Raw genomic sequence first — 71435 nt, 5'->3', positions numbered from 1 at the left:
CAAGAAGAAATCGAAAAAGAAGAATGTGGGGGCGGTGGAAGAGCGGGGGAGGGTGCGTACTGTGAACAAGTGGAACGAGAAAAATGCGGTTGGAAATTGGAGGTTGTATTACGGCGTCAAGAACTCAGTGTTGAGGCGGGTGTTTATCGCTGAAATAACACATCCGGATGGTCATTTGGTATGCCTCGGGACTTTTAAGTCACCCAAGCGAGCAGCTATGGCTTACGATAAAGCGGCTCTCAACATTTACGGGCCGAAAGCTGCCCTTAATTTCCCCCACCTGCTCAAGAGGCCTCCACCTCCACCTCCGCCTCCGCCTCATAACAGTTGATTAGGGTTTTGCATAATACTTTCTTGAATATTTTCGGTGTTTTTTTTTTTTTTTCTGAATTTCTATTTGGCAATTGGAGGAGAATATTTTGTTTCCAAATTCAGTTACTTCAAAAAAGATAAAAAAATCTGAAAATATATGCTAACTTGTTCCACAAGTTTCATCCTCCCATATAACATTTCCAAATTCAATTACTTCAAAAAAGAAAAAAATTGTAACAAAAATATATGCTAACTTGTTCCACAAGTTTCATCCTCCCATATAACATGACTTATGTTAGAGGTGTACAAATCACTTTTTTTCAAAAACCGGTTTCGATTATTAACCGGTTTCGTTTTTTTCACCTAAAATAAAAACCGGTTTTTTTTATAACCGGTTCCGGTTACTAACCGGTTTTTGAGGTCCAAAACAATAACCGGTTGGGACCGGTTTTTAACCGGTTTTTCCCAAAAAAACGGTTTTTTTCCCCGGTTTTTTAATAACCGGTTCGGTTAATAACCGGTTTTTGAAGTCAAGAATAGTAACCGGTATAAAAACCGGCGGTTAAAAAAACCGGTTAAAAAATCAGTTTTTTTGTACACCTCTAACTTATGTATATCAAAAATAGCATTAGTTTTATGCATTCATATATTGTATAATGAACTTTTGGTAGTATTTTTCTTCTAATAAATATTTTTTGGTTTGCAAAGGTTTAATTTTTCTTGTAATATTATGGATCTTAATTTTATTCGTTTGATGTTTGCACTTATGTTTATGTGTTGCCATTCAAAATACCAAACACTACTGATACAAATTTGGGAAAAAAAACATTTAGTCATTTAAATAGAAGCAAATCAACCGTTTTGAGATTTATACAGTTTGGTTCACTATTTGAAAAATCAGGTTTACTTGGGTTAATCAATTTTGTGTTGTATGGTTTGGGGGTGAATTCGGGTCGGGTTTAATAGGTAATCGGGGTATCTGTTTGTTTATAAATGGGCTGCTGGATTAGTTTTGGGCTCCCATGAGTTGGGCTGCTGGATTAGTAGTCGGGTTTGGTTGCCAAGAGTTGTTCAAATAGGCTGCTTAGTTTAAAAAAAAAATTACGACATCAAACAAAAACTTAAGAGCATAGCTGCTAAATATCGATGTATACCCCGAGTGATTGATTGTCCCACATGTTTCACTATTTTCAGAAAGGATTGGCGGCGCAGCTTGTTGCCCGTCTACCTTCTGTTTTGATGTAACTTAACAAGTTTTCTGGACTTTATTACTTAAATTGAAATGAATTATTATTTTTTCCAAAAAAAAAAAATTACAGACTAATGACAGGTAGACGGACAACAAGCTGCATCGCTACTCCATTCTGAATAGCACATCCTACCCTGCCAAACACAAGATTCTGCCCCTTAACATGCATGATGTTACTGTTTACAAGATTTGTGATTGATTATGTCTTACGGAACATGAAACACAAGTTAGTCAAGGTATACTAATCGACGTATGTTGGAATATGAGAAGGTAAACCTATTAAAATTCGAAGCTATTTTCTAAACCCTTAATTGGGTTAATTGGGTCAACCTGATTCTTCCATACATCCACCAAAATACCGAACCAAACAGTAAAGATCGGGTTTATTCCTTGTTCGGTATACAAAAAAAAAAAAAAAAAAAACAATCAATCAATACTGAATTTGATCCTCATTATCATTAGGTAGTCAAAGTAAAGATGAGCATTTGGTACTGGGTACCGATACTGAATTTCCCGTACCAAATTGTTTCAGTACTGGTATTGGTACCCACTTTTTGGCATTTTTGGTACCGGTTCGGTATAGTACCGGTAAAATACCGAATTTTACCTTCAAATATCGTACAGGTACCTAGTTTTGACGAATTCCGGTACCGATACCACGCTCATCCTTAATCAAAGCGAGTAAACATGACAAGTACGTGGAGACCAAAAAATATTTTATTTTGAAACCAACTCGGTTTTAAATATAATTGATATCGGAATATTCATAAAATCAATTTATTTAACTATCATTGTGTATGTAGATTTTCTTTTTAAAGTTAGCCAATTGATATCGGAATATTGATAAAATCAATTTATTTAACTATCATTGTGTATATAGATTTCTTTTTAAAGTTAACCAACAAGAGCTACGAGAGAAAAATCAATTTTGCTAAACGAACATTATAAAAAGAAATAACAATAACATGTTTCTTGATTCTCCATGAAAGCGTTCAAGCCATCGGGACCGTGGCATTCTTTCAATGACAGATTTAAAAAATATTTTCATGGTGTTTAACCAAATTTTCAAAGAGTATAAGCGGGATTTTGCTCTATTAAATACACTATTTTTTTTTTCAAAGGGTACGCCCGCCCGCCCACCCATTCCCCTTACTAGGTCCGCCCTACATTCTATGCGGCATGGCGACAAAATGACATCCAATAATTGATTTTTCAAAACTATTAATAACTTTAAACACCATAAAGTACCATGTTGAATTGTTGATTGTGAAGTTTCCTATTACACAAAATCAAAATCATCTACTTCTTCCTGGTATTCTTTGACCGCACAATCCGTGCTTGAAAAGGCACGTCCAAACTGTAACTTCAGGAACAACTTTAGCATCATGAACAACACGGATACTACCACCGTGTTGAACTTGTTGTTTCTGTCGCCAGTGTATAACATAAGCTCTTCCAAATATTTTTTCTCCATCACTCGTAACAACATTATGCTCATACTCCCCTCGCCCACTCCAATATATATCCACTCATTTTCAAGGCCATCAATCTCATCCTATTTATTAACAATACGTCGCTAGTCATCGGCTCGCTTTCAACACGAATAGTCTTACCACCTCCCAGGCTCCCACTGACTCTTCAGTTTCACATTCTTCAACCAGATTGATAATCATACTCCCGTTTTTCAACCAATTCGCCGCTAGTCACTCGCTTACTTGCAACAACAACATGAAGACAGGGGCGCAACTCTAAAGGGAAGGGGGGACCCCCCGAACTTTTCGCTCAGTAGTGTAATATATGTGGTTTTCGTATAGAAATTTTGGGTATATACGTTTTCCATCCCCTGGTTCTATAGAAATTTTTGGGTATATACGTTTTCGAACCCCCGTCGGAAATCTCAAGCTTCGCTACTCATGAAGAAAGGACCAATCTTCAACCGATAGCTCCTTTTGAACGTGAAGAAAAGGCCAATCTTCAACAGATAGCTCCTTTTGAACGTGAAGAATAGGCCATTCTTCAAGCGATTGATCATATATTCTCAAATCAGTGGTAACAAGACGGAAGAAACGAAACTTTGTGGACCAAGAAATTTACTCAAACAAAATATTCACCAATTCGGAATTTTACATGTAAATAAAACAACTACTTTTATTTAAAGCAGGGCCGGTCCGTAAGGCTCATCAAGTATCAACCTAGGGCTAGGACCACCAAAAAACAAGGGCTTCCAATTTTATTTCCTTTCATATATTAGACTTGTTTTTTTGCCATTTAAACAACGTTTCTAGGCCCAAGATTTAGGATTTACACTAGGAGTCTGCATTGTCCACGCACACAACACATCAACCCTCGTTACTTGCGGCGTCTTTTGAGTAACCAATGTGAAACTGATTGCGGATTGAGCGAAATTAGGGCCAAGATTAGGAAAAGACATCGCTATGGTTATTCAATGTCTCAAATCTCAATCTCAATTCCTTTATACTAATTCGATAACTGACTTTGTAGTTCGCTTAGGGCCTCCAAAAATGTTGGAACAACCCTGATTTAAAGTATAGATAACCCAAACATAGTAGGACTTAACATACTAAACCATGCAAACTATTAAAAATAGTTAATTAAAAATACTTTCAAACTAATCTAAACTTAGTAGATAATTCATGAAATTCAAATAATTAATTAATTACTGATTTCATTAATATTATAAGACTTTATATTACTTTTATTTTCCTTTAATTTAAGTAAGTTTTAATAAAAAAATGAATTAAACCATCTGGAATCGAGTTAAACGAAAAAATGATCAGTAACAAAAATTAGTGAAATCAGTTAAACTTCAATGAACTTATTTATTATTTGGGGAAATGGACTGTATCACCTTCAACTAAGTAAAATTGGTCAATACCACGCCCAACTTTCAAGTTGGCTCCCACCACCCTCAACTGGACAGTTTGGTGTACATGTCACCCCGACGTTAACCAAACACTAACTCTGTTTGTTTTTTAATCCTACGTGTCCTTGTAATCCTACATGGCCAACCCTCTTATCCAAAGTGGCATGCTTACATGGCATGCTTACATGTCTTTTTAATCTGATTTAATTTAAAAGGGGAAATGGATTATATAAATACCCTAAAATCAGATGCATTTCATCTCAAACCCCAACTCCGGTACCATAAATTCAGATGCATTTCATCTCAAACCCCAACTCCGGCGATCGAGAGGCCATGGTTTATAATGGCGATCACCTCCACCAACCACCATCACCTCCGCCAACATAGATCAAAGCACAAATCGCACCGGCAATGATAAAAACAACCAGTTTCCAAAATCAACAACAAACACAACCCAAAATCAAGTTTCAAACCCAGCCGTCACCGCCTCCTTTCAGTCGTCATCCCTGTCACTAGCCATGCTCTGTTCTCGTTCGATGATAAAGAAGAACTCATCCCGTCGAAGCACAATCTCTGTCACTAGCCTCCTTTCAGTCGTCGTCCCTGTCACTAGCCGCCGTCGTCCCGTCACTCGTCCCGTCGAAGCACAATCTCACCGGCGTTGTTTTTATCCTCCACACACAAAAATTACGGTACTACCACCATAGACCATAGTCAAGTAAGCCTTTAGGTCCCTCAATTCAAAACCGTAGTTGCCGCCAAACGTGTTGGCTCGTTGGTGCCAGATCTAAACCAAATCTTCATCTGCTATTCTTCCATTTGCACCTCTAATCCAAGAACATCTGCTATTCTTCCATCTGCATCTGAATCTAACTTTTAGCTTGAAGGAGAAACAATCTGGAATTAAGGTAAAATTCTGCAAAATCCTCTTCAGAAGTTTCAATCTAGTGCTTATTTTATAAGAGATTTAATGGTAGAGATTTAGTTGTGGGTTGGAGAGTGGTGGCCGCAGGTGGTTGTTGGTGGTGGCTGGAGAGGTAGGGAGAACAAGAGTTAGAGAGATAGAGGTTTTTTCTTTATATATAAAAAATATACACGCTATTATATATATGTATATTAATTATAATTAAAAAAGCCACTTCACATTGCCACATCAGATAAAAAGCCATGTCAGCAAAGAAAAACTAACTGAGTTATTGTTTGGTTAACGCCAGGGTGACATGTACACCAAACTGTCCAGTTGGGGGTGGTGGGAGCCAACTTGAAAGTTGGACGTGGTATTGGCCAATTTTGCTTAGTTGAGGATGATACAGTCCATTTTCCCTTATTATTTTGATCCATCATCATTATTATTAAATTAAAATCTAATATAAGTTAACTAATTTTGAATTGAAAAGAAAAAAAAGACTACTTCAAATCTCTTAATCCGGCTAGTCAAAACGTTTTGACTAGTCGGCAAACGCAACCAACCGAACTGATAACCATTTTCAATATCTGTCGTTAGTGATTTAGTCTTCAATCGAATCAAGCTGTAAACACATTACTCTAATCGAAAAAAATCTTTAAACTAACTTTGAATACTTCAAATCTCTTAAATTCTTAAAACTAACTTTGAATACTTCAAATCTTTTAACATGTCTAGTCAAAACGTTTTGGCTAGTCGGCAAACCCAACAGTGGCGGACCCAGAAATTTTTCCATGGGGGTGCGGAACATTTTTAAAAATTTTAGGCCTCTAGGTATATAAGTAAAAAATCGGTTCGTATCGGGTCGGGTCGGGTCATGTAAAATAAACGAACATCAAACTGAATTTATATAATCATCAAAAACATGCTAAACCTTGTTACAAACATAATTAAAACGTCGACGCCCTACGGGTTTTCATTTTTTGAAATCTATCCAAAATATCATCATAAACTAATTTCTTAAGCAATTCTTTCTTTATATAACATAAGTTCATCGCTCCATAACATAATGTTTCAATTTTAACTTTCAACTATTCAAGCCCTAGAAATCATAACGTATGTTGTAATCACCCTAAAAATATATAAACAACATAATCAACCTAAAAATATATAAACAACATAATCACCCTAAAATCATCTAAACAACCATAAACAGCGTCAAAACACATAATATTTCAAACCTATTTAACAACTTTATTACCCTTTTTTCTCCTATAATATCAACCAAAATCATCAAAATAACAAAGAAACTTACCCGTGTTCGGATTCCGGTTAGTTTTGGTGTCAAACGACGGTGGTATGGTGGCTGACTACGGTGGTTGCCGGCTGCTGGGCTATTGTCGCTAGGTGATGTTGTTCGTTGGCAGTGCAGGGACGCAAGAGAGAGAGAGAGAGAGAGAGAATTTCTAAAGGTTTTGGGCTTTAATTATTTTATTATAGTTTGAAATATTGTTGGGTTTGGTTAATGGGCTAAGACTTAGTGGGCTAGCTAGTTAGAAATTATAAGTGGGTAAAGGTATGGGTATTTGGGTTTAAAATATAAATTGATAACACTTTTTACCTAAGGGGTGCGGACGAAAAATTTCAAGGGGTGCGGACGAAAAATTCCAAGGGGTGCGGACGGGATTTTCGACGGAATTTAGCACTAATTTTTTTTCTCCCGGGGGTGCGCCCGCCCACCTTGGGTTGACTTTAAGTCCGCCCTTGAAACCCAACCAACCTAATGATTTGCCATTTTTAAAATCTATCGTTAGTGATTTAGTCTTTGATTGTATCAAACCGTAAACACAATACTCTATTCGAAGCTCCTTAAAAACAAAATCTGACTACTTCAAATCTCTTAATCCGTCTAGTCAAAACATTTTGACTAGTCGGCAAACCAACCTAACCGATTTGATTTGCATTTTCAAAAGCTATAGTTAGTGATTAAGTCTTCGATCGAATCAAACCGTAAACTGATTGCTCTAATCAGTCAATCATCGGAGTTGGCCTTAATTTTCAAAACCATGTCTGCTGTTGATTAGACCTCAGACCAACCCAACAAATCGTGGGACAATAGGTAAATGGTTTCAAACTCTCAATTCACTTCATCCCAATTTCAATAAAGAGGAACCCCATCAATATATATATTGGCACCCCTAAATATATAAAAAAAAATATATGTCATATTGATCCAACCATTTGTTTATTTAGGCTATGGGGTATGGGGTTTGGGTTGGGGCGTGGGTTGGCTGAAAACGCCCAAGCCACCACCCCGTAGGCTTGGGTTGGGGCGTGGGTTTGGGCGTGACCCTTGGGGCTTGGGTTTGAAGCCGGACGTGGAGCGGGCTAGCAAGGTGACATGGCGGGCTCTCAATGGCCAAACCAAACTAGCCATTTCACATGCCCCCATGTGTCAACTCATGCCCCCAATCCAAGCCCCCAACCCAAGCCCCACCATACCCCATGAGCATGAGTTTGTTTTCCACATGTTAACTCATGCCCCCAAACTCACACCCACCATACCCATGTTCTTAGTCAACATGATTGATCTGTGGATAATAAATACCTACCACAAAGTGGAGCTTTCTATGAAACGACCAAAATCTTTGCTATGTTACAAAAACTGACACGTGTTGACTAATTGTCATATATTTATATGTGTATATATTTATGTATATGTCATCTGGTTGGTGTACAAAATGGATTTAAAAATGAAAATCTAGGAAGTAATGAGAAGATGAGACATGAATACTTAAGAGTTATATGGATGAGGGTATTTCTGTCTGTATATGAACGCATGTTTCTGACACCCATAACATCATATAAAATGAGATAACAAAGTTACAATACCCTATTTTTCGTAATAAAACTAAGTTTAAATTTGGACACAAAACAACACCTTATAAAATAATATAACAACATAGTTATTCATGCTGTCTGTTATACTTTAAAATATCAATATCAATATCAATACTAGAAAGATGATTACAAAATACGATTGGAAATATAGACATTGTCAGGGTGTGCATGGTTTCAGCCGGTACGGTTATTATCCCTCAACCGAAGTCATTGATTAGCCTATTTTATTAATCAATTGGTTTCAGGTTAACCAGTTCGGTTTATTCGGTTATATTAGCGTACAAAAAGTTATGGCGTTTCAAAAATTGTAGGGTAATTTGTTTTTTATTAGAGAGATTAAAGTGTAATTAGTGTTTGAAATACTAATTTACCCTTATTTTTAATGTTGTACCTTATAAACTTTTAACTTATTTTTAAAGGGTGTGGGGGTTATAGTTGGGACATGATTCGTCACATTGGAACATGAATGGAAGGCTACACCACCCCCATGCATGATCCACCATGGTTTGCATGGATTAAACCATGGCAACAATGGTCCTCCTTTCCATTTTTCAAGAAATCATTTCTTTTTTTCTTTAGACTAAGATAAATTAAAATAAATGAGGGGATAGTGATTTGAGTCATGATCACACCCTTAGGGTAGTGGCTTTGGATGGTGGATTAGAGATGGGTAAAATAACACTGACATAAAGAATCATGGTGGTCATGAGTGTTATAGCCACACCTTATTTTAATGAAAAAAAATCAAACACAAGAGGCAAATTATACACTTTAGTGCTTTACCATTTCCAGCCTGTAGTCTTGTACTACCATTAAATGTTAACCATTAAAGTAATTCACTAATTTGATCAACGAACCATATATAAAACTTGAGTTAACTTTCATTTTGCTTCTTGTGGTTTTGTTATTTTAACGGTTTTGATTCAGTAGTTTAAAAATAGCCATTTTTCTCCCTGATCTTTCGAGTTTGTTGCCAGTTTGCTCCATGGCTCTAAATCAGATAAAACGTTCAATTAAAAGTAGGGGTATTTCGGTAGTTTAATCCTTGGCTCTAACTCAATTAAAACGTTTAGTTAAAAGTCGCGTTAGTCGTGGTCGGTAGGTGGTAGTTGCAGGTGGTGGTGGCCGGTAGAAAGAGCGGTTGAAAAGATGGGGGATCAGAAAAGAATTACTTATATACATGTAAATAAACATGTTATAGGTTTATTTAGACGAAAAGACTTACATGCCCTTACTTTTATCTATAAAATTACCAAAATACCGTTCTAGTTAATGGATTTTTTGGATGAAGTTAGAGGCGGCGGTGAGTAAAATGACGATAAGTTAGAAAAACTAGGGAAGAAAATGATTATTTTAAACTATTAAGACAAAACCGTTAAAATGAACAAATCACATAAAGCAAAATGAAAGTTAACTCATAAAACTTTCTTTCTTTGTTTAATGATATTTTGCACCCAAATATGCCGTGACAAGCAAATCACACCGGACCAAGAGGGTTGAAAAATGAAAATAGATGGTGTAATCTGATATGGGACCCATTTGATTTCACTGTGATTTACATACACAAGGACATTTTACTTCCCTTTCTCACACACCATATTTACGCGTGCACTTCAGTAATGGCAAAAGGATTTGGTCAAAACTCAAAAATCTTTATGCTCTATCCACACGAGAAATCACTAAGGGTGAAGGGGGTGCACACCTAATAGGTGAGTGCACTCTCTTACGCCAAACCAATCCCCGTGTGCCACGTCAACTCCCCTCTTAAACTCCCCTAACACCCCCATTTGATGGCGCCACTCCCCTCTTAACTCCCCTTATTTTTTTATTCAAAAAAAAAAAAAAAAAAAAAAACAAGAAAAGCTTTGATTGGATGAATCCTCGGCTGGCCCCACACATTTCCCTCTCCTCCATCGGTGAACCCACGCCCAAGTTCAACCCCGAATCGGGACCCCGCTTTGATGGCGGCGGTGTTCCCGATCGGGGAAACCCCTCACCGAAGCCACCCACCGAAGACGCCCCGGACACCCTAAGTGTAACACAACACCATAATATTTTTAATACGGTTACTTGTTTTTCTGCGTAACATATGTATGTGATGTTTAAATGACACCGATTTAGGTGATATTTAAAAAGAAAAAAAAAGTAAGAAAATCATTATAGGTTTACGCCTAAGAAATGAACCCGAGATTTAAGGTGTCGAATATAAAAGAAAGGAATTCATAGATAGTGATTTGGGGATTTGGGTCTTGGGAGGGTGTTTATTTGAAATAAATAAATAAATAAGGGGAAAGGTGGGTGTCCGTGTCATTGTAGTCCACACACCATTATGCCGAATCCCCCACCACACTTGCTTTTGTCGGCTTCTCACTTCTCTCTCTCAACTTGATTTCTTATTAGATTCTCTTTAAAAAAATGACAAAAAAACATTCACACAAAATGTTTTTACTTTTATTTTATAGGAAAAAAAAGATAAATCTATATTTTTATATAATTTATCTGGTTACTTGACATGGGTCGTATCCTCGTACTTGTGACCTAGCGGTAGGAGATTTGGGTTATTCAATGGAGACTACAGTTTAATTCTCGCTTGTGTTATATTGGGGTGAATATTAGGCAATGATGATGACAAACCCATCGGGGGGGTTCAATCCTGAGCCGCACCCCGGTTTTCATCCGGCTGTTACTTCAGCGAGACATCTTGTGTGGAGGCAGTACGGTTTTCGGGGGAACGCCGTAATCAAGTCTGACCAACCAAGCATGGATCTAATTAAGACAACATAGTCTGGGCAGATCTTGGCTATGACCGTCATTTAGATGGTATGACATTAGGTCACTACAAAAGAAAGTCACCATTCAAAAAAAAATTACATGGGTCGTCGTTAGATCATATTTCTGGTCATTCCTTATATAATTTATCAAGTCACTTGACATGGGTAGTTGTTAGATTATATTTCTGGTCATTCCCTTAGTATTAGATAATGAAAAAGTTCTTTACAAAACTAATTAATGAATTCTTTAAAAGACCTCAAAAAATTTGAAAACGCCTCATGTAGAGGGAAAACTTATTTTATTACGCTATTTTTTTTATATTAACACCATATGCTATTTTTTTTTATTATATTTACACGTTAAAATTGTAACAGACAGTTTTACATCTATATATATTTTATATGGCTAGGATTATATTAAAAACGCTAAATATTGTGAGAAGTTCTAAAAAATCAAGCAAAATCAAATACCTTTTCTACACTGTCATTATTATTAGTTTATTACTAAAATGCAACATTAAAAGAAGAATTTACTCACCAATTAATTCATCCAACATCTTCAAATTACTCTTAACAAACCATTTACACGTGTGTAAATGGTAAAAACTTATGTATGTATAAATGGTAAACTTACGCATATGTAAAAAAAGCTATTTTCGTACGCATTTAAATTTAAATGCGCAAATATCTTTTTGATGTTGTAATACTAATAACAATGGTAAGAGTAAAAAAGAAAATTTGAATTTTAATGGTTTTTGATCGAGTCTTATGGTTCTCACAAAATATATATGTTTTATTTTTAACTTTACCCTATTTTATATATGATCACAAAGTTTTTGTTGTATATAAGTATATAACACTGGAAAATTTTACTATATGTGAAATATTTGTCGAATCGCTGAATTTTTTTCATACATCTACTTTAGTTTCATGTAAATTTTAAGACATTATGTTACCACGTGAAATTTGTCCACGCATATGATTATAGTGATATAATTTGATTATACATAAATAACAACATTTAACTGTAGATAATCATTTCAAAATTTTCTGTGAGTCTTAATTAGAAAGCTAGAAAACCTATTTGGAAAATATGGGAAGAGCAATGTCATCAACCATTTTCCTCCACTCCATTAGAGGTCAAAGATGATAGCTGAAAATTGAAAATTCTACCTCCACTAACAAATATAAACAAAGTACCCACCAACAAAAAGCAGCATTAGAATAGTTTGATTTCACAATAGTAAGTCAAAAAGAAAATCCCATGTTTCTGTCACCACTCATTATACAAATCTTACTCACCAAATAAAGCCAAAACACAAGAATTTCCCATAACATTCTCTCCTTCAATTCTCTAAATCACACACATTATTCAAACTCTCTTTTGGAACCCCTTCAACTCATGGATGCTGCTCAATGGCCAAAGGTAAGTTTTGTTTTAATCTTTTACAATAAGTATTTAACTTGTTTGTCTACCTAGGTTTGGTATGAAATAGTTTTGTTAACCGATGATGTTTGGTTCGGTTCGGTTCGGTTCTTTTCTAGCAAAAGCAAGTTACTTTCTTTTTCGCCTTTTTCGGGATCATTTAAAGACAGAAAGAAAGAAAGTCATTCATTGTTTGTTTGTTTGTTTGTTGTTGATATTTTAGGATGTTATGAATGATAACCAAGTGCAAGAAAAGAAGGTAAAGCCACAACATGAACAACCACTAAAGTGTCCAAGATGCAATTCAACCAACACCAAGTTTTGTTACTACAACAATTATAGCTTAACTCAACCAAGATACTTTTGCAAGGCTTGTAAGAGGTATTGGACTAAAGGTGGGTCGCTCCGAAGTGTTCCTGTGGGTGGCGGCTCAAGAAAGAACAAGCGGCCGATATCATCTTCAACACCATCCATCTCAAAACCAATTGATCTCCCACAATTCTCTTCTCAAAGTTTCACCACCCTTGAAGCTCAAGATCTTAACTTAAGTTCTCAACAAGAATACCATCATGGGGGGTTCTCTCAGTTTCTAAAGCTACCCAAGATTGAGAATAGAAATGTCAACTTTTTATCTTCTTCTTTGACTTCTGAATCAAATGCAATGTTCAATGAAACAAGGTTCAATCTACAAGATTTCAAGCCAACAATGGGTTTCCCTTTTCAAGGGAATGGAATCAAGTATGGAGGAGGCTTTCAGGGGAATCAAGAAGATAATGAGGGAATCATGTTCCCTTTTGGAGTGTTGAATCAACAACATTCATCAAGGGAGAATGGCCAAAGCATGGGAAATGGGAATTCAAATGGATATTGGAATGGAACTTTAGGTGGGGGGTCATCAACATTATATAACTAAGGCTTGAGTTAAGTTGTATTGTAGTTTTGTGATATAATCTCATGTTGGATTCCTTTAAATGTTGTACTTAGGATTAGAGGATGAATGATCACATAACTGGAGTTTCAGGGGTATAAGCAATCTTTTAAGACAGTCAAACTACTTAATTTGTTTCTACATCATTGTTTGGGCCATGTTAGTTTGTTCTTTATGTTTTATTTGTCATTTCTGTTGGTTTTATGTAATTGAATATATTAGCAATTTGCTCCTTATTGTAATTTTATTAAGGTTTATGATGATGACATATAACCCAATAAACGATCTCAAACGCGGAGGGTTGTGAGAGTGAAAGACATGAGAAAAACGGCAATAAATCTCAACTTGAACTTGAATTTGAATTTACACTGATATTCGTTTAATAAGCAAAGTGTGAGTTGTGGTCAATTCATGTGATCTATGAATTGGTTACATTTAATTTAAGGGTTATTGTATTTAATGTATTAGTTGTTGGTTTGATGACAATTGTTAGAGCACCACGAATGCATTAGGGTGTAGGGAGTGGTTCCGTTTCCTCTAAATTTTCATGTGAGTCACATTATCTTTTACCCGTTTTCCTAAAATTCCTCAAAACAAAAGTGTTTTAATTTAAGTTAAACTTAAGAAAATAAACCAATTGAGTTGTGGTCCATTGGCAAAGGTAAAGCTTTTAAATACCTTGGGAGGTAGAGGTCTTGGGTTCAAGTCTCACAGACGACAGGAATAAAAGAAATTTGCTCTTAAAATAAAAACTTAAGAAAATTAACATATCTATAAAAAGTTTTTAACATATTAAAAAAGCTTTAATATAGCTAAAAATATATTTAAAATATTAATTATTTTGATTTGAAATGGCTTGAGGTCTTCTCCGAGAGTCGATGAGAGCTCCCCATTTTTCAGTGATTTTTTTTCCCACCCTGGGTCATGGGTCACCAAGCCCTCTCGGCTCCCACTCCATTCACCCTTAGGGAAGGATGAGGGCAGCACTTAAAGGATGCATGATCTCTTCTCTCTCCTCCGCCCTCTAATTCTTACCGATCCTTCATTGAATATATTTCTCACTCTCGTCTGTCTGTTCCAGATAGATATCCTTAAGCTCATGGTAGATACCTCATTGGTGATCTTACAATTTTCTATAAAAAAGAAATTCTATAACCATGGAAATACATTCAATAATATCATATTTTCTTTCAAAAGTCAAAACAATTTTTTATCCCTTTTGAGTTTTACCTAAACTTTTTTTAATATTCCCCATTGTTGATCTTACAATTTCAATAAAACCAACTTACTACAATTGTAAAAAGACATTCAATACAATGGTGGACCCAGGAATTTTTCCATGGAGGTGCACAACATTTTTAAAAATTTTAGGCCCCAAGGTATATAAGTAAAAAATCGGTTCGTATCGGGTTGGGTCGGGTCATGTAAAACAAAAGAACATCGAACTAAATTTATATAATCATCAAAAATATGTCAAACCTTGTTACAAACATAATTAAAACGTCACCCTACGGTTTTTCATTTTTTGAAATCCATCCAAAACATGGCTGCATAACATATTACATAACATATCAACTATTCAAGCCCTAGAAATCATAATGATCATAATGTAAATAACCCTAAAAATCATCTAAACAATGTATACACCATAAAAAGAAAAAGCCAAACATTCTTCACTAACAAATATAACCCACCAGATCTACTGTGTGGTGTATGCGGCTATAAAAAAAGGCAAAATATCATCACTAACAAAATATAACCCACCATATAACATAATGAAAAACAAACGAAGCACATGTCTACTGTCATGGTTAGTATGCGGCTAATATCAACCAAAAAATCAACCAAAATTCATCAAAAATAACAAAGAAATTTACCCGTGTTCGATCGGTGGTGGTATGGTGGCTGATTACGGTGGTATGCAGCTGCTGACTGTTCACTGTTGTCGCTGATGTTCTGATCGCTGGCGTGCAGAGAGGATAGAGAGAGCGGGAGAGAATATGTAAGGGTTTTGGGCTTGTTTATTTTATTTTAGTTTGAAATATTGTTGATTTGTTGGATTTGTTTATTGAGCTAAGACTTAGTAGTGAGCTAGTTTAAGGTATTGGGTATTTGGGTTTAGTTATTTAGGTATTAAAAATTATATAATTTAGGTAGTATTTTAAAAAAATAAGAGTTTACTAAAAAAATTTAAAATATAAATTGATAACACTTTTTACCTAAGGGGTGCAGACGAAAAATTCCAAGAGGTGCGGACAGAAAATTCCAAGGGGTGCGGACGAAAAATTCCAAGGGGTGCGGATGTGATTTTCGACGGAAATTAACACTAATTTTTTTTTCCCGGGGGTGCGCCCGCCCACCTTTAATTTGTCTTAAGTCCGCCCCTGATTCAATAATATCATTTTTTTTTTCTCAAAAGTCAAAACACGCTTTCATATCCCGTTTTACCTTAAACACTCTCTAAAACGTATCTTTGTACCCATTTTTGCTTATGTTTTGATACGCTGCCGGAATGCTTCGGCCAAGGCCACATAGAGAACACGTACACAAGTTGAATATATCATAGACAGATGTGAAAGTTGAGGAGGTGTGCAGAGACAAAATGATGAGGAAATGTCACACCTTTGAATTTAGAAATCTCATATACCCGTGAAGGTTAATTTGACACATGTGGGTTCTACCAAAAAGAAATTTTGATCATACCATTGTACCATGTTTTAATTATAAGTCAATAAGCTATGCAGCCTAATAGCCTACATGTGGCTTTGCCTCATAGGTTGACTAATAAATACCTGCAAATTGGCATGTAATTCAAAGCTCTATATCATCCCCTTCTACCCGAGTTATATATATGTCCAGAAATCCAGGGGTATACTAAGTCGTTTGGTTCGCGAAATGTTTTGAAATTAAAATTGGAATTTGTATAGGAATTAGAATTTTAAGGAATTAGATTTGGAATTTAAACATTTCAATTGGAATTGGAAATTACTGAAATTGGAATCTCAATTCCATTTTTGTTGTGTTTGGTTGTCAAATGAATTGGAATCCATCACCCCGACATGCACAACCCTCCGGTTCAGGTTGAAGCGGTACGAGTGGAAACAATACGGGTCGAAACGGTGCGGGTCAAAACGGTTCGCGTCGAAACGGTACAGTCGAAACGGTTTGCATCCAAACGGTTCGATTCGAAACGGTATGGTTTGAAACGGGTCGAAACGGGTCGAAACGGTACGGGTCAAAACGGTTCGCGGCGAAACGGTACGGTCGAAACGGGCGTCGAAACGGTTCGGATCAAAACCAGTACGGGTCGAAACGGTACGAGTTGAGATGGTGCGGCTCAAAACGGTTCGGATCAATGAATTTACTTTAATTCTTTCACATATAGGAAGGATTTTGAATTCCTTTAGTTCAAGGAATTTGAAGGATTTCATGCTCAATTCCAATTCTATTGTCAATCAAACACATGAAGATTGAATTTTAGATTTCAATTCCATCAAATTCTGTAAACCAAACATTTTAACATATGGAATTCAAATTCCAATTCCTTTAAATTACATTAAATTTCTATGAACCAAACGCCACCTAAGTTTTTTTTTGGGATAGGGGTATCCTCCTATGATTTGTTGGTATACGGCCGTATATTAAAAGATTGATGGTTTGATTTGATGGAGTGATGGGGGTGTGCATGTAGCATTCATGTAACATGAACGTTTTCAATCTAACACAAATATTCTCGAGTCATGATCAACAATCATTCCTTATTTGACTAAAACTATTAGAGTAAGTAGAAAATGACACGTCTTTTTTTTACCCAAATTAATCATTCATCAAAAGTATGATAACAACATTTACCCGACACTAGGGAGGGGTAGGTCAAACTCAAAGCCTTGGCCGACTGCTCTTGGGCTTTAAGCCCCAAAACCAGGATGTCATCATAGAGCCCAATTGTGGTATTCTCCTAATTCCTATTTCTTTAATGTCTTTCTAAAATGTACATATCAACTTTGTTTTTAGATGGTTAAATACTCATATTGGTAAAGTAAAATAACTATTTAGAAAAACTTAGAAACTAATTTTATATTGACTTTTCAAAATTAAAAAAGAACTTTATCATGTAAAGTAAAAATACCTTTAGATTAGATGTGTAAACGAGCCTAACCAAGCTCAACTAAGGTAAAGTTTAGCTCGCTTAACTTAATTGTGTTTGAGTTTGAGCTCGATTTGCTTTGAGCACTATATCTAGAGCTGAGCTTGATTTATCTTAAAAGTTACAATCTTAGACTTGACTTGACTTGTTTATTATTTGTTCTGCTATTTTATTTGAATTTACAATTAAAAATTTAAATGAAAATTATTTCTTTTTGTTTTAGTTATATATAACACCATTTATGATACTAAAAAGTTATATTTATATAGATAGTATGCTCGTTTAAATTCACGAGATTAATCAAATTAGGTATATATAACTTGGGCTATTTATTAAACAAGTTTCAATGTAGGCTTGAATTTGGGCTCAAACTCGTTTAAGCTTTAGTATTTAGGCTTTTATTGAGTTTGTATCGAAATCGAATAGCTCACCTATATTTTTTTTTATACACCTTTAACTTAAACCAAATCATTTTCAAGGAGATCTAGAAATACATGGATATGACTTGTTACTATTATCCAACCTACAAACTGTTCGCATTTTATTGTAACAACCGTTTTGTTCAACATGTTAGTGTGGATTTTACGATAAATGTAAATATATAGCTATTACACCGTATCTTTTTATAGTCAAATATAATTATTTTAAAATAAATGTATTATGTATGGTTATATTATATTTTAAAGTTTACAGACCGTAATTGCTATTATTATAACAAAAAGAAATAATGATAGGTTCAAACTGGAGTTATTAGGAAAAAAGGTCCACTTGAATTCCCCTCATGAAATGTCAAAATGTCAAATGGGACAATGACTTTTTACATGACAAACATCATGTACCTACAATTAAATAACGATTGATGCGACACATATCTATCTATACTATATAATAAAAGAAACCACGAAACACTTGTCATCATATTAGTTCATATCTTATAGATAATTATTATTTTAACTTAATATCTTCTAATTAATTATAGATAACCCTCTTACTAAATATTATTTAATTTAATATCTTATATTATAGATAACTCTCCTACTAAATATTATTAATTTAATATCTTATAGATAATTATTATTTAGTTTAATCTCCTTCTCATTTATAATAGAGTAAATTACGATTTTGCCTCCTATGATTATATCACTTTTACCCTTTTAGCCCAAAAAGAAATTTTTTAACATCTGAGCACCCAACATCTTTTTTCCTAACTCTTTTGGCCCCTAACACTAACCTCATCCATTTAGTTTTAGGGGCCAAAAGAGTTAGAAAAAAATGTTGGGGGCTCAGATGTTAAAAGATTATTTTTTGGGCCAAAAGGGTAAAAGTGATATAACCACAGGGGCCAAAATCGTAATTTACTCTTTATAATATTATTTATTTGAATTAATTATATTTGAACGTTTTGTTTAGTTTGTTATCAAATAGATTTTACGAAACTTAAAATAAAATTAACTGATATTATTTATTATTTATACATTTACGTAGTTTTAAATAAAGAGTCAAATTTATTGAGACTCCGTCAACAAATTTTGCAACAACAGAAAAATTTAGTTTTATCATGAAAACCAAATTTTGTATTAATATATTAACTATTTTTATTTTCACTATACAAAATTGCATTTACTCGACCCATGTAACACATGAGGTTTTTTAAGATATAACTTTTTATTATTTATATATAAAATTAGATTTTTTTCAATTCGTACAATACATGGGGTTTTTTAAGGATATATATTTTTTATTATTTAGTACAGAAAATTACATTTATTCAAACCGTGTAATGCGCATATTTTTAAAGATGTAATTTTTTAATTATTTGGTATATAAAATTACATTTATTCAACCCGTTTAATAAATGAGGTTTTTTAAAGATGTATTATTTTATTATTTGGTAGACAATATTACATTTATTCAACCCGTGTGATACACGTGGTTTTAAAGAAATGAGGTTTTTAAAGATATATTGTTTTATTATTAGTATATAAAATTTAGACTAAATTGCATAAATCAACCTTTATGTTATACTTAAACTGCACTTCATACCTTTCACTATGAAATCGGCAAAACCCAACCTTTATGTTCATGTTTTGTAACGTTCTATAACCTTTACGACTAACGTCGTCCAAAAACTCAGATAAGTTACCTCACATGCTTTGCATGTGAGGGTACTATGGTCTTTGATTAAATAAAGGTTGATTTGTGCAAAAAGATTATTTATAACAAAATGTTGATTTGTACAAAATTTTATTATATATATATAGTTAAATATCTTTTTTTGCAAAAACATTATTATTTGTTAATAATTATATATTTATATATATAAACATATATAAAAAATAGTTTTAAATTTATTTTATAAAATTCTGATTTTAATATTTTTATAAAGTAAATAATAAGGATAAGATAAATTACTTTTTATATAAAGTATAACTAAAACACAAATTCTTTTAAAATAAAGTTATTGTAATATCCAGAATAATTTATAATTATATATATTATAATGGACGTTTTAAAACTACTCAAACTAAAAGGTATTTTTTATGTATATGTAAGTATGTGTTTACAAAATCAAAGTATTAGACAAATTTATATGGAATAAATTAATTTGACGTTTAAAAAAATCTTTAATAAAATTCAGTAAATAAATTCTAAATATATAATATGTAAATAACACTAATACAAATGCAATAGGAAATAATAGAATGTCTTAAACTGCACATATATTTTTAATATTGCATTTGTAGTATTGACATACTATATTTTGAGAACTAGGTTATCACCCGTGAATACTCACGGGTTTGGATATTTAAATTTTATATTAAACACTGTTGTATATATAGCTTAAAAAATAAACACAATTTTATCCCATCCAAAATTCTGGATTTGCATGTAACAGGAAATCAGATTACACCTAAAAAAACCAAGATTTAGAAATAAAAATCAAGAATCATTGCTTGGACTTGCATATAAAATTTGATTATGTTGACTTTAGATAATCAGTTTCAAAAAAGCAAATGTTTTTTTTTTTTTTTGACAAATTGACCGAAAACTCTTGAAGTCATTTTAATTATGAAATCATAACCTCTACTTTTTTCGAACCAAAAGACTTTTATAACCACCAAAACAGAAAAAGACAGACCCACCTCTTCTATCGCTTGCTAATAGAAAGGACGGGGAAAACAAAACAAAACAGCTACTAACTATTACATCTCCAAAATAATAATTGCAAAAGAGCTCCAGTTTCAACGAAATGTCATTTAACTTTGATCTCTTAATCAACCACCCAAAAGATGTTTCTATAATATCCTCCACCACTTTGGAGATAGATGAATTTGCTGATCTAAATATCTTGTCATTTTGAAGAAAATACACTCAAATCCAAATGAGTGGATTAATTCACCATTGTAGTAATACCATTTTTTTAAATGAACAGGACTGCACATAATTCTTCACAATGAAGGAGGCCTGATCACCAAAAAATATATATAATTATAAAAATATTCTGGATATTACAATAACTTTGTTTTAAAAGAATTTGTGTTTTAATTATACTTTATATAAAAAGTAATTGATCTTGTCATTATTATTTACTTTATAAAAATATTAAAATCAGAATTTTTATAAAATAAATTTAAAACTATTTTTATATATGTTATATATAAATATATAATTATTAACAAATAATAATGTTTTTTTTTCAAAAAAAGAATATTTTACTATATATATATAATAACATTTTTATTTTTTTTGCAAAAATCAACCTTTATGTTATAAATAATCTTTTTGCACAAATCAACCTTTATGTAATCAAAGACCATACTACCCTCACATGCAAAGCATGTGAGGTAACTTAACTGAGTTTTTGGACGACGTTAGTTGTAAAGGTTATAGAACGTTACAAAACAAAAACATAAAGGTTAGGTTTTGCCGATTTTTATAGTGAAAGGTATAAAGTGCAGTTTAGATATAACATAAAGTGCAGTTTTGCCGATTTTATTCAACCCCGTGTAATACACGGGGTTATAACCTAGTTCCGTTATAAAATAATTTTTTTATTGGTTAAAAAAGAGAAGTTAACACTTTATTTTATAGATGATGACATTACTTCTATTAATTTCAATATACCTTTGACAAGAGAATTGGGGTCATGAATAATATTTTTGTATATGTATACACTCATACACTTGTATGTTTCAATGATATACAATACACATGAATGCTCATTCCAGCAGTAGTTATATGAAAGCAGCTTGACCCCATGAAACTTTGATCAGTTCTGAAACAACGACTTGGATCAGAAATCCATAAAAACGCAAGCGATGAATTAGCAAATAGCAATTGACGTTCTTGGAAAAGAAGTTACAAAACGTGGTGATGTGTGGATGACAGTTGCGGTTGCATGCCTTCAGGTTGACACATAACGATCAATTCCTTACGCAATCAAACATCGTCTTGGCATAGCTTGTGCTTTCAGTAGTACTTATTCTGCTTTTAAACAACATTTTAAAAACTAGATCAATTAAAATAATGATATATCTCTTAATTAAGCAATTTAGATGGTTCTAAGCATTTGACAACATCTTAGGTGACTTTTGTTTCAACCCTTAGCCAAGTTTTATGTTTTTTTTTGAGTGTTTGTTTCAAGGCAAATGGTCAGAATTTTACCTGTAATAATCAAAGTTAGATATATTAACTAATACCTTTCTTATAGACTAAACTACACAAATGGTTCTCTACTATGGGCTGGGCAATTTACGGATTTGTTCTCTAATACCAAGTTTTTATGTATTTTGGCCCCTAATGACACAGGTTAGAAGGGACGGGGGGGGGGGGGGGGGAGAGAGACTTTTCGCTATATACGTTTTCCCCGGTCGGAAATCTCAAGCTTCGTCACTGCTGGTTCCTGAATCGTTAGATGTTGTTAAGGTTAGGAGAAATGACGATATTACCCTTTTAAAAACTACATTGTAACCCTTAGATAAATAGTTATACTTTCATTTTGTAATTTATTCAGGAAAAAAACTACAACCCAAAATTAGGGGTGCAAATGAGCCGAACCGAGCCCGAGCTCGACCAGGCTCGAGCTTGGGTGTAACACCTCGAAATTTTGTGTCCAATAACGTGTTAACACGTGTCATGAGTTTACACGTGGCATTAAATATTAAATAAAGGACTAAAGTTGACAAACCTTGAAAGTATGTAAATTCGAGGGTTATAAATGTCAACGAAGGGTAAATATACTGTATAGTAACCCTAAATGATGCTCGTACCTTCAAACGAATAAATCATGGATCGTACGGAGCGAAACGCGGGAGAAAGTGAGAGATTACCAGCTACAGGGGTTAATTGTGTCAACATGTTTAATTTATACCTCTGAGTGACCCTTTGACGAACCCGAGGCTTTGTAACAGTAAAATACGCTCACTAGAATATACTATATAAATTTCGCGAAGTTCCGTTTTAAAACGAGAAAGTTATGATCAAATTCGTATGCGAGGGGTTGAAAGCGTCAACAGTAAAAGTTAAGGCTTTTCGGATAGTAATTAAACTAACCGGGGACTTAACAATGCGGGTAAAAGACACGAGGCCCCTATTCGTAAATAATCTAGGGCCAAATCGCAAAGTTACCCCTTCGAAACCGAAAGGTCAGGTTAATGATTACAAAAGATTTGAAAATCTTGGAAATCAGACCTCAGGCGGGCCGCGTTGATGAAATAAGCAAGCTAATGCGGGCCGCGAGCCACCTGTTGATTCGTTTACTGACATGAAGATTCAGGCGGCCCGCGCCCATGTTGCATGACCTCTAATGCGGGCCGCGTAAGGACCCCAGATGCAGAAACTTTGGACAGATGCATTGTTTGAGCTTGTGAACGACATTATGTGCATTAATTGAAGCATGGGCGCCCTCTACATGCCCCCTAGCACCCAGGGCCACCTGCTGATCATCCATGATCCATGGTAGGGTGAGTTGTAATGATCCTAAGCCCAATTTTTCACTATAAAAGGACATACATTGTGCACAATTGAAACACACCTCAAACCTGCATTCTAATTCACTTCTGGAGCTCCAAAGCACTCTTCTAACATTCTTAATCGTGCACCAAGCTTCTGTAAGTGTGTCTACCCTTTTGTGGCTTAGTTTATGCATAGTTTAGCTTAAAAGTCAATCCGTCGTAATTAACGATTGACTTTGCGATAAATCACAAATGGTCCAGTGGTTTGTCGAATCAAAGATAGTTATACGTTGGTAATCATGTGGGCTTTAAACCCCTAAAAGGGCACCCTCTGATTCCCACTTTAACTAGTCCAAATGTCGAGTCAAACGTGCTTAGAAAAAGTCAACAGAAATGCTATTTTGCGATTTCTTGCATAATCGGTAGTATAGATGATTGTAACCTGTTTAAACACTCATAAAACATGATAATAAGTATATTAACTAGTCTAAGCTTGTTTGATCCGACCATTTACTGTTTTGACTCGGTTCGGAGCCGAAAGTCGCAAAAGCTTTGACTTTTGCTTTGACTTCAGTTCTGACCCGTTAAAGTTTGATTTAGATATACCTTAGGACTCTCTTAGGACCAGGTTACATGATGGTACAACCCTCTGTGACCGGTTCGTTGTTTTTCCGAGTCTTTTACACATTTCCGTTAAATGCTTAAAAGTTAACCGTAACGCCCTTTTTAATTTAAAACGAGAATTTCGGATATGTGAAAGAACCATAACCTTAGTTACTGATTTCTAAGCATGTCCCTAAAATTTCACGTCAATCCGAGGTCCAGAATAGGAGTTGTGCTAAATAGTGCAAATTACGGAAACTTTAGTAATTTAATAGCGCAATTAGCATAATGCCTATCTAAACCCAGATTTCGACACCAAACCTTTTAAACACTGATGTAAAATAATATTTTGGGATTTTTAAAGATTTTTAATTATTTTTAACTTACTCATAACCTGCGGTTATGGCAACGGTTCGGTAAATACCGAATATACCCTTTTCGGCCATAACTTGAGTTCTACAAGGTCTTTTGACCCGATTCCAGTTGCTACTGATTTTAAATAATAAATGAAGTATTTTGAACTTTATAAACTGTTCGGGAAACTCAGATTTCCTGTAGAACTCAGAAACCTCTTTTATGATCTTTAAAAAGACCGAAATACCCCTACGGGGCATAAAATGGATTTAAACTCGTTACGGGCATTATGGAAGGTATCCTACTGATACCACAACCTCTTTAAAGTATATTAACTTAGGAAAACAGTGTAGGACTCTTACGGTTACCCGTTACGCCGTTTGCGCGCACAGTTCGGCTTATGTAACTAGTTTACATAAACTAGCCGAAACGGGTCAAATCATATTGTTTTGACCCCAAAATCCAGAGTGTGATTATTATACCCATATAAAACAGGTCTTCAAAACTTGTTGGGCCAAAATCACATTCCATTACCGGTTTTCGCCTTTCACGCGATTAAACCGTAACTATCCGTTGAAACTGACCGGTCTAAGCTACGGCTAAATTAAAAGACCCGTTAGGATTCTAATAGGTTATTTTAAAACCTTCGTTCCAGATTAGGGGACCAGTAAAAGCTATCTGCAATTTATTTCGATTAAGGATTTATACTTGCAAAGGTAAATACTTTTAACTTATTTTCCGTTATACGGGCTTGGGTTACGGTATATAGTATACCGCTTGATCGGGCATCAAATTCTCCACCGCTTGAGTGGGTAATTGAATAAATTTGATCGGCTCGTTTAAACAGTCTTGTTACTTAAAAGCCTTTGGGGGGTTAATGACTATGTCCCAGATATCCCTGGCATCATTTTTCGAAATGGCCACGACTTAAGCGCGGAGTGTAGGCGTACACTCGTCAGTGCATAACTAGATCGCTGTGGTGTGTCTATTGGTCTTTAACCCGGACTTGATCCGGGCTACTGAACGCATAAGGAACATGTAATTCGTTCACAAGATTATATATTTAAATAATTCTCCCGAGTTATAAAAGAGTTTGTGCCTTGAGCATTCAAATCAATTTTAATAAACATTTTTCAAAAGTGTCGGTTGAATGTATTTACCAGTGTAAACTGACGTATTTTCCCAAAAAGATTAAATGCAGGTACTAAACATAATTGGCTGGCTATATCTCCTTAGCATCTTAAAAGAGTCTCGCAAGCTTAAGGATGCCTTCGTCTGTTGAACAAAACTTATATTTTTATTTGATCCCCTGTGGATACTTTTCGACTATTCTTAATACATTTGATATTACAAACAATGGGTGAAAATATAATTATCTTTATGCTTCCGCTGTGCATTCATATATTGTGTGGTTTGACTATATTGTTGCCAACTACGTCACGGTAATCCCCCACCGGGCCCACCGGTGAGAGACGTGGAAATCGGGGTGTGACAGGTTGGTATCAGAGCCAACACTGAGTGAATTAAACACTAGCCTTTGTGTTTAATCTCAGTTACACAATTGCACATAGTTGAGTCTAGACAAGAACATAGGACAAATTCGAATTGTTATTCCAGTTTGTCTTTTTATTGTTTATTGTTATTTAAAGTTTTGAAAGCAGGAAATATGCCACCAGCAATCAGACGAGGAAAAGGAGGAAGAGGCAAAGGGACGATCATTACTCACAATGATCACGAGGCTGGACCTTCGAACATGCGAGCTCCTTCCAGTACAAGAAGTGAGGAACCACAGAGACGAAGAAGAAACCTCTTTGAACCTGCGAGACATTCTACCTCGCATAGCTCAACACCCTCATACCGTCATTCTTTTGGACCAGATTCGGAAAACAATCCCAATAATCCTCAACCATCCTTTATACCTCTCCAGCGATCTGCTTCGCGTCGTTCTTATGGCGATCCTTCACCTTTCTTCGTAGGACAGTTTAACCCGGCGGATTATGTCCAAGAGCCAATAGGGTATAACCCTTTAGGACCAGAGGATCCCTTTCTGAAGATAATGCAGTGGATATAGACGAGGATACAGACCCCGTCGAACCTGCAAGGGGTACTCCCAACCATCCAATCGAGATTTCTGATGGGTCATCCTTCCATGGAACACCCTATCAAGGTCCCGACAGCTACCAGGCGAGGTTTGACCGATGTAATTGGTACTTTACACCTTCACATCATTTCTCGCCTCACGACCAACAGCAACAACAGGATCCTTCTGAGGATTCGCGGTTCGTGGCAGTTACGCCACCGCCACCGCCACCGGTTCAACCAGCAATTCCAGATCCGCCAAGGCGTAGAAGATCAGGCGCACGGATGTCTACCCGAGGAGGGGAATTCCATTTCAGCACCCCTCGCCACTCGAGTGCTAGTCACTTTCCGTCAGTGCCTGAAGAAGAACCCCAATTAGGGGAACCTTCTGGTCACCCTATAGAGGTGAATTCTGCACCAGTTGCATCACCTCCGTCACCTTTCGGATATGACAACCCGATACCAGCGTACGGCGCTTCCACCGCGTATAATCCGTTTGAGTAGCCAACTTACACGCACTACAACTATAATTATGATGCCGATCCATATGTGGTAGCGGCAAATTATAATGCCCTCCATGGAACCTCTTGGAGACCAGATTACTCAGTGCATGGGTACCCAATACCTCCTAGACCTCCGGTTCAGCAACCGTCGCAACAGCCACGTTTTTCTCCATCGGAGCAAGAAGAAATACTCCACCGTTTAAACCGTGTGGAACGAGACTTCGAACAAGAACGCAAGAGTAATCGTGGATTTCTCAAGGGTCTAGCAAACCTACTAAAAGGGAGGAAGAAACGAGATCATTAGTCTCCTTATGTACTGTTGTATTTACAAATTTAGTCCCTGCGTGGACATTTGTCGTATTTCAGTCCCTACGTGGACTTTAGTCCCTGCGCGGACATCTATCTTGTATTGGTCCCTGCGTGGACTTGTTTTTCTATAAACCTCTGTGTAGGTATTTATGTATAAAAAAAATCCCGTTTAGGGCAGCGTGTAATCGTATTTGAAATTTTTGGAATATTATGTTATAAATTTCATCCTTGTTATTATTATATATGAAATAAATCAAAATCATTCCTTTTAAATTTAAATCTGCCTAAATAAAGAATCTTAAGAGTGAAACCTAGCCAGGTGTCTTTATAAGATCCGGCCAAGATGATAAGACCTGATTAAAAGATTCAGATTTCCAGTTAACCTCTATAATCATGTTAACGTTCATGGCAGATGTGATTCGTTAAAATCGCACACGTCATTTTAGTATAAGAATCCTTCTAAGGATTCCAAAGCCCAAATTAATGATTTATAATCATGGGTTAAATCATCAATAAAGATGATCATTTATTAAACATCCATTAGCGATGTAGTGCCTACGGGCCAAACTTAATAAACATCCATTAGCGATGTAGTGCCTACGGGCCAAATTATAAAACATCCATTAGTGGTGTCGTGCCTACGGGCCATAATTATTGTCATATAAGACAAAAGGCAGTGGTAGTCTATGACTCCCTGTCGGAAAAGGTAAAAGGACTACGGTTCAAACCTTCATGCCTCGATTCTCTGTAATCTCGGCTAATATTATAAAAATGTCCTCGTGAGTAGGCTGTTATGCCACTAACAATATTGTTTGTAATTAGGATAAGTATGTTCAAATCCTAAATAAAAGTGAGTAACAAATTAACCAGATATGGTCTCTGTTTACCATGGTTAATGAATTGCCATAAAGGATAATTCCATAATAAACTCCTAAACAAAACTTTTTTGTTATCTTCTGTAGCAGATTCAAGTTACCATGGCTGATCCTAGTGGGGAAAATAGTCATTCGAAAGAAGACGAATACGATAACGCCCAGGTTCATTTGACGGGCGCTGAATTAAAAGCTCTTGTCGACAATGCTGTTAAGGCAGCCCTGGATCGACAATACGAGGAGTATACTGAATCCCGGAGCAGAACCATATCTAAGCCACACTCAAAGCCGAAAACCCACTCAAAATCTCACAGCAAACCACCGTCTAAGCCTAAAAAGGACGATGATAATCACTTGTCCAATGAAAACAGTGTCCGTCCAGAGAAAGTGTATACTGATGCATCTCGCGCCAGGGGCTGCACTTACAAGTATTTCGTATCATGCAAACCCCGAGACTTCACTGGGGAGAAAGGCGCAGTAGATTGTATGACGTGGCTAGACGAGATGGACACCGTGGTGGACATCAATGGTTGCGCAGAGAAAGATGTGGTAAAGTTTGTTTCACAATCATTCAAGGGCGAGGCCCTGGCTTGGTGGAGGTCGTTGGTTCAGGCCTCGGGGAAGTCTGTTCTATACAGCATGACATGGGAGGAATTCATTTCTCTCATCAAGGAGAATTACTGCCGTCAACATGAGGTTGAAAAGATCGAGACCGACTTTCTATCGTTGGTTATGACGAACCTTGACTGTCAAGCTTACCTCACGAGCTTCAACACGATGTCCCGGTTGGTTCCGTATCTGGTAACCCCGGAGCCAAAGAGGATAGCTCGTTTTATCGGTGGTTTAGCCCCCGAGATAAAGGCAAGCGTAAAGGCCTCTCGGTCAGCGACCTTTAGATCTGTAGCTGACATTTCTTTGTCCCTCACTCTGGATGCGGTCCGACAAAGATTGCTGAGGAACAAAGAGGCTGAGAAGAGAAATCGTAAAGATGATACTTCACGAAGGTCAGGCAAGAAGCACCGTGGAAACGGTGACAACAAGAGAGGGTCTGAGTCAAGGAAGGATGGGCAACAGTCTGGTGAGAAGCCCAAGTGCAAGAATTGCAAGAGACATCACTTTGGAAAGTGTAGACTCGAATCAAACTCGCAGACTCAGTCAAAGTCGTATGCTTGCGGGTTATGCAAGTCCAAGGACCACAAGACCGTGGATTGCAAAAAGATAAAGGATGCAACCTGCTACGGCTGCAACGAGAAAAGGGCACATTAAAAGCAACTGCCATAAATATGCCAAGAAGCCTGAAGAAGCCAAGAAGACCAATGCAAGAGTCTTCAGGATGGAGGCGAAAGAAGTAGTGCTAGATGATAACGTGATCACAGGTACTTTTCTCGTAAATGATATCTTTGCAAGAGTACTTTTTGATTCGGGCGCTGATAAGTCTTTCGTAGATCATAAATTTTGCAAATTGCTGAATATGCCTGTCAAAACCTTAAATGTGAATTACGAGGTAGAGCTAGCAGATGGCACCATAGAAACCGTCTCCACTGTGTTAGATGGATGTGTGATATCCATTAAGAACCACTCTTTTCCTCTATCTCTACTTCCCTTTAAATTGGCCGGTTTTTACCTAGTATTGGGTATGGACTGGTTATCTCACAACCAGGCCCAAATCATCTGCAACAGAAAGCAAGTGGTGTTAAAGACTCCGTCTGGTGAATCGCTTACTATTCGGGGAGATACCCAGTACGGATTGCCTGAGCAGGTGACTATGCTCAAGGCTTCAAAATGTCTAAAGAAGGGATGTGTCATCTACATGGCACAAGTGATTTTTGATGAGCCTAAACCGAAGATAGAAGACATCCCCGTCATTTTGGAATATCCATAAGTTTTCCCTGAGGATCTACCTGGTCTGCCACCAGATAGGCAAGTGGAATTCAGGATTGATATCATCCCTGGAGCAGCACCTATTGCTAGAGCACCTTACAGGTTAGCACCAACCGAAATGAAGGAGTTGAGGACCCAGCTGGATGAACTGCTAGCTAAAGGTTTCATCAAACCTGGTTCGTCTCCCTGGGGAGCACCTGTTTAGTTTGTCAAAAAGAAGGACGGATCGATGCGTCTGTGCATCGATTATCGCGAGCTTAATAAGGTCACGATAAAGAATAGATATCCCTTGCCGAGGATCGACGATTTGTTCGATCAGTTACAAGGGGAAAGTTATTTCTCGAAGATTGATTTGAGGTCAGGCTACCATCAACTGAAAGTCAGAGATGAGGACGTACATAAAACCGCATTTAGGACTCGTTACGGTCACTACGAGTTCCTAGTGATGCCTTTTGGGCTCACTAATGCACCGGTTGCGTTCATGGATCTCATGAATCGCGTCTGCAAGCCGTACTTAGACAAATTCGTCATCGTTTTCATCGATGACATTCTTATCTACTCTAAGAACCAAGCTGACCATGAGAAACACCTTCGCTGTATTCTCAAACTCCTGCATCATGAGAAACTCTATGCCAAATTCTCTAAGTGCGAATTCTGGCTTCGAGAAGTCCAATTCTTAGGACATGTTGTCAGCGAGCGTGGTATCCAAGTGGATCCCGCTAAAGTAGAAGCTGTCATGAATTGGCAAGAGCCAAAGACGCCTACAGAGATTCGTAGTTTCCTGGGGTTAGTAGGATATTACAGGCGATTCATTGAAAACTTTTCAAGGATTGTTGCGCCCTTAACTTCCTTGACCAAGAAGAAGGTAAAGTTCGTTTGGGGCACTAAGCAGCAAGAGTCCTTTGAAATTCTGAAGCAAAAGTTGAGCAACACTCCTGTACTGACATTGCCTGAAGGTACCGAAGAGTTCGTAGTTTACTGCGATGCATCACACACTGACATGGGATGTGTGCTCATGCAGAGAGGTAAGGTTATTGCCTATGCTTCGAGACAGTTAAAGGTGCACGAGAAGAATTACACCACCCATGACTTGGAGCTGGGTGCCGTTGTGTTCGCACTAAAGCTATGGAGGCATTATCTGTATGGTATCAAGTTTGTGATCTATTCCGATCATAAGAGCGTTCAACATCTGTTTAATCAGAAGGAGCTAAACATGAGGCAACGCCGTTGGATGGAGACTTTAAATGATTATGATTGTGAAATCAGATATCATACCGGCAAGGCGAATGTAGTCGCTGATGCCCTGAGTAGAAAGGAAAGGGTGAAACCCATCCGAATCAATGCCAAGAGCATTGTAGTAAAGAATAATTTGATTGAAAGGTTGTTAGCTGCACAGAGAGAAGCTGTGTTGGAAGCTAACTATCCTAAAGAAAAGTTAGGAGTAACTGAGGAGCAGTTAACTCTTAGCAAGGACGGAATTTTACGATTAAATGGACGAATATGGGTTCCAATTTATGGAGGACTACGAGATGTTATCCTCCAGGAAGCCCATAGTTCCAAATATTCTGTTCACCCGGGAGCTGATAAGATGTATCAGGATCTAAAGGCAAATTATTGGTGGATAGGCTTGAAAAAGTCTGTAGCCGCTTATGTAGCCAAATGCTTGACTTGTGCGCAAGTCAAGGCTGAGCATCAAAAGCCGCCAGGCTTGCTACAACAGCCTGAACTTCCCGAATGGAAGTGGGAATGTGTAACTATGGATATTATTACCAAGTTACCCAAGACGAGGAAAGGAAATGACACAATATGGGTTATAGTCGATAGACTGACTAAGTCAGCTCATTTCTTACCCATCAAGGAGACTTATAGCTCCGACATGTTAGCCCAGTTATACGTTGATAAGATTGTAGCCTTACATGGCATACCTGTGTCTATTATCTCTGACCGAGATACTAGATACACGTCTCATTTCTGGAAAAGCTTCCAGCAATCTTTGGGCACACGTTTGAATTTTAGTACGGCTTACCATCCTCAGACAGACGGTCAGAGCGAGCGTACTATTCAAACGTTGGAAGACATGCTACGTGCATGTGCTATCGATTTGGGTGAGAGTTGGGATAAGAACCTACCATTAATCGAATTCTCCTACAACAATAGCTACCATACCAGCATAAAGGCTGCGCCTTTCGAGGCATTATACGGTAGAAAGTGTAGATCGCCTGTTTGTTGGGCGGAAGTTGGAGATGTCCAATTATCAGGACCAGAGATAGTCTTCGAAACAACATACAAGATTGTCCAGATTCGAGACCGTCTCAAAGCTGCCCGAGATAGGCAGAAGAGTTAAGCGGATCCAAAGCGTAAGGATTTTCACTTTGAAGTAGGTGAGAAAGTGTTACTTAAAGTATCACCCTGGAAGGGGGTGATGCATTTCGGTAAGAAAGGCAAACTAAGCCCGAGATACATAGGACCTTTCGAGGTTATCGAACGTGTCGGGTCAGTTGCCTATAAGTTAAACTTACCGGAGAAGCTCAATGGAATTCACAATGTGTTCCACATCTGCAATATGAAAAAGTGCTTCGCTGACGAATCACTGGTAATACCCCATACAGATGTGCATATAGATGAGAGCTTAATATTTGTGGAGAAACCTTTGTCGATTGAAGATCGACAGGAAAAGAAGCTTCGAAGGAAGCATGTACCTATTGTAAAGGTCAAGTGGGATGCCCGTAGAGGTCCCGAATTCACGTGGGAGGTTGAATCCACGATGAAAGAGAAATACCCTTATTTATTTCAGTAAATCTCGGGTCGAGATTTATTTTAAGGGGGTGAGGATGTAACACCTCGAAATTTTGTGTCCAATAACATGTTAACACGTGTCATGAGTTTACACGTGGCATTAAATATTAAATAAAGGACTAAAGTTGACAAACCTTGAAAGTATGTAAATTCGAGGGTTATAAATGTCAACGAAGGGTAAATATACTGTATAGTAACCCTAAATGATGCTCGTACCTTCAAACGAATAAATCATGGATCGTACGGAGCGAAACGCGGGAGAAAGTGAGAGATTACCAGCTACAGGGGTTAATTGTGTCAACATGTTTAATTTATACCTCTGAGTGACCCTTTGACGAACCCGAGGCTTTGTAACAGTAAAATACGCTCACTAGAATATACTATATAAATTTCGCGAAGTTCCGTTTTAAAACGAGAAAGTTATGATCAAATTCGTATGCGAGGGGTTGAAAGCGTCAACAATAAAAGTTAAGGCTTTTCGGATAGTAATTAAACTAACCGGGGACTTAACAATGCGGGTAAAAGACACGAGGCCCCTATTCGTAAATAATCTAGGGCCAAATCGCAAAGTTACCCCTTCGAAACCGAAAGGTCAGGTTAATGATTACAAAAGATTTGAAAATCTTGGAAATCAGACCTCAGGCGGGCCGCGTTGATGAAATAAGCAAGCTAATGCGGGCCGCGAGCCACCTGTTGATTCGTTTACTGACATGAAGATTCAGGCGGCCCGCGCCCATGTTGCATGACCTCTAATGCGGGCCGCGTAAGGACCCCAGATGCAGAAACTTTGGACAGATGCATTGTTTGAGCTTGTGAACGACATTATGTGCATTAATTGAAGCATGGGCGCCCTCTACATGCCCCCTAGCACCCAGGGCCACCTGCTGATCATCCATGATCCATGGTAGGGTGAGTTGTAATGATCCTAAGCCCAATTTTTCACTATAAAAGGACATACATTGTGCACAATTGAAACACACCTCAAACCTGCATTCTAATTCACTTCTGGAGCTCCAAAGCACTCTTCTAACATTCTTAATCGTGCACCAAGCTTCTGTAAGTGTGTCTACCCTTTTGTGGCTTAGTTTATGCATAGTTTAGCTTAAAAGTCAATCCGTCGTAATTAACGATTGACTTTGCGATAAATCACAAATGGTCCAGTGGTTTGTCGAATCAAAGATAGTTATACGTTGGTAATCATGTGGGCTTTAAACCCCTAAAAGGGCACCCTCTGATTCCCACTTTAACTAGTCCAAATGTCGAGTCAAACGTGCTTAGAAAAAGTCAACAGAAATGCTATTTTGCGATTTCTTGCATAATCGGTAATATAGATGATATGTAACCTGTTTAAACCCTCATAAAACATGATAATAAGTATATTAACTAGTCTAAGCTTGTTTGATCCGACCATTTACTGTTTTGACCCGGTTCGGAGCCGAACTTCGCAAAAGCTTTGACTTTTGCTTTGACTTCAGTTCTGACCCGTTAAAGTTTGATTTAGATATACCTTAGGACTCTATTAGGACCAGGTTACATGATGGTACAACCCTCTGTGACCGGTTCGTTGTTTGTCCGAGTCTTTTACACATTTCCGTTAAATGCTTAAAAGTTGACCGTAACGCCCTTTTTAATTTAAAACGAGAATTTCGGACATGTGAAAGAACCATAACCTTAGTTAATGATTTCTAAGCATGTCCCTAAAATTTCACGTCAATCCGAGGTCCAGAATAGGAGTTGTGCTAAATAGCGCAAATTACGGAAACTTTAGTAATTTAATAGCGCAATTAGCATAACGGCTATCTAAACCCAGATTTCGACACCAAACCTTTTACACACTGATGTAAAATAATATTTTGGGATTTTTAAAGATTTTTAATTATTTTTAACTTGCTCATAACCTGCGGTTATGGCAACGGTTCGGTAAATACCGAATATACCCTTTTCGGCCATAACTTGAGTTCTACAAGGTCTTTTGACCCGATTCCAGTTGCTACTGATTTTATATAATAAATGAAGTATTTTGAACTTTATAAACTGTTCGGGAAACTCAGATTTTCTGTAGAACTCAGAAACCTCTTTTATGATCTTTAAAAAGACCGAAATACCCCTACGGGGCATAAAATGGATTTAAACTCGTTACGGGCATTATGGAAGGTATCCTACTGATACCACAACCTCTTTAAAGTATATTAACTTAGGAAAACAGTGTAGGACTCTTACGGTTACCCGTTACACCACTTGCGCGCACGGTTCGGCTTATGTAATTAGTTTACATAAACTAGCCGAAACGGGTCAAATCATATTGTTTTGACCCCAAAATCCAGAGTGTGATTATTATACCCATATAAAACAGGTCTTCAAAACTTGTTGGGCCAAAATCACATTCCATTACCGGTTTTCGCCTTTCACGCGATTAAACCGCAACTATCCGTTGAAACTGACCTGTCTAAGCTACGGCTAAATTAAAAGACCCGTTAGGATTCTAATAGGTTATTTTAAAACCTTCGTTCCAGATTAGGGGACCAGTAAAAGCTATCTGCAATTTATTTCGATTAAGGATTTATACTTGTAAAGGTAAATACTTTTAACTTATTTTCCGTTATACGGGCTTGGGTTACGGTATATAGTATACCGCTTGATCGGGCATCAAATTCTCCACCGCTTGAGTGGGTAATTGAATAAATTTGATCGGCTCGTTTAAACAGTCTTGTTACTTAAAAGCCTTTGGGGGGGTTAATGACCATGTCCCGGATATCCCTGGCATCATTTTACGAAATGGCCACGACCTAAGCGCGGAGTGTAGGCGTACACTCGTCAGTGCATAAGTAGATCGCTGTGGTGTGTCTATTGATCTTTAACCCGGACTTGATCCGGTCTACTGAACGCATAAGGAACATGTAATTCGTTCACAAGATTATATATTTAAATAATTCTCCCGAGTTATAAAAGAGTTTGTGCCTTGAGCATTCAAATCAATTTTAATAAACATTTTTCAAAAGTGTCGGTTGAATGTATTTACCAGTGTAAACTGACGTATTTTCCCAAAAAGATTAAATGCAGGTACTAAACGTAATTGGCTGGCTATATCTCCTTAGCATCTTAAAAGAGTCTCGCAAGCTTAAGGATGCCTTCGTCTGTTGAACAAAACTTATATTTTTATTTGATCCCCTGTGGATACTTTTCGACTATTCGTAATACATTTGATATTACAAACAATGGTTGAAAATATAATTAACTTTATGCTTCCGCTGTGCATTCATATATTGTGTGGTTTGACTATATTGTTGCCAACTACGTCAAGGTAATCCCCCACCGGGCCCACCGGTGAGAGACGTGGAAATCGGGGTGTGACATTGGGCTCGATTAACTTATGAGAGCTCGGCTCTATTCAAGATTTGTTTTCAAAGATCGAGCTCGGCTCGTTGGTATTTTCTCAAGCTCAAGCTCGAGCTCGGCTCGGACTCAACTCGTTTATTATCTATTAATTAATATATTAAGTAAAAATAATATAAATAATAGATTTTTTAGGCTCGCGAGCTCGATAAGTGAAGCTCGGGCTCGGCCTCGTTTAGTCAAAAAGCTTATTTTTAGGTTCGAGGTCGGCTTGTAAACAAGTTAAAATAAGCTCGGCTCGACTCGGCTCGTTTACACTAAGGCTCGATAAGGCTCGATGAGCCTAACGAGCAAGGCTCGAGCTCGGGCTCGATAAACAAATGAGCTTTATTTTAAGCTCAAGCTCGGCTTGGGCTCGATAAGGCTCGGCTCGTTTCGAGCTTTTTCTCGAGCCGATCTCGAGTAGCTTGCGAGCCGCTCGGCTCGTTTCCACTCGTTGAAATTGAATAAATAAACAATTAAATTGGATTTGGTTGGATGGTACTACAAAATCGTGTGCTAACTCCCATTTCTTATTGGATTAACCGATCAACTTGTCATGGGGCATTTATTTTGAATGCGAGAATTTTCACAAAAAATAGATATTTTTTACTTTATTATTATATTATGAGAATGAATCCTACTACTTCTAGTTTTGGGGTTGCCACGCTTGACAAAAAGAACCTGGGGCGTATCGCCCAAATCCTTGGTCCGGTACCAGATGTAGCCTTCCCGCCAGGAAAAATGCCTAATATTTATAGCGCTTTGGTAGTTAAGGGTCGAGATATTGTTGGTCAACCAATTAATGCTACTTGTGAGGTCCAACAATTATTAGGAGACAACGGAGTTAGAGCCGTAGCTATGAGTGCTACAGCCGGTGACTAACAGACCACTGGTGGCGACGCAAAACCCTTGCACCGGTGAGCGGTGACTGGTGCAGTGGCGGCAGTGGGACTTGTGCGACCAGTCTTCTTTGTGTGATACGATTGAGAGCCTAAACGTTGATACAACTTGTTAGGATTAAACAAACAATACTGAACACACGCACACAAAAGCAATAAACGAACACGAAGATTTAATGTGGTTTGGTCAATGCGACATGCGTCCACTATGCTGCAACGCAACTAGGTATTTTATTAGTCAGGTGTCTCATGTATTACAAGGCCCTACATATCTATTTATACTAAACCTATTTGTTTACAACTTTGAGAACAAGAAACATAAATGTAGGCAACATGCCAAAATTAATATATTTGGAGTATCGGGGTTAATCCCTTGCTAAGTTAATCAACAAATTAAACAACTAGGCGGCCAGGGGGCAGGGCTGACAAAGCCCTTTCTGTGCCCCCTCCTAATCGGCTTGGCCCAATATGGATCGAAGCCTAAACCCCAACAAGGCCCTCCCTTGTCCATATTTGCGCTCCATCTTCTGTTAGGAAATTGACCTCACTTGAAAATCGTTTTACTTATTGAAAATTAGACGTTTTACTCCAAACATGATGTCAACAAGTGTGAACCAAATTGGTTGATTGCCATTAATAAACCAAAAGAAACTCTTTTAAGTTAAAAAGTGAGCTCCCTATCATTTACCAATAGTGTAAAATCTTAAATTAGTACTTAAAACAATGGATGAAAGTATAAAAACTTGAAACAAATCCAAATTTCTTAAGAAATTAAAATTTTGATTGAATTTCTTAAGAAATGATGATTTCAATTTATGCTTGATTGTGTTCGATAGTTCATTATTGTTTTTCGTTTTTATATTTTATTTAAATGCTTTAAAACTCCGACAAATAAAATATTTTATAAGTATCGATGTATTATATATTCTGTTCATGAACATTTGCTTGTGTTCATTTGTTTCCATTTGTGTTCATAGATATTAGTGTGTGTTCATGAGCGTTCGTTGCCTAAAATTAACAAACAAACACAAACACGTTCATTTCCTTAATAAACGAACACGAATAGAAAATCTTGTTCGGTAAGTGTTTATGAACAGTTCGTGAACACATATATTTCCTTAACAAATAAACATGAACAAGGTCTTGTTCGTGTTCGTTCAGTTCGTTTGCAGCTGAAGAGGTATGGTCCCAATTCCCTGCCTACATGGCAGGGACCACACCACTTTTAAGCACACGTGGCGACCACATCAGCAAAACAATCCAGAAGCTTCCAGAAGGTTCTGGAAGATATGCAGGTGGCACCAAAGATGCTCTACCAGACAAAAAGGACAACACGTGTCACCACTCGCAGAACGCCACATAGGCCTGCGGCAAATCAGGGGGCAGAGCTGACAACACCGGTACGAGGTCTCCAGCGTGGGCAAATGTAAGAGCGCCACGTGTATCACTACACCTGCCGTGACAGAGCAGACCAAGAGGATATTCCCCTTGGTCGGACAGCTGGCACGCGCCCACAGCTGGCACAGCTGCTCCTTCCTTCTTCACCCTCCGGCTATAAATAGGACCCTTCATCATTCAGGTTCAGGATCGTTGCTCTCTTCACTCACTCTATACACACACTGTTTTATTCTCTCAGAACAGTACTTATTCTCACGCCGGAGCCTGGTTAAGAGGGAAAACCCCCATTTCCCCCTCTTAACGAGACTAACGGTTGTATTACTGTTTTGCAGGATTCAGGCTGTTATCACGAGTAAGGAAAGAGAATGAACCCACAGAAGAAATAACCCCACAGATTAGCCTCAGTATTAACCTGTGTTTCATCAGCAGCCCTAGAGACTATAGCTGTAATGTTTCATACCCGAAAGTTGAAATTTTTGTTGCTCTTTTAAATGTTAAAGAGTAAAATGGTAAACTACTCAAATGAGTTACCTGACTAAGTTAATGCCGTTAAACCAAAGTAAAAGCAGAGGACCCAATTTTTAGTGGGATCTTGCACACCGAGACTGTTTTATAAATCTTTTTAAGTGGATTCTAAATCTAAACTACAGTGACAAAAAAATAATTTACTCATTTATAGTGGATTCTAAAGTAGTTACTAGTTAGAGATACCAAAAAGCTTCATTGTTATATATAGTTAACATGATTTCAAAAACAATATTGCTTATAATAATAATCTTTCCTTTAGGAGATTACTTAATTGAGTTTTCTTTGTAATTATATTTGTTGTATATTAGAAAGCTCATGAGTAATACAAAACATCTTACAAGTCTTTTATGAATCTATTTCATACTATCCATCACCATATATTGTGTGTCACTACTGTCATGGTTGCCTCGACTTCTTTCTCTTTGTTTGTTCTGTCCCAATGACACATTATACATATATGTAGGGTGGGGTTCGGCTACAAAGTCCAAATTTATTAAAAAGTGTAAAAAGTCATAAAACACTATAATTTCAACCATAAAACAAACCTAAAACCCTCAGATAATAGAATGAAGATTACGCCTAAGAGTGAGGGTATTATTTGTGTCTTCCACTACGTACGGTTTAAATAACATTTTATATTTCGGGGCATGATGCATTGCAATGACCTAACTGGAGCACAATATTGGATTTGGAAATAATGTTGGATAATAATAAACAGTGGAATTGCTTTCTTCCAAAATTAATATATCTATATTTGACTGGTGACCTAACTTCGGATTTAGGCCACACTCAAATCCAACAAACCATATATAAATAGTAATTTAAACTAAGTGACACTTGCTACCAACAATATCCCTGTATTTAAATTTAATTATGTACTGCCCAGTTATTATGCAAGAATATGACATCTGCTGATTTCCCCTTACCTAAAGGCTTAAACTGAATAACAGAAGAACAAAAATGTCACCATTTCAAAAATAAAAGAAAGTTGGGGTTGAATTTAAATAAGATAATCAACCAAAAATTTGGTAGTAAATAGAATATCAGTAAATATAAACTATAACAGCATTGTACATATTATTTTTAACATGTTTTATATAACAAAATAAAGTATTATTTTTTTTCCATTTTAAGATACCTAAGTTTGTGTATATATACATATGTATCCCTACCCACATATGGCATCCATCTCTCATGTAAGATTCCCACTATTCCTGAAATAGTCGAATCTGACACGCGAAGAGAAACATTTCATCGAAACCATCGCCTTACTTTCTCTCGTCAACAGACATTGGAAGCGGTCACAAAATGGCGTCTAATGGTGAATGGAAGGTAAACGTGCCCGAGGGGACTTTAGTCATAGAGCCGACGGTATCCAAAAGAATGTACATACAACTACAAGGAAAAATACTAAAAAGCTTGAAGCGTATCGGAAACTTTTGGGTTAAGGCTAAGAACATTGCAACAAGTGATCCAAGGAAAGTGATTCATGGTGTGAAAGTAGGCATGGCTCTATCTTTGGTCTCGCTTTTCTATTACATGAGACCACTCTATGATGGTGTAGGCGGGAATGCCATGTGGGCGGTCATGACAGTTGTTGTGGCTTTCGAGTACTCTGTCGGTATGTAAATATTCGTTCATGTACATCGGTTTATAGTATTGGTTTATATTGAGTTCGTTTTATCAATGCAGGCGCAACCATTGCTAAATCGTTTAATCGAGCAAGTGCCACTATTCTAGCGGGCTCTATAGGGGTCGGTGTGCACTGGATCGCTAACCAATGTGGCGAAGAACTTGAACCCGTGATTCTTCAAGCTTCAGTAACCATTCTAGGTGAGTTTGAACTTACTTTACACCTAGCGGTCATGCGTGTGACCGAATCGAGACAAAAGGGTACACCTAATGATGTAGAAACTAATGAGTAAACCGTTTGGAGTTTATGCAGCCGCAGCAGCTACCTTCTCAAGATTCATACCATCTGTGAAAGCTCGGTTTGATTACGGAGTCATGGTATTCATCCTCACCTTTAGCTTTGTGTCGGTGTCGGGTTACCGAGTGGAGAAATTGTTAGAACTAGCGAGAAACCGAGTGTCCACCATCGCAATTGGAACCTCCATTTGCATTTTCACAAGCATGCTTTTCTATCCGGTTTGGGCCGGCAACGAGCTTCATAACCTCGTATATAAAAACCTAGAAAGACTTGCGGATTCCTTGGATGGTATACGCGAAATCAAACTCACACCCGACATCTTTTTCCGGTGTATTAGTGTGTTATACATGTGAAGTGAGTTTTGTTCATTTTACGACTTGCAGGTTGTGTAACGGAGTATTTCAAAGACAGCAACGAAGATCGCGGTAGAAAACACGAGGGTTACAAATTCGTGCTTAATTCAAAGGCTGGTGAAGAAGTTATGGTATGTCAATATTCATTTCATCCTTGAGATATATCTAATTTTAACATTTTTTGTATATTATTAACTTGTGCAGGCCAATATGGCTCGATGGGAGCCTCCGCATGGGCGTTTCAAGTTTAGACATCCATGGAAACAATACCTCAAAGTTGGAGCCTCGATGCGTAGTTGTGCTTACTGCATTGAAACCCTAAGCGGTTTCATCAATTCCGAAGTTCAAGTAAACAAAAATCCTAAAATTTTCATTTCCTACTTGTTGATTATAGATGCATAATTCGACATCATTTTACAGGCACCGGAGTTGCTAAAGAAACATATGAAAGAAGTATGCATGACGCTAAGCTCAAGCTCATCAAACGTCTTGAAAGAATTAGCTACGACAACTAAAACCATGACAAAATCAACTAAAACACACCTTTTCGTGCAAGAGATGAACTTTGCGGTTCAAAGTTTCAAAAACGCGTTCAAAGATCTGTCGAAGCAAGCACTTATATTGACTGAACATGAGGCGGGTGAAGAAAAGTCAACAGAAGGAACGAAAACCGTCCCAATAATCGCGATCTTTCCTATAGCCACAATGGCAACATTGTTGATAGAGATTAAAGAGCGGGTTGAAAGCATTGTTACGGAAGTAGAAAACATGGCAGCACAAGCGGAATTTGAAATCGAAAACAAACCATCAAAGTGTGATCAAGATCTCAAGTAATCGATATGTACGGTTTTAGGGTCAAAACATTTCAAAACGTACGGTTTTTTTAACAGAAATTTCATCTTCATATGTCACATTTCACCATAGATAATAGCATAAGTTCTCAATGTCCACAAAGAAACAAAAAAAGCAAATAAACTTCATACCAATCATGGATCAAATCTGCAAATGTAGTAATGTTCGGTTAACGATCAAGATGATTTCTTTACCTTATTATCGTTCGAACTTGAAGCTTCGTTATTGTCAAACGCTTCTTTTAAACCATCCATCCAGGAAAGATTCACAGCCAAATCCTCGACAGCAACTTTGACAACATCGGTTCTAACTCCAATATCCGTAGCGTATCTGCTCATGCAATACATGCCAGCTGTCACCGTAGCGATACCCACAGGGCTCGGGATCAACAACTTCAAAGGGGACGACAGAAGAGCCGCTAACGGTGCACCGATCACCGAAGAAGCCTGTCCACTTCTTCCGATTCCCAACTTATCGACTGTCAGTATCCCAGTCTTGCAGTACAAAGCGAAATCCTCACAGTTGTTCTGAAACACATCGTAGTTCCCAAATCCGGTTTGAAGCAGATACATCGCTCGGTGGATGACAGTGTCGGGGTCGTCTGATGTGGCGGTCGTGCAAGTGCCACCTCGTACTTTCGCGATAAAAACAGTCGGGTTTACAGCGTACTCAAAGGCGTAGAGAGCACCATCCCTTAAAAAACAGTCCAAACAGGACAGAACAACTCCACTTTTAGGTTGTCGGAAACCACAGTCCGGATACTTGGAACACGACAAGGGTATTTTAGTCATTTCATCATATGATTCGGAGGGAGTGTTGATGTTCCAACTAGTCTCACCATCATCAGATCTAAAATGGGTGAAATGAACCACTTTATTACCTCCAACATATATCCCTGCATTAATTAATGAATTTCAATTTTTAGGATTTTCACTTCTAATTAGGGTTACATTACACATGTTTTCACCAAATTATTAGTACCAATTTAAAAACTGAATTTCACTCATTAAACATAAATAACAAACCCTAAACTCGAAATTAATGAAAAAATTAAAGGAAATAGTTGAAGAAAGAGAATGAGATTAGTATTATTATTAATATTATTACCATGATGAGAGTAAGCAAAGACAGCTCTGTAAGTGTAGATATGATCGCCTGCTTTGATCTCACTTCTTTCAACTCTGTTGGAAAGAAACCCCATAATAATACCTCTGTTTCTTGTTTCTGTAAGTGAAATTGGGGATGAATTTCAGTCAGTGAGTCAACCACATTATGATTTTGCTAAGAAATTACAGGAGAAAAGGGTAACAGATTCTACCGTTTTCCGAGAGTTTTCTTCTCACACGTAGAGTTGGAGAAATGTGATTGGTGGGTATGGACACTGGTCAACAACCATTACCAAAAGTAGAGTTTTATAATCAGGGTTTGATTCTTGAAAACTATAGCAGCAGGTGGGGTTTACAAATTATAAAAAGATGAATGACGATCCCGATTATTATCTATGCAGATCTTTTTGGTTTGGTTTACAAATATAATAATTTCAAGGTTGAGATTGATAAGTACTACTTTTGATGAATGATTTACAAGTGACTTTGCAGAAGGGTTTTTGAAGTTAAAGATTTTTAATCTTATTTTTTAACTTGATGATAACTCATTCTCTAAAAATTAAAGAAAAATTGATTCTTTTTTGGTATGCAAGAAAGACATATGCTTTGCTTCCGATCCCAAAATCGGTTATTTGAGAAATAAGTTTGGTTTTTGTTAAAAAAAAAAAAAAAAAGAGGACTTTATTTGCAACTAGAAAATGTTTGTATTTGGTTGGTTAGATTCATCTTCGATTATAGTCGGTCACTAGCTTGATTGGTGTTGATTTAAAACTCCTACTTCACAATGTATATATATTTACTAATGACTTCTATTTTGAATTCTTACATTTTACTTCAACTCAATGCTATAATATTTCCCTATTCTCTAAATATATATTATCGCATTCAAAACTCTTAGGTGCTGTTTGTTTTTTCTCAAGAAGCTCTTTTGAGCACTTATGTCTGCGTCGCGCAGAGGCGCGCAGAGATAAGGTTCCTGCAGCTTGTTTGTTTTCTTGAAGATCTGCAGACCAAAAACGTCTGCAGAAGCTCTTCCCCAAGCAGACTTGTCCACAAGTCTTCTAACCTCTGCAACCTCTTCTCCCTCTTCAGCCACCACCTCCGACACCACCTCCACCTCCACCACCATCATCTCAGCCACCACCATCATCATCATCGGAGACCTCCACCTCCGACACCCATCACCTCCACCTTCAACAATCACCACCTCCATCTTCACAAGAACCGCCGCTCCAGCCCTGCTCCGCCGCCCACCCTTGCTCCGCCACCACCTCCAAATCGAAAACAAAACCCTCATCATCATCAACATCGCAAACAAAACCCCCAAATTGAAAACCCTCATCATCATCAACATCAACATCGATCGCAAACAAAACAGACCTGCAACTTCGATCTGAACTTCGATTCACAGCCGTCGAGCATCACCACCGCCTTCGAGCATCACCACCGCCGTCGAACTCCTCTCTCTAGCTGTTGTTTCTCTCTCTCTCTCTCGCTGTTTCTCTCTCTAGCCGCCTTCGATTCACAGATCTGAAGGAGAAAGGGGTGGGGGTGGGATGGATTAGCAGGTTTGATGGCGGTGGTGGTGCGGTGGTGGTGGTGGCGGTGGTGGTGCGGTGGTGGTGGTGCTTTGGGCGGTGGTGGTGACAGATTCTAGAGAGAGAGTGTGTTTGTAGAGAGAGAGAAAGGCAGAGTAGTGTGTGTGTTGTGTGTGAACTGTGAAGAGGTTTTGTAGAAAAAAAACAAACCCTCTTCTCCTTGCAGACTGCAGACATTTGGTCCATCTCTTCTCCTGCAGATGCCTGCAGATATGGTCCGCAGACTGCAGACCTTTTGCCGCAGAAAAAACAAACAGCACCTTAAAGTCATGATTAGACTCATTGCTTCCCCATTCTCTAAATATATATTATCGCATTCGAAACTCTTAAAGTCATGATTAGACTCATCACATATGATAAAAATATATTTTCAATAACTCTCGGGTCGTTCGTAATTTAAGAAGTTTTAAAATTAGATGTAAAATGTTCACTAATATATCCCTTCATTTTCTTTGTTACAAATATAGCTACAGGCTAGGATTCTACAGTAAACACTAGTGTATTTGTGAACTCAGTGAATATTTCATGACCATTGATTTACATCATTAAATCGTAAAATACACTAGTATATTTTCATCATCAAATCCTATCCATTGATTTACACTTGTGTATTAATAATCAAGTGCTAAGATTAGTTCACCAATATTCACAATCTAGGAGGTTGTTTATAAATGAACTTAACCCTATTTATATACCATTTGATTTACCTGACAGCCTGGCACATTGGTTCCAATCGGTTTGGGTTTTCCTCTCCTTTAAACCGGGTTCCAACCCGACTCAGTTCCACCATAAACCGCATTTGACCAACTTTGATCGAACCCAAACCGGTTTGGGAAATAACCCGACTTGTGGCCCAATAGAAGGAATGAACAACAGGCCAAGGATTTAATAGCTAAAAGGTGGGTACGGCCCAATAGAAGAAATGAACAGCCATTTATTTATTCAGCCCAAACAAAAAATACATGCGTATTACAATTTACAATCCTAAAGATTTCAAGGTTACAAGATTACAAATGTTGCACACGAATCAAAACAACTTTTCTCTACGTATCTAAACATACACTCCAATTATAAACCTTAACATCAAACTCACGGTTTCCTTCAAGCGCACGTTTCAATCGGAGGGCATTTTCGACATTTTTAGCTAGTAGTAGTGCAAAACCTCCACCCCCAGCACCAACAAGCTTGTACCCGCAACAATAACGGTCAGCGAAAGCAAAAAGGCTATCAACAAACTGGTTACTGCAGTGGGGATCAAGCTCTTGGTGCAACCTCCAAGTCTCCATCATTATCTCCCCAAGTTCGTCTATGTGGCAGTTCATTAAAGCTTCCCTCCCGGTTTTTGCCAGCTCAGCAAGACGTTTGATGCTTGATATAAGAAGATTATCCCTTTGGAGATATCGAGCTACAACCTTTTGGAGTACTTGGTGTGCAAGCCGAACCTGCAGAAGATACAAAATGTGAATCACTTCAATGTCAAGATTTTAGTCATTCGTAGGCCTGTAAACGAACCTAACGTTCATGAACTATTCGTGAACTTGTTCGACGGGAAGTTCGTTTATTTGATAAACGAAGGGACATGAACACATTTTTTTTGTTAATTTAATTAAACGAACGAACATGAACACACGTTTTGTTCATTCATTTATGTTTGTGAACGTCCGTTTATGTTCGTTCTTTTGCATTCATTTATTTACATTATTTGTCTATGTTCGTTCGTTTATGTTCGCTCCAATTAAAATGCATAAGTAGTTATATTTATATAAATAATAAACATAAAAAAAACTTTCTATCTACTTATATAAATATAACTAATTGGTAATTGGGCTTTTTAGTAATGATATTGGGTTTTCCAATGGAATTTATCGTAATTAATCACTAATATATATGAAAAATTACTTTATGTTCGTTTATGTTTAGTAAATTATGTTCAGTTATGCCTCTTCAGTTATGTTCATTTGTGTTGTTTAATGTTTCTTAAATTATATTCGTTTAATTTTGTTTGTTTATGTTCGTTACGTTCGTGAACTGTTCGTTTAGGTTTTAAATGAACAAACATAAACAAAAACAAAAATGTCCATTTTCTTAATAAACGAACATGAAGAAAAAAATGCGTTCAATTATATGTTCATGTTCGTGTTCGGTTAAAGTTATATAAACAAACACGTGCATGGCTCTGTTCGTGTTCGTTCGGTTCATTAAGGAGGGAAAACAAAAGGAATCTTTACCTGACCAGTAAAAACAACAAGCAGCCGTTCCTGCAGCTCAGTAACTAATCTAGGAGAAGCCAAAAGCGGAATAACTTGAAGACGCAGGGGTATTCCTGGAAAACTGGTGGTAAATTTTATACCGGGGTATAAACCGCCAATTTGATCCTGCCAGCCACCACCAGTGCCCATTATCTGTTCAAGTACCAACACAAGTCTAGCAACGTTTTCATTACTTTCATCTCCATCAAAAAGACGAAGAAGCCCTTTCACAACAGCTGCAGATAAAATGCTAGAAGTCCCCAGCCCACTTCCACGAGGAATCCTGGCCCATGTTTTGACCCGTAAACCCATGGAGGTATCCGGACCCATGTTCTTATCATGAACAACGCCCGTAACAAGTAAAGCAGACTTGACTAACCGAAACGGGTCATTATCGTCAAATGGGGCCGCAATAGAGGAAATATCTTTTATATATAGCTCATTTGAAGCATCATCGGTAATTAATAATCCAGGCGTTTGCGTAGTTTCTATAACCGTTCCAATAGGGAGAGAATCGTCCAAAGTTATCGCCATATTGAGAACACATCCAGCACGTTCTAAGCTCCATGGTGGAGTATCACTCCAACCACCGACAAAGTCGACTCGAACAGGTAACTCAACTTTGACTTTTTTGTGGAAGAAAGTTTGACTTTGACCCACATTATTGCTCCCATTTCCGTTAGATGATGTCTGATTGGGGGATTGAAAGAGATGCTCTGTAAAACAATATAAAAACTAGTCAACAATTATGCTACCAAAAGTAAGGTTTGACTTTGACCTCAAAAGTCAAAATAGAATTGTGCTGACCTTTAAAACCATATCTGACTGCTGAAGCGGTTTCATCGGCAACAGCAGCCCATACTTGGTGTTCAACTTCGATCGCCTTTTCACGATTACCACATGCATGTAGAAGATCAACCTGCACCTGGTATGCTCGGCTTTTAGGGACAATTTTGGAATTTTTCGTCTGTAGATTCGGACACAATTCCAAAAAATTTGTACATATTTTCTCTCCGGAATCTTCCATTTGCAAAATCTCTTGACACAACTGCGATAAATTTCTCCCAAGCAAACCAAACGTAAGACACGCTTTAGCAATTTTAGCCGCAAGATCCGCTTGATGATTACTGGAAATTAAACACATTTGCGGGAAGTCAATCGATCTATGCAACTCCTCTAAGCTGACCCGTTTAGACATTTTCCATAAATTATAAAACCCTTCGTTTTCCTCGTTATTTTCTAGCCCCATAAGCCAGTTTGCAAGACGAAGCATATCAAAATACGGAAGAACCGGAAAAAGTTTCGCATTCCATAAACACATTTCTCGAGAACTCCATAAATCATTTTCGTAAATTCCGAGATCTTCTAGAACCTTCTCCCATGGTTTTCCACAAAACGTACCGTTTTCCGAAACGGGAATTTTGGGATTATCGTGAAGACCACAATACACGATCACCCGTTCAGTACAGCCGATTAAAGGTACCTCCCAAAGACAATGCCGATCAGGAAGAAGAAATTTATCCGTTTTCTCAGGTAAATTAACACCAACTACCACAGATAGGGAACCGATTTGTACTCCACTTGAAATTGATGAATCGTATACGAGAGAATTATCACCGATTGATACATCGGGTGAAACTTTGCTAGAAATTATAATAGCAGATGATGCAATATCGGACATCGTCGTTGCGGGAACGGAACAGAGATGCCTTCGGCCCACAAGTCCTGAACCGGTCCCACTTAAGTGATCTAAAACTTCACTTGATGTTCCAAAGTGCAAGAACAACAGATCATCTGCATATTTGTTTTATAATCGTTGAAATATAGTTATTGTGATGATAACATTAAAAGCTTTATGGAATAAAATAATATTCACCGTACAAGCACAATAGCTATACATGGTTTGTTTCCCCAATCTTCTCACAAGTTCTTCACCCAAAGGTCTTGATTTTAACCATTCGTGCTTTGCTGGTACCCATGCGGCTACAAGGTCTTCATATAAACTCATCTGGAAAAGTGAATGAAACATTTTAGGGATATTATGGTCATTTCATTCAAATTCAAACATAATCAAAATGGAACTTTTTCTCACTGTTTGTTGACTAATTTGGCCATGAGTAAAATGCCATTTTCGTCCCTTAGGTTTGGCCAGTTTTGTGACTTTCGTCCAAAGGTTTGTTTTTTTCCGCATCTAGATCCAAAAGGTTTGAAACCTTGCCATTTTCATCCGGCTCATTAACTCCATCCATTTACTCCGTTAGAGCATTCACATCCATGAAATCAAATTCTGTGTGTGATGTTTTTAAAATATAAAGAGTATAAAAAGTGGTTGTGAGTGGCGGAGAGAGAAAATGTTACTGTTCATCTGTATATTTAGGGGGATACTGTTCACCCCCTATAATTTTTTTAATATATCTTAAAAGTGGTTATGAGTGCTGGAGAGAGAAAAGGTAATGATAAAGGTACAAAAAAATATTATTTAATTGAAAATGAGAGAGAAAATGTAGTGTTTTTTTAGTGTAATTTAGGGTGAAAATATGGTGGGATGGATGTGAATGCTCTTAGGTCAAGGATATTTCCGTCTTTTTACCTACTTTGTTTTGTTTTGAATACTTGTACATTATGCTAAATGCTTGTACATAAATTGAAAAAGGCCAAATTTGCCCTTTAAGGTAACAAAAAGGGCGAAAATACCCCTGACTTAACGGAAAAAAATGGATGGAGTTAATGAGCCGGATGAAAATGGCAAGATTTCAAACCTTTTGGATCCAGATGCGGAAAAACAAACCTTTGGACGAAAGTCGCAAAACTGGCCAAACCTCAGGGATGAAAATGGCATTTTACTCCTTGGCCATAAAAAGTAAAATGGCCAAAAATGTAAGATCTGAGAAAGTAAGTAGCTACTTTTTGACACTTACATGCTAAATAAAAGATTAAATGACGATCAAGGAGTTAAAGTCTTGCCTCTTTTCTAGTATTCAGCAGTTGTGAGATGAACGGTTGGCTCAAACACGAAAGCGTAGCAAGATCTTCCCAAGCTTTACCTCTAACCGCTATGATACCGGTATCAAGCAATGTTCTACCGTCATCAAGTAGTGCATGGTGGTTGTTAAGCTCCTGTACGCTAGGTTTTTGAAGTAGATTTGCAACAGGATTAACTGAAAAACTTTCATCTGAATTCCCAGTTTTTGATGCCACAATAACACCATGATTGGAAGCGATATCGAGAGTGATGGGGACCGTGATGATGCAGGCGGTATCTTCCGGTAGAACCATAGAAGATGCATCAAAACATGGAAGCACATCACCAGTCATGATGAACAGCCCACCTGGATTAGATTAGCAACCAAGTTGAACAATCTTTTCTCACAATTTAAAACGCAGGGGTGTTCAGAATTCGATTCAGATTCGTAAAATTTGAAATTCAACTCAATTCGATTATCAAGAATTCGACTTCGACTCAATTCGATTATCAAGAATTCGACTTCGATTCAATTCTAATTCGAGACTAGTAAATCGAATACGAATTTATAATTTTAAATTCGATTCGAAATTCGAATTCAAATTATACATATTTATTTATTATATTTATATATAATACACACATATAACTTTAATTTATAATATAAATTAATCTATAAATTTAATATAAGTCCTAAAATAGCCCATTACCAAGCCCAGATAACCCATAACGAATTTCCATATTTTAAATGAACTTGAATCAAAACGAATTTATCCGAATTCGAATTTTCAATCGAATACGAATTGAAGTTTTTATTCGAGTGCGAATTCGAATCGAATTGACCAGTTTTTAATCGAATTCAAATTTGAATTCAAACAAAAATAAAAAATATCCGAAAAAAAATTGTTATTCGATTCGATGAACACCCGTATTAGAGCAGGCGGGGTGGTCCGTGATGGCCACCCCATCACTCGTTAAAAAATAACGCACACCGCCGCCGCCTAACGTATCACGCGTTGAATTTGTAACGCGTTCTTTGTATATCGCGTTGAAAACAAGTTTGATGAAAGTTTGAATTAAAGCAACTTTGTCGTTTTATGCAATGGAATTAATATCAAGTTTGAAGAAAAGTGCAAATTAGGTCCCTCATCTTTTGTTAGCTATTTTTAAATAGCTTTCCTTTAATTGCAATTCAGGTCCCTCATCTTTATATAAATTTTAATTGCCCATCTCGACGAACCGTTTAAGTCGGTTGTAATTCAACAAAAGCGCGAGATTTGCGAAAGGTGGGGTTGGGAGATGCCACCCGTTTAAGTCGGTTGCAATATCCCCGGATTGGGTGCCGGATCCTCCTACACAAGTTCAAGTACCACAAAATATCCAACAAGAATTGCGTGATGAAGAAACTCACTTTCGGTTGAGATACGATTTAATCGAACTAGTAGGTTCTTTAGGTTTGGAGTTTCATGAGTCGGACGAGGAGTAGAGTTTTTTTAGTATTTTTTTTTAGATTGTAGCCTAAAATATTTCTAGTATGTTAAATTGAACTAGTATGTTTTAATTTTAATGAAATTTATAATTTAGTGTTTTATTGTTAATTTCTAATTTTAAAATGAAAATTAAAAAAAAAATTGGGAGTGATAGAATTCCATCACTAGTGATACCACCCCCCCCCCCTACATTTCTATCACTAGTGATAGAATATTGGGTGATGACATGGCATGATTTGATTGGATAGTGGGAGTGATAGAAATCTATCACTAGTGACCACCCCTCCTCCCCTTAGAAAGAACAAAAAAAATGAAAAAAGGAGAGTAACCTTCATTTTTATAAGCTTGTCTAGCACAGGAAGATATTGCAAGTATATGATCAAAAAGCAAGGGTACGGGTCCATCGGGGTCATCAGCTGCAAGATATGGAAGCGGCAAGAAGACTTTCCCCATAGGATTTGCCCATGGGACCCGCTTAGAGTCACCACCTGCATGCAGCAGTAATATATGTTGTTTTTTTAGAAAGTCAATCATCGATGCGGAAACTTCAGTCTCGGAGCTTTCACTGGGCATATAAGATCCATCGTTACCGTCGTTTGCTACCTGCTGAGCATAAACGTTATCCCGTTAAAGCCAGCTGCAATGCAGTAGCAAGAATCACAGTTCAGGAATTTGATTTAACGGACTGTAGATGAATAAAGGTGTAAGCATTAAGCACCTTGCATAAAGGCACTTAAAAGCATGCCCGAAAACAAATAGAAATTAGCAAATGCAGATCGCATTTAGTCAGACCAAGTCATCGTTGTCAATAGCGAATAGCAGACCATAGCGACATGCTACCTATATGCTACGTAGCGATAGCGACGATATAGCGCCCGCTATTTCATGTTTAACACACCAATTATGTATATAAGGGCTAAAATACGCTATCGCTAATCATCTAATAAATAAAAAAATCCGCTATTTATTTCGCCTATACGCTGCGCTACTCGCTATAACGGCCGCTACCAGCGTTATTGACAACTATGAGATCAACCACACAAAGTTCAGAAACACAGATCACACAACATAATTCGCCATAATCTACTTCCGAAACCAGCCTAGACTAACACGCAGATCTGTTCATGGTGACAAATGGTTTGATGAATCAATAAAACTGCAAATTACATATAACATATGATCATCAATCATCATAATTCATAATCCACAACAGATCCACTGCATTCTGTAACTAAAATTAACTTAAACAAGCTCAAATTAAAGCTAAACTACCTGAGAATTGTTATAATAATTGGCTAGAGCGAGAATGGCATTGAGAGTGGCTGCACCAGAACCGATCCGGTGGCCATCCGGGTCGGGTACAGCAAGAGTAACAGTAGAATCGGAGATCCGACCCATCCGTACAGCTCGTTTGAGTTGCCATTGATAAAGCGCTGCTTGTTCAGGGCTAGCCGCCGTTAAAACAATAGCATCCCATGTCGGAACCCTAGATGGCGAACGAACCGATAATCGTAACCGGTACCATGATTTTCTCAATACTTGTTCTAAGTCTAACTGTTTGTTCATACTTTCTTTCAGTGAATGATTGATAAAAAAAAAAAAAATTGATTTCAATTTGATTGTAATTGATTCAGTTTTCAGATATTTGAATTGGGAAACTGTCGGCAGCACGAGAGTGGTAGATTCACTAATTGACAGTGAACCGGAAAAGTGTGAAAATTGTTAAAAAGATGTGGCTTCGCCCGGAGACCTTCAGTGTGTTAGACTGACGTGATAACCAACTACACCACGAAACCGATTTGTTAGGGGCTGTTTGGCAACATCTGAATGGTTAAGTGTTGAACCAGTAAGAGGTCTAAACCATTAAGTGCTGAACCCGTAAGAGGTCTGACCCATTAAGAGCCTGTATAATCCTTAACCGTTCAGAGTCAAATGTCTGACCAATTCAGATTAGAGGTCATTCAGACTTTGTATAAATCTTAACCATTCAGAGGCAAATGTCTGAACCATTCAGACATCTGCTCGTGAAACAAACAGTCTGAACCATTAAGTGTTGAACCAGTAAGAGGTCTGAACCATTAAGAGCCTCATTAAGAGGTAAACAAACAGCCCCTTAATGTTTTTATGTTTTGACTACATAATCAACTATGTACCGGGAGTTTTTTTATACTATTTTTGAGTTTGTTGGTGGGGGTGTTTTTTTTTAACGACGACTTTCTTGCATTAGGGTACCGCACTATTCAAATTGGAGAGTTCCGTTGCTCTACTTCGGCCAGGCGTTATTTTAACCGGACCCACACTAGCTTCAGAGTTTGGCTTGGGCGTTCCACCGGGAAACCATACCGTCGATTGCCACTTGACAGCCCTTGTGCGACCACAAGAGCTGAACAGTCTCTGGCATAACACACGATGGGCCGAAAATCCGGGTGGGCTCAGGATAGAACTGACACCTCTGCTAGGAAGCTAGAGTCTATCTATCATTGCGTAATTTCTCAAAATGACACAAGTGGAGATTGAACTTGGGTCTCCATTGAATAACGTATTTGGTTGTAGAACATGTTATCTTATTGATTTAGGATATAAGAGTTGTGTTGATCTAAATGATATCTAAATGAATTAGGTTTGATTTGTATGTATGTGTTACCAAATACAACTTAATTTTTAAAGTAGTGAAGTAGAAGATATGTGACACGAGTTTATTATATATTATATGTTTGTGTGTTCTTATTAAACACTGATTGTTAATGATTAACAAATGCATGTTTGTAAGATTTTTCAAACGATAATATAAATAAGATTATCCAAGGTGAGAGGAACTCCGAAACTTAAATTTATAAAGATATTCGGATATATTAGCATATATAATATAACTTAATAGAGCTTGGTTCTTAAAGCAACAAAAAATCGTCATTGCCAAAAAAAGAGCGTGATAAAACGATGCGCCATGTGTGAATCTAAAGTTACCATTATTTGTTGAAATAAGTCATGTCTAAGAGATTTCTAGATTCTTCTTCGGGTAATTTACACAGGATATGGATCTCAAGTCTTAGAAAGACTCATGTAATTAATAACATACCGATGCATTAATAACAAGTCTTTAAAAGTTACTCAAAACTAAAAAAGAAGTTGGGAAATTGATTGAGTGTTAGAAACTAACCTTTACTCAAAACTAAAAAAGAAGTTGGGAAATTGATTGAGTGTTAGAAACTAACCTTTAGAATTTTCACAAGGCGTTACATTGGTGTTATAGAGTTCGGGTTGTTACCTAAAATCAGACATCAAAAGCTTTTAAGTTTCATTAGGCGTGATGTTTTTGGATAGCAAAGTCTGTTTGAAATTATAACAGTCTAAATTAGGCTCTATCAATAGAGCCCGGTTTTATTACTAAAATTTAAATTTATATAAGGGTTGAGTTCATTTCAGAACTCTAAATAACTACAGAACTTTCAGAACTCCTAATAAACAATCATTTTATATATAAGTTTTTGTATTTAGGATATTTTTATCATCTATTATATGTATTTCATTGATTACATACATGTTAAAAGTAGTTTACATATGTTTAATTGCCAAAATTATATAGATGTGTCATAACTAATTACATATATGTAAAAAAAACTAGTTTACATATGTGTAATTATAAAATTACAAAAATGATAAATTACTCTTAACATGTATGTAATCGTAAAAATACACATAATAAATGATAAAATTATCCTAAACATAAAAATATATAAATAAAAAGATTGTTTACTATGAGTTCTGCGAGTTCTGTAAATATTTATGGTTCTAAAATGATCATGGCCCATTAATACATATAAAGTTTGATTTCTTATTTTGTTCGGTGTTGATTTATTTATTTATTTATTTTTGAACGGTTAACGGTTCACTCCCTTTAAGAAATTCGCCCGCACTGCGGGTTCGAATCCCAGGCCCCCCCTAAGGTCCAGCCGCACTGGAATTACCCAATATTGGTACCAGAATAGACTCGAACCTGCACTCCTCCAGAAGAAACCCCCAAGGGGGAAAACTCCTGACCTCCTCCCAACCACTTAGGCTGTTGATTTATATACTAGAGGCCTCATTTCGTTTATGAAACTATGTTTGAGGGAACGCGTCTTCAATTTGTGCAATGGGGTGTGAATGCACATGCATTATATTGTGTTTTTTCCGTTATGTTTGTCAATATCCATAACATGCATCTTTTCATTTTCCTGACACCAAGTTATAGTTTTGGCTATATAACCTTCTATGTATATTCACTAAACCTGTGTGTGATTTCGTGTAGGAAACTCGTAGAAGATTTTGTCAAAAGGCATATTATGAAATAGAATATTATATCTTCTATACATTTAACAAGCAATTTGGTATATTGCCTATGATATTATTAACATAGTACGCCTATGCGTATTTTGAAAGTCTTCCTAGCTCAAAGTAACTAAAAAAATGTCAAAAAGCGTGTTACAAGTGTATTGTTCAAGGGTACTATCCCAACCCTAGTTAATCCCTCATTTCCATGTCAATTCTACACCTAAGGTACCATAAAACCACAAAACACTGGCGACGCCTACTCACAGGTACCCTAAAAACATGGAGCTCACTCTTTTACTCCACCACCAATCACACAACCTTAAACACCTCATCTCTTAATCCTTTACCCTTTCTTGCGCAAGTAGGTAAACCTGTGACCGGAACCATATGGCCTACCCTAGGGGGTATCGGCAATGTAAACGTGCGGGTACCTTACCCACATACTTTTACCCGTGAGGTGACTCGGCTACCCTTAGCAATATCATTAATCACACCAATCAATAATTTACTTCTTACCAACGTGGGGTTAGCCCACTTGGTATAGACGTCACCGTCTCATGTTCAAACCTTGCCGAGGATAATAATTTAGTATTATTGGTATAAAGAAACATTATTCATTAAAAAAAATAAAAAAATATTTCTAGATAGGTTAGTTTCAAGAACCAACACTCGTCTGTATCATATTGCATATCTTTATCAAACTCGCTTTCAATTTTAAGAAAGTAAATTACAACTTGCAAGAAAAAATCACCCTTTTACCCACGTATTATATTAGGAAATAGAGACTCGAGATAAAGACTCAGATATACCACTAATTCTGATAAATGAAACTACGATCATAATATGAAGTAGGTACAAATTCCATAACTACTCAACAAACATCAGAAAGTTTGATAACACTCGCACACAGTTTAGACACAAAGCTAACATAACCGATACCCATAAAACTATCAACCAGTCTCTCAACTTCTCGACCTTCGAACAGGTGACCGACTATACAAAGAAAAAAAAACATGTTTAGCATGCAATTGTATAGCAAAGTCCTCATCCAAACAGTCAAAAAAACTTCCAATAACACAAAACATGTTACCTGAGGTATCTCCCATAAACAGGGCTCTTTGGCCTGTCATAGGATGGCCCACTGTACCTATCATACACTGGGCTACGAGCCCGCCCGTAATCAGGACTTGGTCTGCTTCTCCTATAAGGACTTGGTGACCGATAAGGACTATCACGTCGACGACCATAGTCTCTTCTAGGACTGATTGAGTGGGACCCTCTCTCACTGTCGTCCCTTAGCGCATACTCCACTGATACTACCCGATCCAATATTTTACTGCAACCAAATGAAAAAATATATATACATAAGTCATCTTTGAGAGCTTATGTTAAAATAGTAAGAAAACAAAACATACAAAGTTTACAAACCTTATGTGTGTACACTCAAGAGAATTTGTGGCTTCTTCTTGTGTTTCAAACTGCACAAACGCAAAGTTGCGCCTGATGCGAACGTGGACAGTGTTTATTATGAACAGTGTTTTAGTTGGTCTCTGGTTTTTTTTTTTTTTTCAAACTTGCAGTTGCAGCCACACATTATTTATAAACTGCTTGATTTCCATTGACAGCTGATTCTTATGCAAGCTACTGCTCAATCTTATTTTGCTAACGAACTACAGCCTCTATTTAAACAACAAAACATGAATCATCATGTTATAAAGGTGATTTTCCCCACTCAAACATATAATAATCTAGACAGACACCCTTTGTGATTATTTTTAGCAGTCTCTACCCGATCCAAACCAAAATCAGTAAACTGTAGAAATCAAAACCTAAGGAGAGGACCAGATCAATAACATTTAATCGGGTCAGCCCATGGTGTTAAGTGGGTTGAACCGGAATATGCTTACTCCTACTAGCTACCATCAGTACGATACTCACAGAACCTAAATTTACGAAGCTGTTTTTATAAATGAAAATGAAAAACATACCGTGATATCATAGCAGTCAAAAAGTGACATTCTTTAGAGGCATTTCATCAAACCTTAGGTTGCATTGCATTTCTCTTCTTACTAACATTACTACCAAACTTGTTTATTAGAAGTTGCCAAACATCCGAATCAATAAGCTCTCCACCCGTATCCATATCAAGTACTTTCATTACTTCCGCTTCATCCCCAGACTCACACAAACCCGTAAGCAACACAGAATAAGTCGTTTTATTCGGCAAACACCTTTTATCCAACATCTCCTCTAGAATCTTAACCCCTTCCTTCGCACTACCACCTTTACAAAACCCTTTAATCAACATATTATACGTAAACGCGTTAGGAACACATCCCTTTTCCACCATATCATCCCATAACCTACCAGCCTCACATAACTCTCCCATTTCACACATACCGCCAATCAGTGTGTTATACGTTAAAACACTCGGAATCGAACTCTTTTCGAATTCATCGAACAACTTCCTCGCTTCCCAAATCTTCCTTTTTTTACACAGCCAATGTATAAGCGCACTCGATATCGCGTTGTCGGGAGTACAATTCTTCCGCAAAAGCTTTTTCCATAGATCACAAGCGTCCTCAACTTTCCCGTCTTCGCACAAAGCATCAATCAATCTACAACAAAGAGCAGAAGTCGGCATGTATTTCTTCTCGATCATATCGTCTAACAAGTTTAACGCTTCGCCGGTTTTTTTCGCTTTACAAAAGGCTTCAATCATAACCCCGTAAGTAACGTCATTCGGGTCCACTTTATTATCCTCCATATCATCCATTACTTTCACCGCATCAACTAACCGCCCTTGCTTACAAAAACCGTCCATTAGAATCGTGTACGTTGTGGCATCGGGAGTCCACCCTCGGTCAAGAATCTGGTCAAACATCTTCTTTGCACCCACCATGTCTCCTTTCGAAACGTAAGCTCCAAGTATAGTGGTGTACGTCACGACGTTTGGCACCATTCCCATTGCTGGCATTTCGTCTAACACCTTGAGTGCACCTTCTATGTCGCCTTTTTTACAAAAGGCCTTCAAAAGAATGTTACAAGTGAACACGTTTGGTGTGATATTGAACTTCCTTCGACTGTTTTTAAACAAAGCATGCACCAACTCATATTTTCTATTCTGAATCATGACATTTAGAAGCGTGTTTAACGACCGTACGGATTTTGTGACACCGAAGTCGTCAATCCGCAAGAATGTTCGTAAAGAGTCTTTAGGACGGCTGGCAAGACCGTAATTACGCAACACATCGATGAAAAGATTCTCTCCGCATTTGATTCCGGATTTTTGCAACTGAGAAAGAAGGGTTTCAACCGCTTCAAAAGCTCGAGCACGAGAGAGCTTGTGGATGATGGAGTGGTAGGTTTCGTAATTATGTTCAAATCCGGGGTGGTATTTACCAGCATGGTAAAATATTTGGAGGGCAAGGTCGAGGTTTTGCTGTTGGGTGATAATGGATACAAGGCGTTTAGGGTAGAGCTTTTGGGGCCACGGTTTGATCGGGGGAGTTACGGTGTAGGATTTGAGGAGTTGGGATTTGGATTCGATGGCGGCAAGGTGGTGGTGGGACGGGTGGGCGACAAAGGGATCGACAGAAGAGTTGTTGGCGGAGTAGTGGCGTAGATTGTGGATTTTTCTAGCTGCCTTTGAGATTTGGGAGCTCATTATCATCATCTTCATTGGCTTTATAACTCCGCCCCCGGATCCACTATCTGGTGTATGTAACATATTATAAAATCAAACAAAATAAAACCATACATTTTCATAGTGGAATAATCAAAATTCTTTTTCTTCCTTATATGTTACCCAAACTAAAACACTCTCTGATCTCCGTTCATCACTATAAAATTTGGATTTTAGATGATTACTAAGATGAAAATGAATAATATTTCATAACGAGGAACAACTGATAAAAAGGAATGTATACCGAACACGACGAGCCGTGTTCCGTTGTAAACTCCGGCGAATGCTTCGAACTCCAGCAAACTTGGTTACCCGACGGCGTCTCGATCACTCCGACAGAGATACGAGTTTCTTTGGCGACCCGAGTGATTCGAAATGAGGTTGTGAGTGTGAGATTGAGATGTGTTGTGGTGTGGTGTGTCGTCGGAAAACCGGCCGGAAATCCACTCCGGTGACCGGAGAATTGGGAGAGAAAAAGGGGGTGTCGACTAGGGTTAAAAAAAATAAAGATGAGGGTTTAGGTTTTCTATATAGGTCTAGGGTTTTGAGTTGGTTGGGTCTAAAGCCCATTTCTTGTGTTTTGTGCGACTCGATAAAATTTTTTAAACCCGTTTTTGAACGCGAACGTCGTGTAAAGTTGTAAAACATTATGCTAGGATCAAAAGTTTCGTGAAATGATGTCGGTAGTTGATTTTGGTCGTGTTCGTTTGTCGGTTGCGTTAAAGCGCGTAACGCGCGTCGTTTGTCATTTTTTATCCGTTTTTCGATCTGATTTCGACTGTGGTTCTAAAAATATAAAACGAACACGATTTTTCTAAAAGCATAGTAATACGGAAATACGCTTGGTTACAATGGTACTCGTAACGATTTTACTTATTTGGTACTCGTATCGTATCTATACTATATAATAAAAGAAACCATTTTGAGGACACTTGTCACTATTCTAGACCATCATTAATTTTATATAATTATTATTTAATTTAAATTATTAAATTTAATATATTTCAAACATTTAATAAACTACGGATAAAGTTCCATAAAATATCTTATTATTATCTATATTAATTACTAGAGTAGAAATTATATCTTAATTCCTTAATTGTAGATAATTATTATATAATTTAAATTAGGGTAAATTACGATTTTGGCCCCTGTGGTTATATCACTTTTACCATTTTAGCCCAAAAAATAATTTTTTAACATATGAGCTCCCAACGTCTTTTTTCTAACCCTTTTGCCCCCTAACGTCTTTTTTCTAACCCGTTTGGCCCCTAACATTTACTGGATAGGGTTAGTGTTAAGGACCAAAAGGGTTAGAAAAAAAGACGTTGAGGGCTCAGATGTTAAAAAATTCTTTTTTGGGCTAAAAGGGTAAGAGTGATATAACCACATGGGTCAAAATCGTAATTTACTATTTCAACATTTTTTTAGAACTAATAAATTAATGCCACTATTATTTAAATAAAACTTAGGTTATTAAATGTATTTTCACATGACTGTTAAAACTTGTGAGAAAGTCGATGATACAGTTTGTCTTCTAATAGATAGTTCCAATGCTTTCAGATTTATAAACTTGACAAACATCACAAGTTTTGATCATACATGACACATAATTTTGTTTGGATGTCAGAAAACCGTCTTAAAAATATTGTTTTATAATTGTTAAATCTTCGTTATTGACTATTTGATTTTTTATTTACTTAACCCGTGTAATACACGGGGTTATAACCTAGTTGGTATTTATACCCAATTTACCTAATAAACACGACTATGTAAACATAGCCATGTGAATTCTGAATAAGTTAAAACTAGCTTTCAAAGCATGGTTAGTTTATACATTGAATTGCTAAATCAATCGTCCACCCAAATTTTGATCGTTTATTGTTTTGGCTATATAACCTTCTATGTATATTCACTAAACCTGTGTGTGATCTCGTGCAGGAAACTCGTAGAAGATTGTGTCAAAAGGCATATTATGGAATAGAATATTATATCTTCTATACATTTAACAAGTAAAGGGGTGGCGGCGCAACTTGTTGCCCGACTACCTGCCATTGCTTTGTAATTGCCCTTTTTCGTGTGCAATGATATTTAAAATTATCTGAAAAAAAAATGGTATATTGCCTATGATATTATTAACATAGTACGCCTAGGCGTGTTTTGAAAGTCTTCCTAGCTCAAAGTAATTAAAAAAAAGTCAAAAAGCGGGTTACGAGTGTATTGTTCAAAGAAACATAAAATGTTATCAAAACCAATCAAGCCATCAAAACCAAAAACAATAGTCAATGGGAGATGAAACATTACACCATGTACAAACGCAACGTTACGGTTACAGCAACCTACCTGATGAAACACTGGTTAATACGAGGTTATCCTGCAAAACAGAACACCGGTGACTCGCCATAAGGAGAGGAATAGGGGGTACTCCTTGTGACCACCTTCTGGCGTGAGAATAAATATTGTTCTGAGAAGGATAGTGTGTGTTAAGAGTGAAATAGTGAGAGAGAGCATAATTCTTAAACCTGAAGGAGGAGTCCTCTATTTATAACCGAAGGATGAAGGAGGAGGAGACCTGCCAGCTAGCCAGTTGACGCCAGCTGTCTGACCAAGGGAAATATTCTCTTAGTCCCCTCTGCTGTTGCCAGGGTAGTGGGTGACGTAGTGCGCCCTTATTTGTCCAGCTGGGCGTATTCTGGCATAGGTTGTCGGTCTGTCCTCCAGATCTCTTGCAGGTCCAGTTGGCGTCCATCTGTAGGTGACACGTGTCGTCCTCTATGTCTGGAGGAGCATCCTCTTTGTCACCTGCGACTTCTTCCAGAAGTTTCTAAAAGCATTCTGCTGATTTAGGCGCCAAGCTGGAAAAAAAGTGGTGTGGTCCCTGCCATGTGTGCATTGATTTGGGACCATACCTCTTCACTACCTTACCCGCAATTGTCTTGTGTCTCTCTTAGGGAGAAAGGTGCACTCAAGGGTACTATCCTAGCCCTGATCAATCCTGCATTTCCATGTCGATTCTACATCTAAAGTACCCTAAAACCACAAAACGTTGGCGACGCCTGCCCACAAGTACCCTAGAACGATGGAGCTCACTCTTTTACTACACCCACCAATCACACAACCTTAAACACCCCATCCCTTAAACCTTTACACTTTCTAGCGCAGGTAGGTAAACCTGTGGTTGTGACCAGAACCACATGGCCTACCCTAGGGGGTGGCGACAGTGTTACCGTGCGGGTACCTTACCCGCATAAATTTACTCGTGAAGTGGCCTGGAATCAATAATTTACTTCTTACTAGCGTGGGGTAGCCCACTTGGTATAGAGGTCATTAAAAAAATAAAAAATTATTTCTAGATAGGTTAGTTTCAAGAACCAACACTCGTCTGTATTATATTGGATATCTTTATCAAACTCGCTTTCAATTTTAAGAAAGTAAATTATAACTTACAAGGAAAAATCACCCTTTTTTACCCACGTATTATATCAAGAAATAGAGACTCGAGATAAAAACTCAGATATACCACTATTTCTGAAAAATGAAACTACCATCATAATATAAAGTAGGTACAAATTCCATAACTACTCAACAAACACCAGAAAGTTCGATAACACTCTCACACAGAGTTTAGACACAAACCTAACATAACCGAAAATGCAATACGTCGTATCAAACGTATACCCATAAAACTATCAACCAGTCAGTCTCTCAACTTCTCGACCTTCGAACAGGTGACCGACTGTACAAAGGAAAAAAAAAAACATGTTTAGCATGCAATTGTATAGCAAAGTCCTCATCCAAACAGTCAAAAAAACTACCAATAACACAAAACACGTTACCTGCGGTATCTCCCATAAACAGGGCTCTTTGGCCTGTCATAGGATGGCCCACTGTACCTATCATACACTGGGCTACGAGCCCGCCCGTAATCAGGACTTGGTCTGCTTCTCCTATAAGGACTTGGTGACCGATAAGGACTATCACGTCGACGACCATAGTCTCTTCTAGGGCTGATTGAGCGGGACCCTCTCTCACTGTCGTCCCTTAGAGCATACTCCACTGATACTACCCGATCCAATATTTTACTGCAACCAAATAAAAAAAAAATACATAAGTCATCTTTGAGAGCTTGTGTTAAAATAGTAAGAAAACAAAACATACAAAGTTTACAAACCTCATGTGTGTACACTCAAGAGCTTTTGTGGCTTCTTCTTGTGTTTCAAACTGCACAAACGCAAAGTTGCGCCTGATGCGAACATGGAGAACATTTCCATAGGGTTCGAAGTGCTTCTCGATATCACGGACCCTTGTGTGAACCGGGTCAAAGTTTATTATGAACAGTGTTTTAGTTGGTCTCTGGTTCGCCACTGACTTTGATCCATCACGGTGTCGAACACGCTCACCCTGCCACACAAAACTTTCAGATCAGAATTCTTTACGTTTTTAGTAATACTAGAATCCAACAGAAAGTGCCATTTTATGTTCTGCAAGTCATACCCGAGCCCATTCCACAGACAGCTTGCGCCTATCGTATCCAAATGAGGAGTTATCAAGAGCATGAATTGCGTCTTCAGCGTCACGTTCATCTTCAAAGTAAACAAATGCATATCCTGCAAGAAGAAAAATGTAAGACACCGAAATGAATGATGAAACAAGTTGATTTTTAAGATTGCACAAGTGGTTTGCATTTCAACAAGCTTTCTCTTCCATCACTAACTAAATAAAATACAAAACCTGCAAATATGTAGAGAGAGCTTGCAAGATCAAGTAGTAAATCATGATGATGGAACATTGGAACTATATAAGATTAAATCCATTTCTGAAGTGCTAAGTATGCTTCACCATTAAGACAGCATGTGTTCAGAAATAGAAGGCATGGCAGGATAGAACATGAGCCCTTTAGGTAAGTGATGGAAGGCATGACATGATACAGATCCCGCCATTAAGTGATGGAAGGCATGCAATGATGCAAGTGAATGTGGATGATTGAGTTAATGAAAGGTAGAAGGATGCCATTTGTGAGTAGAAGGTAGTCAGACATGCAGGTAGGTAAGCATAGAATTCGAAGAGCCAAGATACAAGCTCTTTTTCCTCTAGTTGATTGTTCCTGCGTCAAAACAAACACTTAAACCAGGAAACCTTCCCCAAATCCCCATCATAGCCCCCAAAAGGTCATGCCCGAATACACACACTACAGACGTAGATGTACATTGGTGAATCAAATTTTTTACAGTCAATAATATGCTAAGCTACAATTGTAGCTGGACCATTTAAAACATACCAATCCAAATAAAGAGGGGATATAAATGGGGTTGCTTTTCAAATCCAAGCAAACTTGATGGTGTGTTGACTGTGTTCCAACAACATATAAAGCAAGCAAGCTAGCCCAGAAAAGAGAGATGCATACAAAGCTCATCATCTCTATAAATTTCAATCACTAAACTAGTTCATTAAGAACTAAACAAACAATTAAACCTTACATTGGAAATATGAGATTCTACCGTAAGATTATATAAAGTACTTCTACAAATAACTGTCCAAACAGAATGTATATAAATGGCGCACAACCATCCGCAATAGTCATGTGAATGTGAGTGAAAAGTGTTGCCTACTAGGCGACACCTCAGCGCCACATAATCAGAAGGGGAAACCACACTCATGTGGATGGAAAGGTGTAGTGGACTAGTGGTCATGTGGGTGTGGAGCATTTTGTAATAATTACCTAACTCTTACTCTAAAATATATAAAATATTTCTTGGTTTCTCAACAGATGAAACATGTGTTACGAACCCAACCCAGCTGACCAAGGTTTATTCAAGAAAGAAGCACAAACAGGCCCAAGCCCGCGTTTTATTTGAAATGATAGCTGGGTCTTTCAATGACCCGTATGCCAAAAGTAGTGGCTGAGTGGAGAGTTTTTGAAGCAGTTATCCATCTCCTACTGGAGGCTAGGCTATAGGATCACACGTTATGTTTTTGTTTCTTGTTCAGTAATTTTGTGATCGTGTAATTGAAGACTTGCCATTTTATAATCAGGCAGACTCAGTATTTGTTTTTCCGTCATTTCAATTCAGTGATCCTAGTTCTATCAACACGAGTAGTGGAACATGTGTCAGAAGCTTTGAACCAAATATCCGTGGCTGTGGCCACACCTTGGTCCACCACGCCCTCACAACGCCCTTGACAAGTGGTGTGCCATGCCCAAAGGGCTGAAGTGACACCCTCTCACACCCACTACGTATGGTCTAATGGTGCAACCAAGTTCCAAAAAACCCTACTGGATATCTATTCCTACATTTTGAGAAATCTACATATAAGATTTTATTCTTATTCTTAAAATCTGATGCTCCCAACTTACATTCTAGTTCTGCAAAATCATCCACAAATACTTTCTTACACTGACTTCTAAACTTTCAAATTAACATTCTGATGAAACGGAGCCAGATATAAGATTCTAGTATTCTACCATTTGGACTATATTGCTATTTAAATTAATCCTACAAAGAGCTATCTGATTTAAACCTATATAAAAACCCTAACAATGCAAACAAATTAAACAAAAAAAACACACACCAGATTTCATATCAACGCGCTCAACTCTTCCATATCTGCCAAACAATCTCTCCAGATCAGACTGACGTGTCTCGTACTCGAAATTCCCAACGAAAACCGGCTTCATCCTCCGTCCCCAAACGTATCAATGAATCTGTACAGATATATCAACAAAATACGAACAGGTGATCAGCCATTGATTGTAGAACAAGCATCAACATATAAGGATGATTAAATGAACGAATTTAGGGTTTGAAGAATTTAACAATTTACCTTCGAAGCTTGGATTGGATTGGATTGATGAGAGGAAACCCTAGAAACAAAATTGAAGGAGGTTAAGTAGAAAATCAGGGGATTGGCAAATTTATATACGCAAATGAGTGTTTAGTAAACCACGTGGCAGGGATCTTGTCCGTTGATCTGGTGTTTTTGGTAGATGGTCTTTTAATGGGCTGAATACGGAGGTTTGCGGTTAAATTAGTGGGCCGGCTATAGAATCAACCAAATCATGTGAGTCGTTTTATCTAGAGGTGGGTATTTTTAATAACTCGTGCCGGTTATGGAACCGGTTTCAATTTCTCATTTTAAGGATTGGAATTGGTTATTGTTATAATTGGTTCGGTTCTGATTCCAGTTATTTTACAAAAAATCATACCCTATGTGTCCGGTTTCGAGTAGAGTTTGGTTCCGATTCTTAAGAAACCGGGTATTAAGACATTCTATTTTCGGGTTTTTCTATACCTTATTTCCGAGTTTTTTAAATCTCTATTGCGTTTTTATACCCTAATCTCATCTTTTTATTTATTTATTATTATTATTATTATTATTATTAAATATGCTTTGTATAATGTAAAAAAATTAAAATAAATGCACTAACATAAATTTAAAGAGATAGATATTAGAATCATGTATCGGATATAGTCTGGTATAATCGGTTCCGATTTTAGGTAATGAGATCAAAATGCATACTCTGTGTATACCCTACGGGTAGGGTCAGTTTTGGGTATAGATTATACCCGAGTATTAAAAAAAACCAATTCCGGATACATTTTTTTGTGCACCTCTAATTTTATGGACTTGTTAATTTTTTTATTTTTTTCTAACCTGTTAAAGTGTTAACTCACACAACTTGTGTAAATCTCTTAAATCTGCACTCCCTTTGGAAAAATCAACAAATTACATTCATTGAATTGATTATATTTCGTTTAAGGTTTATAATTTAGAATTTAGTTTTAATTTATGTCAATGATCACTCTCAAATCTATGGTTAGTTACAATTATGCCTATTTGTAACATGGATAAATTCACACAAGGCTATAGGGTGTTGTCATGACTCTTATGGTCATCATGATCCTCCATATCAGCGTTATTTCACTCATTTTTAATCCATCATCTAAAATCACTACCCTAAGGGTGTGGTCATGACCCAAATCATTATTCTCTTATTTTAATTTATTTATGTAAAAAAGTAAAGGAAATATTGAAAAAGGAAATGAGGTCCATGGTTGCCATGGTTTAATCCATGTAAACCATGATGGATGAGACAAGAGGGTGGTGTAGTAAACCAATACTTTGTAAAAACGTTTATATGTTTTAACTTTAAAACAACTATTTTGGAATCCAAGAAATTATGTATATTCAGTGGCGGACTTACCTTAAGGGGTGAGTGGGTGGCCGCACCCCTTGAAAAAAAAATTTAGTGGTATTTTTCGCGAAAAATCTCGACCGCACCCCTTGGAAATTTTCGTCCGCACCCCTTGAAAAATTCCAACCGCACCCCTTGGAAAATTCCGACCGCACCCATTGGAAAATTTCGTCCGCACCCCTTAGGAATTTATATAAAAAATATTGTTAACACTGATTGAAATCCAATCAAATTATGTAAACAAGTTAGCCCACTAACCCCTTTAATAAAACTTAAATTCAATCCATCAAGCCCAATAACTTAATACCCATTCAACCCCAATCCAACTATTAGTTTTGTTGATATATGACTGTTGGTTGGTAAATAACAATTACTATGGCTTAAAATTCAAAATTTTAAATTGAAAATTAAAGAACATGGGCTATGGTTGAACACTTGAAGATCCTTGTTTATTTTGTATCTGAAAGGATTAGGAAGAAACAATGAATAGGGAAGTTATGTCTCGATTTCTCAAGGGTAAAGGGGTTGAACCACTTTTTTTCGCCGGATTCTTCTAATTAAAGACCAATGTATCTTTTAGATAAGTTTTTTTGTTCTTTTATTTAATGATTAAGAGAACTAGAAGTAGGGATGGTTTGTACTTTGAGGCTTTTTTGTTTGTTAATGTGATAGGAAGTTAGGAACTAGGGTTTGATTGTTTGAAAATTGAAATGGACCTGACCCGATCTGATTCGACCCGCTATGAAACTTCGTTTGTTTGTGTTTACTTGTTTTACATGACCCGACCTGATCCGACCCGCTATGAACCGATTTTTTTTTATAGCTAGGGGTCTAAAATCTTTAAAAAAATTTCGCACCCTCAGGAAAAAAATCCTGGGTCCGCCACTGTGTATGTTATTATGTATATATTAAAATTAGAAGTTAATAAACAGTCGTTTTAGTATTATAATAATATATAATTTTTTTTAATATTTTTATTATTTTAATATTATAATAATAGTTATTTATCTTTATTTTTTAACTTTAATCATTTTTTAAATTTTAATATCACGGGTTGGGATAAGCTTTGTGTCGACCAGTATCAAGCCAGAACTGGTATCGAAAATACCAGTACAGTCCTGTTCGGTATCGGTACCGGTACATGAGGTAAAAACCGACACTAGTACAGAAAACGCCAAAAGTTGGTGCCGAATTGATATTGGAAATCTTTTGGTTCGGGAAATTCAGTGCTGCTACCTGGGTATCGTACGAACAACAACGGTATCGTACAACTTTTTTTTTATTTTCTTCAACTTTTAATTTTTTTCCTTTTTTTAATTTAAAGGGTAAGGATGAGCTCGGTGTCAACCGATACAGAATCGGTATTGATACCGAAAATACTGGTTACGGTACCGGTATATAAAGGTAAAAAACGGTAGTGAACCAGTACCAGAAACCCCAAAAGTCGGTACCGAACTGGTACTTAAGATCTTTCGGTTCGACAAATTTGGTACCGGTATCCAGAACCATTTGCTCGTCTCTGATCACGGGTTTCATATGAACAACATCATTACTATACAATTTTTTTTGGTTGATTTTCTTCCGGTTATTTTTTAGTGTTTTTTCTTCTACATTTTATTTTTATTCTTGTCAGCAGTTCCGTTCGCAACACACCCGTAGTGATTTCAAAACACATGTAAACACAGACTAAATAACAAAAGAAATTCGCCGTAACACGGCAAACTTCTTTAAACCTAGTTGATATGAAATTTCAAACATGGTATCATTTGGTCCAAATCAGCAATGGCATTATTAATTCCACGGCATATGTATGTATAATAGCAAAAACATGAAAGATTTATTTATCAACACTAGTGAAGTTTCATATAACGATTGGAGTAACTTTCACCAACCTCACCAATTCTCTTTAGTAGTCGGCGATATTCGAAAGTCAAAAGTAAGTAAATGAGACAAGTGTTATTATATATCCACCAAAAACCCATTCGATATTTAATTTCATAAAGATCATGTAACATATACATGACAACTAGTAAAAATATATCATATTCTACCGATCAGTCTCAACTCAGATTGGGTTGGACCAACATCATTCGTTGTGCCAATATTTTTAGTTGGGCTATCTTCACAAAAAGGAACCCCACATACATCAACATGTATTATTATGAGGGAGTCCGGGGCACCCGCGGTGACTCCCTTCAGGGACCAAACTCACGGTGCGGTAAGGTGATGCCAACCAAGAGGGGAGGTGAAATGGGGGGGGCCAAATCGGTGGGGATTCACCGAAGAAAGGAAGGAGAGAGGGAGGAGAGAGAGAGAGGAGAGAGAGAGGAGTGGACCAATGAAATGTTTTTTTTTTTTTTTTAATAAAAAACCAAGTCACCTAAGAGGGGAGTGCCGCCATCAATTTAGGGTGTTAGGGGAGTTTAAGAGGGGAGTTGACGTGGCACACGAGGATTGGTTAAGCGTAAGAGAGGGGACTCCCCTCTTAGGGGAGTGCCCCTTACACCCTGATTTATTAGCTGTAAACTTTTATCTGATCTGCATTAGGGTGGAACTTCCAACTTTCTGTTAGATCAAAAGACATAATTGGGTCATCACACTCGCCAGAGGCATCTGTTTTCCAAGTCCATTATCGTCGATTGGAGTGCCCTTAGGGTAAAGCTCTCTGTCATTTGGCGAAAATTCCAACAAAAACCCAAATCTGAAGATGACAAATCGTAAATATAACACCAATATAGAACGTTGTTACCTTGAATGACTAAAAAAAGAACAGTCGGCCTTTGGACATAGCTCCGAAAGGGTGGGTTTACACGTGGAAAGCAGTTAGCCGTTCAAAAAAAAGAACGTTGTTACCTTGAATCATGATTAACCCCTAACACCTGTTAATGACTAAAAGACTGATATACCCCGGTAAAATCTTTAAAACATGCATCAAGGGTTGTAATTTAAGAAATAAAACTTGTATTACTTAAATTTTAAGAAGTCCTTAGGATCAGCATCATTATATAGTATAGATATAGATGTATATTGTCTCAAGAAACGGAATAACAGAAGCATTCAACTAAAGTGTAACATCATCAACTACAAAACAATTTCAAGCTTCCAACAGTCGTTAAAAGTTTTGACGCACTCCACCTGCATCCAGTCCACCATCGGAGTTTATTCTAACCGACCCAAAATTTTTTTAGAAATATTCAAAAAATACCACCATCAGAATCTCAAAACCGCATCACATTTCCATGGTACCAGGCGGGTAAAATAAATTACGCAAGTACGTGACTTTTTCTTTTTTTAGTGGGCCTAATCGGTTCACTCAGTCCTTTTATTTTTAGCGGTCTCTACCCGATCCAAACCAAAATCAGTAAACTGCAGAAATCAAAACCTAAGGAGAGGACCAGATCAATAACATTTAATCGGGTCGGCACATGGGGTTAAGTGGGTTGAACCGGAATATGCTTACTCCTACTAGCTATGTCACACCCCTATTTTCCACGTATCACCAGTGGGCCCGGTGGGGAGTATCGTGACGTAATTGATATCATCATAGTCAAACAACACAAATAATAAATGCACAGCGGAAGCAAAAAGATAGATTTATTTCAACTGAATAATCTGTAATGTTTAAGTATCAC

The 71435-nt window shown here is 37.3% G+C and overlaps 6 protein-coding genes across 15 annotated transcripts; 2 read left to right on the top strand and 4 right to left on the bottom strand.

Annotated features, from left to right (window-relative positions):
- Nucleotides 1–12263: 12263 nt before the first annotated feature.
- Nucleotides 12264–13609, top strand: LOC110937559 (dof zinc finger protein DOF2.5). Its single transcript, XM_022179995.2, has 2 exons — nucleotides 12264–12447; nucleotides 12671–13609. The coding sequence occupies exons 1-2, from the start codon at nucleotides 12424–12426 to the stop codon at nucleotides 13358–13360; spliced, it is 714 nt and encodes a 237-aa protein (XP_022035687.1). The 5' UTR covers nucleotides 12264–12423; the 3' UTR covers nucleotides 13361–13609.
- Nucleotides 13610–40275: 26666 nt separating this feature from the next.
- LOC110937556 (aluminum-activated malate transporter 10) lies at nucleotides 40276–42406 on the top strand. The gene is made up of 6 exons (XM_022179992.2): nucleotides 40276–40694; nucleotides 40766–40906; nucleotides 41019–41291; nucleotides 41387–41487; nucleotides 41561–41704; nucleotides 41777–42406. The coding sequence occupies exons 1-6, from the start codon at nucleotides 40382–40384 to the stop codon at nucleotides 42188–42190; spliced, it is 1386 nt and encodes a 461-aa protein (XP_022035684.1). The 5' UTR covers nucleotides 40276–40381; the 3' UTR covers nucleotides 42191–42406.
- Nucleotides 42235–43991, bottom strand: LOC110937557. The gene is made up of 3 exons (XM_022179994.2): nucleotides 43527–43991; nucleotides 43316–43432; nucleotides 42235–43103 (listed from the first exon to the last, which is right to left on the bottom strand). Exons 2-3 carry the CDS (start codon nucleotides 43407–43409, stop codon nucleotides 42385–42387), a joined length of 813 nt encoding a protein of 270 aa, XP_022035686.1. The 5' UTR covers nucleotides 43410–43432; nucleotides 43527–43991; the 3' UTR covers nucleotides 42235–42384.
- A 1835-nt stretch (nucleotides 43992–45826) lies between these two features.
- Nucleotides 45827–53380, bottom strand: LOC110937555 (bifunctional fucokinase/fucose pyrophosphorylase). Of its 3 annotated transcripts, none has more exons than XM_022179990.2 (7): nucleotides 52886–53380; nucleotides 51943–52216; nucleotides 50126–50490; nucleotides 49043–49169; nucleotides 47969–48955; nucleotides 47141–47877; nucleotides 45827–46354 (listed from the first exon to the last, which is right to left on the bottom strand). In XM_022179990.2, exons 1-7 carry the CDS (start codon nucleotides 53177–53179, stop codon nucleotides 45956–45958), a joined length of 3183 nt encoding a protein of 1060 aa, XP_022035682.1. In that variant the 5' UTR covers nucleotides 53180–53380; the 3' UTR covers nucleotides 45827–45955. The 3 variants fall into 3 exon arrangements, with proteins under 3 accessions (XP_022035682.1, XP_022035683.1, XP_022035681.1); XM_022179991.2 differs by having other exon boundaries at nucleotides 51943–52250; nucleotides 52886–53352; XM_022179989.2 differs by having other exon boundaries at nucleotides 51943–52219; nucleotides 52886–53352.
- Nucleotides 53381–56714: 3334 nt separating this feature from the next.
- On the bottom strand, nucleotides 56715–60118 carry LOC110937552 (pentatricopeptide repeat-containing protein At5g16420, mitochondrial). 5 transcript variants are annotated; one of them, XM_022179983.2, is made up of 6 exons: nucleotides 59854–60118; nucleotides 59721–59766; nucleotides 57913–59604; nucleotides 57353–57603; nucleotides 57015–57260; nucleotides 56715–56917 (listed from the first exon to the last, which is right to left on the bottom strand). In XM_022179983.2, exon 3 carries the CDS (start codon nucleotides 59598–59600, stop codon nucleotides 57960–57962), a length of 1641 nt encoding a protein of 546 aa, XP_022035675.1. In that variant the 5' UTR covers nucleotides 59601–59604; nucleotides 59721–59766; nucleotides 59854–60118; the 3' UTR covers nucleotides 56715–56917; nucleotides 57015–57260; nucleotides 57353–57603; nucleotides 57913–57959. The 5 variants fall into 5 exon arrangements, with proteins under 5 accessions (XP_022035675.1, XP_035844578.1, XP_022035674.1 ...); XM_035988685.1 differs by having other exon boundaries at nucleotides 59721–60118; XM_022179982.2 differs by lacking the exon at nucleotides 59721–59766 and having other exon boundaries at nucleotides 57913–59638.
- A 2994-nt stretch (nucleotides 60119–63112) lies between these two features.
- LOC110937553 (serine/arginine-rich splicing factor RS31) lies at nucleotides 63113–66569 on the bottom strand. Of its 4 annotated transcripts, none has more exons than XM_035988687.1 (7): nucleotides 66432–66490; nucleotides 66180–66312; nucleotides 64449–64713; nucleotides 64104–64216; nucleotides 63781–64010; nucleotides 63446–63691; nucleotides 63113–63345 (listed from the first exon to the last, which is right to left on the bottom strand). In XM_035988687.1, exons 3-7 carry the CDS (start codon nucleotides 64525–64527, stop codon nucleotides 63315–63317), a joined length of 699 nt encoding a protein of 232 aa, XP_035844580.1. In that variant the 5' UTR covers nucleotides 64528–64713; nucleotides 66180–66312; nucleotides 66432–66490; the 3' UTR covers nucleotides 63113–63314. The 4 variants fall into 4 exon arrangements, with proteins under 4 accessions (XP_035844580.1, XP_035844579.1, XP_022035676.1 ...); XM_035988686.1 differs by lacking the exon at nucleotides 66432–66490 and having other exon boundaries at nucleotides 64449–64528; nucleotides 64568–64713; XM_022179984.2 differs by lacking the exon at nucleotides 64449–64713 and having other exon boundaries at nucleotides 66432–66569.
- Between the last annotated feature and the right edge of the window lie 4866 nt (nucleotides 66570–71435).

This window comes from Helianthus annuus, chromosome 4, assembly GCF_002127325.2.
Source record: "Helianthus annuus cultivar XRQ/B chromosome 4, HanXRQr2.0-SUNRISE, whole genome shotgun sequence".
NCBI classification, from domain to species: domain Eukaryota; kingdom Viridiplantae; phylum Streptophyta; class Magnoliopsida; order Asterales; family Asteraceae; genus Helianthus; species Helianthus annuus.
This window is presented reverse-complemented; position numbering and strand designations above follow the sequence as displayed.

Coding starts and splice junctions, on each gene's coding strand:
- LOC110937557 (XM_022179994.2), bottom strand. CDS start 43,409: ATGGGGTTTCTTTCCAACAGAGTTGAAAGAAGTGAGATCAAAGCAGGC. Junction 43,104..43,315: donor CTTTGCTTACTCTCATCATG/GTAATAATATTA, acceptor TAATTAATGCAG/GGATATATGTTGGAGGTAAT.
- LOC110937556 (XM_022179992.2), top strand. CDS start 40,382: ATGGCGTCTAATGGTGAATGGAAGGTAAACGTGCCCGAGGGGACTTTA. Junction 40,695..40,765: donor GGCTTTCGAGTACTCTGTCG/GTATGTAAATAT, acceptor TTATCAATGCAG/GCGCAACCATTGCTAAATCG. Junction 41,705..41,776: donor TCATCAATTCCGAAGTTCAA/GTAAACAAAAAT, acceptor ATCATTTTACAG/GCACCGGAGTTGCTAAAGAA.
- LOC110937553 (XM_035988686.1), bottom strand. CDS start 64,647: ATGTCTGACTACCTTCTACTCACAAATGGCATCCTTCTACCTTTCATT. Junction 64,217..64,448: donor GAACACATGCTGTCTTAATG/GTGAAGCATACT, acceptor TTCTTCTTGCAG/GATATGCATTTGTTTACTTT. Junction 64,011..64,103: donor TGTCTGTGGAATGGGCTCGG/GTATGACTTGCA, acceptor TTTGTGTGGCAG/GGTGAGCGTGTTCGACACCG.
- LOC110937559 (XM_022179995.2), top strand. CDS start 12,424: ATGGATGCTGCTCAATGGCCAAAG. Junction 12,448..12,670: donor ATGCTGCTCAATGGCCAAAG/GTAAGTTTTGTT, acceptor TTGATATTTTAG/GATGTTATGAATGATAACCA.
- LOC110937552 (XM_022179982.2), bottom strand. CDS start 59,606: ATGAAGATGATGATAATGAGCTCCCAAATCTCAAAGGCAGCTAGAAAA.
- LOC110937555 (XM_022179989.2), bottom strand. CDS start 53,179: ATGAACAAACAGTTAGACTTAGAACAAGTATTGAGAAAATCATGGTAC. Junction 50,491..51,942: donor ACAAGCTTATAAAAATGAAG/GTTACTCTCCTT, acceptor AATCTAATCCAG/GTGGGCTGTTCATCATGACT. Junction 48,956..49,042: donor CATGTATAGCTATTGTGCTT/GTACGGTGAATA, acceptor ACAAATATGCAG/ATGATCTGTTGTTCTTGCAC.